The sequence below is a fragment of the Triticum aestivum genome, chromosome 3A (assembly GCF_018294505.1).
Source record: "Triticum aestivum cultivar Chinese Spring chromosome 3A, IWGSC CS RefSeq v2.1, whole genome shotgun sequence".
NCBI classification, from domain to species: domain Eukaryota; kingdom Viridiplantae; phylum Streptophyta; class Magnoliopsida; order Poales; family Poaceae; genus Triticum; species Triticum aestivum.
In genome coordinates this window covers 160,020,652-160,092,740 of record NC_057800.1, presented here as the reverse complement: position 1 = coordinate 160,092,740, position 72,089 = coordinate 160,020,652, and the positions used below count along the sequence as shown (strand labels likewise).

At 41.8% G+C, this 72,089-nt stretch overlaps 3 protein-coding genes across 10 annotated transcripts; all 3 read right to left on the bottom strand.

Annotated features, from left to right (window-relative positions):
- Positions 1–27,177: 27,177 nt before the first annotated feature.
- On the bottom strand, positions 27,178–32,748 carry LOC123060803 (activating signal cointegrator 1 complex subunit 1). 2 transcript variants are annotated; one of them, XM_044483645.1, is made up of 14 exons: positions 32,550–32,748; positions 32,313–32,376; positions 31,850–31,991; positions 31,316–31,446; positions 31,146–31,183; positions 30,981–31,060; positions 30,815–30,882; positions 29,803–30,070; positions 28,928–29,040; positions 28,784–28,849; positions 28,414–28,504; positions 28,153–28,220; positions 27,669–27,706; positions 27,178–27,580 (listed from the first exon to the last, which is right to left on the bottom strand). In XM_044483645.1, exons 1-14 carry the CDS (start codon positions 32,573–32,575, stop codon positions 27,394–27,396), a joined length of 1,380 nt encoding a protein of 459 aa, XP_044339580.1. In that variant the 5' UTR covers positions 32,576–32,748; the 3' UTR covers positions 27,178–27,393. The 2 variants fall into 2 exon arrangements, with proteins under 2 accessions (XP_044339580.1, XP_044339581.1); XM_044483646.1 differs by lacking the exon at positions 32,313–32,376 and having other exon boundaries at positions 32,550–32,711.
- Positions 32,749–32,787: 39 nt separating this feature from the next.
- LOC123060804 (VAN3-binding protein) lies at positions 32,788–34,992 on the bottom strand. 2 transcript variants are annotated; one of them, XM_044483647.1, is made up of 4 exons: positions 34,489–34,992; positions 33,403–34,372; positions 33,213–33,320; positions 32,788–33,118 (listed from the first exon to the last, which is right to left on the bottom strand). In XM_044483647.1, the coding sequence occupies exons 2-4, from the start codon at positions 34,367–34,369 to the stop codon at positions 32,895–32,897; spliced, it is 1,299 nt and encodes a 432-aa protein (XP_044339582.1). In that variant the 5' UTR covers positions 34,370–34,372; positions 34,489–34,992; the 3' UTR covers positions 32,788–32,894. The 2 variants fall into 2 exon arrangements, with proteins under 2 accessions (XP_044339582.1, XP_044339583.1); XM_044483648.1 differs by lacking the exon at positions 34,489–34,992 and having other exon boundaries at positions 33,403–34,481.
- Positions 34,993–35,196: 204 nt separating this feature from the next.
- LOC123060805 (casein kinase 1-like protein 3) lies at positions 35,197–47,246 on the bottom strand. Of its 6 annotated transcripts, none has more exons than XR_006428156.1 (15): positions 46,934–47,246; positions 46,783–46,823; positions 46,006–46,075; positions 45,761–45,909; positions 45,141–45,236; positions 44,982–45,052; positions 44,275–44,336; positions 44,135–44,198; positions 43,407–43,491; positions 43,201–43,327; positions 42,514–42,578; positions 42,051–42,108; positions 40,391–40,473; positions 38,943–39,096; positions 35,197–37,087 (listed from the first exon to the last, which is right to left on the bottom strand). XR_006428156.1 is itself a non-coding variant. In XM_044483651.1 (15 exons), the coding sequence occupies exons 1-14, from the start codon at positions 47,007–47,009 to the stop codon at positions 39,575–39,577; spliced, it is 1,215 nt and encodes a 404-aa protein (XP_044339586.1). In that variant the 5' UTR covers positions 47,010–47,240; the 3' UTR covers positions 38,679–39,096; positions 39,572–39,574. The 6 variants fall into 6 exon arrangements, 3 of the variants coding, with proteins under 3 accessions (XP_044339586.1, XP_044339585.1, XP_044339584.1); XM_044483651.1 differs by lacking the exon at positions 35,197–37,087 and adding an exon at positions 39,572–39,742 and having other exon boundaries at positions 38,679–39,096; positions 46,934–47,240; XM_044483650.1 differs by lacking the exon at positions 35,197–37,087 and adding an exon at positions 39,572–39,742 and having other exon boundaries at positions 38,679–39,096; positions 46,002–46,075; positions 46,934–47,226.
- Positions 47,247–72,089: the final 24,843 nt, after the last annotated feature.

Genomic DNA, 72,089 nt, shown 5'->3' with positions numbered 1-72,089 from the left:
CACCAGACAAGTCCGGTGCAGTGCCTGAACAAAATGATGTTGGCTGACCCTTAGACATGACATATCCTAGGTAGTGCCTGAAGAAAATGATATCGCGTGACCTAAGTCAGGACATCTCCTGGGTCATACTTACATACTCCCTCCGTTCCTAAATACAAGTTTTTGTAGAGATTCCATTATGGATCATATACAGATGTATAAAGATGTATTTTAGAGTATAGATTCACCCATTTTGCTCTGTATGTAGTTCATAGTAAAATCTTTACAAAGACTTATATTTAGGAACGGGCGGAGTATATCTCTGTTGACAACAGCTTTCGTCTTGCACAAAAACGTGATCAAGATGATCTTAAATGAATAACTGAGCAACATGAAAGTTGTGCGCCTCGTCAAAGCAAATAGTTGTGCGCCTCATACTTCGATGTCATGTATAGCCTGCGAGGCCAGAACGAGTTAGCGCTCCTTTTTGTGCAATTATTTGTCTTGCACAAAATCGTCATCAAGATTGATCTTAAAAGTACTGGATACAATATGTGATGGTAATTAGCACACTTAAGAATTTTTTTAGAACAACTCACTTTAACCAGACAGAAGGAGGTTTGAAGTTTTAGAAAATGCTAAGCTTCTTACTTACTCATCTCAAGGATATTTGTCAATAATAGTAAATCAACATGATCAATTTTAACAATTTATACTCATGGATCTTTCTTCAACATATTATCTTTACTTTACAAAATAGGTTGGCTCAAGGAAATCTGAGTCAACATAAGGGATTGCCGTGCGCTTTTTTTGTTGGGTGCTGAAATACTTGGTGACTTGAAACCTTATTTTCAATTCCTCTTATGATGGTGCCCATTTCTTTATTATTATGGTTGTTTTCACAATCACAAGTTCGTGAAAACTTCAATTCCATGTCACCAAAAATTTAAACAATTTAATTGGCAACTTTGTGACCCACACCGATGGTAGTTTACTTTGAGTGTCGGAGCTTCAACAAAATTGAGCGGGGGCTAAACAGTCTTTGAGAGAGTTAAGGGGGTTAATTTAGCATATTATGTCAATTTTAGCATATATATAGTGGTTAGTATTAACTGTTATGTGAAGAAGATTAAAATAGCTGGGGAGGTGGGGGGCATCTTGTCGCATACTATAGAGTTTTTCTTCCATTAGGAAGAGTTTAAGCCGTCATGGTATGGCGAGTTGGCGGCCGAGGAAGACTCGGCATGAAGGCCAGCCGCCCAGTGGTATGGAACATAGTGGTAATAGTACGCACCCCGCTCCGAAACAAAGAAAAAGGTGGCCCGGATTCTGAACACATTGCGTAATATTACTCTGAAGAATGGAGAGGAGCTCCGCGCGGGGGGGTGACTCATGTTGGCCTTAACTAAGCCCCGCCTCTGTATGAAAGTATAGTGGACACTTATGGGAGTGACTAGATTTAAGGAGGTTGGATGCACAAGCAAAACTCACGTAGTACAGGGCCATTGGCTAGCAAAGATAAAAAATATGTTGGAGGATTCATAATCATTAAATGTTGAAGATAGTATACTTGCATTTGATTATTTCTCTACTTTGTACTAAGTTTCATGATTGCTAAAGTGACCAATGTGTGTTTGTTAATTCTCAATAGCTTTTAACCATTAAAACTTCCACATGTAAAGTCATGACCTCCAATTAGATAATTCTGTGAAATTAAACTGCGGCGTTAGAATATATAATAATAAAAGCAAAAGGACAATAGCATGTCATTTCTTAACTATATAACCTCGCACCAACGGATACATTGATGGATCACTCCGAAGGAGCAGATAACACACTTTTAATCCTAATTGTTTAACCAAGAATTAAAGAAGCTAAGCTGGCCTTGTTTCTGAGAGTATCGAGGCTTAATCAAGCCTTTGTGGCATCTTGACACGTGTGCATTTGTTCTTCTCTTTTTGACTATTTTTACTACTTTCTAAGATTTACACGTGTGAGTATACCTGGCCATGGCAGCCCGGCCCGGATGACTCGACCTGACCTTGCCCACGGGCCGGGTCTGGGCCTAATTTTGAGCCTGATGATCGAACTAGGCCGGGCTTGGGACTGTCATATTTACAATTTAAGGAAGAGACCTGGCCCAAGGCCCGACATGCTTTTTGACTGATGGGCCAGGCTTGGGCCTAATTTTAGGCCCAATGGTTGGGTCGGGCTCGGGCCTAGGTTTTCTGTGTCGGGCTTTGGTAGGTCCGGCCCGACGGATGGCCAGGTATAGATGTGAGATTAGTTAGATCCACGTAAATAAAATACGTGGTGATTTTTCATCATGCCACCGCCTTTTGAGATGGTAACGTTTTGGATGTGGTCGCCTCTTCTTCTCTTTTTTTTCTTAGCGAAGTATCGAGTGAAAATAGTATTAAGTGAAAATCTGGAAATTCCATCATGGTCCATCCGATATACACTAATGAACGGCACCGTTCAAAGGTGGGATCTCTAACTATCCACTTAGCGATAACCCCTGTTCCCCGGCCGTCCCATGGGGCCGCTGCCACGGGGAACGCCACGGCGGTTTCGAGCCTTCTTGCGGCTGCGAGGCACGAGGCGGGGCGGACACAACGAAGCCAGCACGCACCGCGTCAGGGCTTTCATCGGCAGGGAGGGCTCCCAAGGACCTAAGGCGGGGACGCTACCCCGGCGTAAGGCAAGGATATCTGTGACGTCCGCCCCGGCAACTTCACCGACAACGCAGACCGTGTATCGGAGGAGTGGGACTGCGTAGGTGAGACGCACGCGACAGACCAGCCACAGCGGTGAAGTCAAGCGGCCTGGTGTTTCCAGTGCATCCGAGCTGCTGCGCCACGATGACAGTGATCGACGGGTGTGACCTGTAGGGTAGCCGCGTCCATCACACAATAGACTCAAGCGGCCACCCTGTCATCGTGGCGCAGATGCGTCAACCTCGAGTGGCAACACGCGGAAGCGGGCTGCCCCCATGCTATGCTTCACTGCATGATCAGGCTCGCTACATTAGTTGCATTTCTGGACAGCCATCGCAGCCTTCAACAACTCACATGTGTACAACACTGTGATCATCTTCTTTGCAATACGAGCAGATATCTGTTTTCTTCTTTAGTCCAGGTTTCCTTTTGGGCTTGGTTTCTTTCTTCTCGTCTGTTTTTGCCTTCTTCTTTTGAGCATCTTCTCGTTGCTCAAGTAAAGTCTTTCTTCTTTTAGACTTCTCCGTCGGTCGCCCTTTCTTCGGCACACGTGGTGGGTTTTGAAGCATGGGTACCTCCCCGGTATCGTGTGATACGCGTGTGGTAGCTGCTTGTTGCTGCTGCGTGGGGCAATCTGGTTGCTTCTTTCTTGGATGATTTGGTTGTCGTTTCTTTGGTTCAAGTGGTGTTTGTTGCTACTGCATTTGGGGATGTTTTTGTTGATGAGTTGCCCCCCTTTGATGCATTGTTGTTTGCTGCCTTCCCCCCTATGTTGTGCTCTCATGTTGATCTGGTTGCTGCTATTGCGCTTCCCGCAGCTCTGGTAGTTCCCCTCTCCTTGCTGCAAGTATACTGGGCTCAAGCGCATGAGCTGCATCATTTAGTATTTTATAGGCAACATCATTGCTACAAGCTTGGGAGGCCAACCATGTGAATTTTCTGCACAACGAGTTGTACTTGAGTGTATTGTTCGAAGGGAGCCCGAAATCGAGAAGATGGCCGCTACTGTTGGGAAACGTAGTAGTTTCAAAAAAATTCCTACGCACACGCAAGATCATGGTGATGCATAGCAACGAGAGGGGAGAGTGTTGTCTACGTACCCTCGTAGACCGACAGCGGAAGCGTTATGACAACGCGGTTGATGTAGTCGTACGTCTTCACGGCCCGACCGATCAAGCACCGAAACTACGGCACCTCCGAGTTCTAGCACACGTTCAGCTCGATGACGATCCCCGGACTCCGATCCAGCAAAGTGTCGGGGAAGAGTTCCATCAGCACGACGGTGTGGTGACGATCTTGATGTTCTACTGTCGCAGGGCTTCGCCTAAGCACCGCTACAATATTATCGAGGATTATGGTGGAGGGGGGCACCGCACACGGCTAAGACAACGATCACGAATATCAACTTGTGTGTCTAGAGGTGCCCCCTGCCCCTGTATATAAAGGAACAAGGGGGGAGGAGGCCGGCCCTAGGAGGGGCGCGCCAGGGGAGTAGGATTCCTACTCCTAGTTGGAGTAGGTTTCCTCCTTTCCTAGTCCAACTAGGAGAAGGGGGAAAGGGAGGGAAGAGGGGAAGGAAGGGAGAGAGGGGCCGCGCCCCAAACCCCTTGTCCAATTCGGACTGGGCTTGGGAGGGGCGCGCGCCACCTCCTGGTCCTTCCCACTAAGGCCCATTAAGGCCCATTGCTTCTTCCTCGTATTCCCGTAACTCCCCGGTACCTCCGAAAATACCCGAATCACTCGGAACCTTTCCGATGTCCGAATATAGTCGTCCAATATACCGATCTTTACGTCTCGACCATTTCGAGACTCCTCGTCATGTCCCCGATCTCATCCGGGACTCCTAACTCCTTCGGTACATCAAAACTTATAAACTCATAATATAACTATTATCGAAACCTTAAGCGTGCGGACCCTACGGGTTCGAGAACAATGTAGACATGACCGAGACATGTCTCCGATCAATAACCAATAGCGGAACCTGGATGCTCATATTGGCTCCCACATATTCTACGAAGATCTTTATCGGTCAGACCACATAACAACATACATTGTTCCCTTTGTCATCGGTATGTTACTTGCCCGAGATTCGATCGTCGGTATCTCAATACCTAGTTCAATCTCGTTACCGGCAAGTCTCTTTACTCGTTTCGAAATACATCATCTCGCAACAAACTCATTAGTTGCAATGCTTGCAAGGCTTATGTGATGTGCATTACCGAGAGGGCCCAGAGATACCTCTCCGACAATCGGAGTGACAAATCCTAATCTCGAAATACGCCAACCCAACATGTACCTTTGGAGACACCTGTAGAGCTCCTTTATAATCACCCAGTTACGTTGTGACGTTTGGTAGCACACAAAGTGTTCCTCTGACAAATGGGAGTTGCATAATCTCATAGTCATAGGAACATGTATAAGTCATGAAGAAAGCAATAGCAACATACTAAACGATCGGGTGCTAAGCTAATGGAATGGGTCATGTCAATCACATCATTCTTCTAATGATGTGATCCCGTTAATCAAATAACAACTCTTTTGTTCATGGTTAGGAAACATAACCATCTTCGATTAACGAGCTAGTCAAGTAGAGGCATACTGGTGACACTCTGTTTGTCTATGTATTCACACATGTATTATGTTTCCGGTTAATACAATTCTAGCATGAATAATAAACATTTATCATGATATAAGGAAATAAATAATAACTTTATTATTGCCTCTAGGGCATATTTCCTTCAGTCTTCCACTTGCACTAGAGTCAATAATCTAGTTCACATCGCCATGTGATTCAACACTAATAGTTCACATCACCATGTGATTAACAGCCATAGTTCACATTGTCATGTGACCTATACCCAAAGGGTTTACTAGAGTCAGTAATCTAGTTCACATCGTTTATGTGATTAACACCCAAAGAGTACTAAGGTGTGATCATGTTTTGCTTGTGAGATAATTTTAGTCAACGGGTCTGTCACATACAGATCCGTAAGTATTTTGCGAATTCTATGTCTACAATGCTCTGCACAGAGCTACTCTAGCTAATTGCTCCCACTTTCAATATGTATCTAGATCGAGACTTAGAGTCATCTAGATCTGTGTCAAAACTTGCATCGACGTAACTTTTTGCGACGAACCTTTTTGTCACCTCCATAATTGAGAAATATTTCCTTATTCCACTAAGGATAATTTTGACCGCTGTCCGGTGATCTACTCTTAGATCACTATTGTACTCCCTTGCTTAACACAGTGTAGGGTATACAATAGATCTGGTACACAGCATGGCATACTTTATAGAATCTATGGCTGAGGCATAGGGAATGACTTTCATTCTCTTTCTATCTTCTGCCGTGGTCGGGCTTTGAGTCTTACTCAATTTCACACCTTGTAACACAGCCAAGAACTCTTTCTTTGACTGTTCCAATTTTTGAACTACTTCAAAATATTGTCAAGGTATGTACTCATTGAAAAAAAACTTATCAAGCGTCTTGATCTATCTCTATAGATCTTGATGCTTAATATGTAAGCAGCTTCACTGAGGTCTTTCTTTGAAAAACTTCTTTCAAAACACTCCTTTATGCTTTGCAGAATAATTCTACATTATTTCCGATCAACAATATGTCATTCACATATACTTATCAGAAATGTTGTAGTGCTCCCACTCACTTTCTTGTAAATACAGGCTTCACCGTAAGTTTGTATAAAACTATATGCTTTGATCATCTCATCAAAGCGCATATTCCAACTTCGAGATGCTTGCACCAATCCATAGATGGATCACTGGAGCTTGCACATTTTGTTAGCACTTAGGATTGACAAAACCTTCTGGTTGTATCATATACAACTCTTCTTTACTAAATCCATTAAGGAATGCAGTTTTGTTTATCCATTTGTCAGATTTTATAAAATGCGGCAATTGCTAACATGATTCGGACAGACTTAAGCATAGATACGAGTGAGAAACTCTCATCGTAGTCAACACCTTGAACTTGTCGAAAACCTTTTTTGCGACAATTCTAGCTTTGTAGATAGTAACACTACTATCAGCGTCCGTCTTCCTCTTGAAGATCCATTTAATCTCAATGGCTCGCTGATCATTGGGCAAGTCAATCAAAGTCCATACTTTGTTCTCATACATGGATCTAATCTCAGATTTCATGGCCTCAAGCCATTTCACGGAATCTGGGCTCATCATCGCATCCTCATAGTTTGTAGGCTCGTCATGGTCAAGTAACATGACCTCCAGAACTGGATTACCGTACCACTCTGGTGCGGATCTCACTCTGGTTTTACCTACGAGGTTCGGTAGTAACTTGATCTGAAGTTACATGATCATCATCATTAGCTTCCTCACTAATCGGTCTAGTAGTCACAGGAACATATTTCTGTGATGAACTACTTTCCAATAAGGGAGCAGGTACATTTAGCTCATCAAGTTCTACTTTCCTCCCACTCACTTCTTTCGAGAGAAACTCCTTCTCTAGAAAGGATCCATTCTCAGCAATGAATAACTTGCCTTCGGATTTGTGATAGAAGGTGTACCCAACAGTCTCCTTTGGGTATCCTATGAAGACATATTTCTCTGATTTGGGTTTGAGCTTATCAGGATGAAACTTTTTCATATAAGCATCACAACCCCAAACTTTAAGAAACGACAACTTTGGTTTCTTGCCAAAACACAGTTCAGATTGTGTCGTCTCAACGGACTTAGATGGTGACTCAGATGGTGCCCTTTTAAACGTGAATGCAGCTGTCTTTAATGCATAACCCCAAAACGATGTTGGTAAATCTGTAAGAAACATCATAGATTGCACTATATCCAATAAAGTACGGTTATGACGTTCGGACACACCATTATGTTGTGGTGTTCTAGGTGGCATGAATTTGTGAAACTATTCCACATAGTTTTAATTGAAGACCAAACTCGTAACTCAAATATTTGTCTTTGCGATCAGATCGTAGAAACCATATTTTTCTTTTTACGATGATTTTCCACTTCACTCTGAAATTCTTTGAACTTTTCAAATGTTTCAGACTTATGTTTCATCAAGTAGATATACCCATATCTGCTCAAATTATATGTGAAGGTCAGAAAATAACGATACCCGCCACGAGCTTCAACACTCATCGGATCGCATACATCAGTATGTATTATTTCCAATAAGTCAGTTGCTCGCTCCATTGTTCCGGAGAATGGAGTCTTTAGTCATCTTGCCCATAAGGCATGGTTCGCAAGCATCAAGTGATTCATAATCAAGTGATTCCAAAATCCCATCAGCATGGAGTTTTTTCATGCGCTTTACACCAATATGACCTAAACGGTAGTGCCACAAATAAGTTGCACTATCATTATTAACTTCGCATCTTTTGGTTTCAATATTATGAATATGTGTATCACTACGATCGAGATCCAATGAACTATTTTCATTGAGTGTGTAACCATATAAGGTTTTATTCATGTAAATAGAACAACAATTTATTCTCTTACTTAAATGAATAATTGTATTACAATAAACATGATCAAATCATATTCATGCTCAACGCAAACACCAAATAACACTTATTTAGGTTCAACATTAATCCCGAAAGTATAGGGAGTGTGCGATGATGATCATATCAATCTTGGAACCATTTCTAACACACATCGTCACTTCACCCTTAACTAGTCTCTGTTTATTCTGCAACTCCCATTTCGAGTTACTAATATTAGCAACTGAACTAGTATCAAATACTGAGGGGTTGCTATAAACACTAGTAAAGTACACATCAATAACATGTATATCAAATATACTTATGTTCACTTTGCCATCCTTCTTATCCGCCAATCACTTGGGGTAGTTCCGCTTCCAGTGACCAGTCCCTTTGCAGTAGAAGCACTTAGTCTCAGGCTTAGGACCAGACTTGGGCTTCTTCACTTGAGCAGCAACTTGCTTGTTGTTCTTCTTGAAGTTCCCCTTCTTCCCTCTGCCCTTTTCTTGAAACTAGTGGTCTTGCCTACCATCAACACTTGATGTTTTTCTCGATTTCTACCTTCGTCAATTTCAGCATTACGAAGAGCATGAGAATCGTTTCCGTTATCCCTTGCATATCATAGTTCATCACGAAGTTCTACTAACTTGGTGATGGTGACTAGAGAATTTTGTCAATCACTATTTTATCTGGAAGATTAACTCCCACTTGATTCAAGCAATTGTAGTACCCAGACAATCTGAGCACATGCTCACTAGTTGAGCGATTCTCCTCAATCTTTTAGCTATAGAACATGTTGGAGACTTCATATCTCTCAACTCGGGTATTTGCTTGAAATATTAATTTCAACTCCTGGAACATCTCATATGGTCCATGACGTTCAAAAACGTCTTTGAAATCCCGATTCTAAGATGTTAAGCATGGTGCACTAAACTATCAAGTGGTCATCATATTGAGCTAGCCAAACGTTCATAACGTCTGCATCTGCTCCTGCAATAGGTTTGTCACCTAGCGGTGCATCAAGGACATAATTCTTCTGTGCAGCAATGAGGATAAACCTCAGATCACGGATCCAATCCGCATCATTGCTACTAACATCTTTCAACACAATTTTCTCTAGGAACATATCAAAATAAACATATGAAAGCAACAACGCGAGCTATTGATCTACAACATAGATATGCTAACACTACCAGGACTAAGTTCATGATAAATTAAAGTTCAATTAATCATATTACTTAAGAACTCCCACTTAGATAGACATCCCTCTAATCCTCTAAGTGATCACGTGATCCAAATCAACTAAATCATGTCCGATCATCACGTGAGATGGAGTAGTTTCATTGGTGAACATCACTATGTTGATCATATCTACTATATGATTCATGCTCGACCTTTCGGTCTCCGTGTTCCGAGGCCATATCTGTATATGCTTGGCTCGTCAAGTATAACCTGAGTATTCCGCGTGTGCAACTGTTTTGCACCCGTTGTATTTGAACGTAGAGCCTATCACACCCAATCATCACGTGGTGTCTCGGCACGAAGAACTTTCGCAACGGTGCATACTCAGGGAGAACACTTCTTGATAATTAGTGAGAGATCATCTTAAAATGCTACCATCAAACTAAGCAAAATAAGATGTATAAAAAGATAAACATCATATGCAATCAAAATATGTGACATGATATGGCCATCATCATCTTGCGCCTTTGATCTCCATCTCCAAAGTACTGTCATGATCTCTATTGTCACCGGCATGACACCATGATCTCCATCATCTTGATATATATCAATGTGTCGTCACATGGTTGTCTCACCAACAATTGCTCTTGCAACTATTGCTATCGCATAGCGATAAAGTAAAGCAATTATTTGGCGCTTGCATCTTATGCAATAGAGAGATAACCATAAGGCTTTTGCCAGTTGCTGATAACTTCAAAAAACACGATCATCTCATACAACAACTTATATCTCATCACGTCTTGACCATATCACAGCACAACATGCCCTGCAAAAACAAGTTAGACGTCCTCTACTTTGTTGTTGCAAGTTTTACATGGCTGCTACGGGCTTAAGCAAGAACCAATCTTACCTACGCATCAAAAACCACAACGATAGTTTGTCAAGTTGGTGTTGTTTTAACCTTCACAAGGACCGGGCGTAGCCACACTCGGTTCAACTAAAGTTGGAGAAACTGACACCCGCCAGCCACCTGTGTGCAAAGCACGTCGGTAGAACCAGTCTCGCGTAAGCGTATGCGTAATGTCGGTCCGGACCGCTTCACCCAACAATACCGTCGAACCAAAGTATGATATGCTGGTAAGCAGTATGACTTATATCGCCCACAACTCACTTGTGTTCTACTCGTGCACAACATCAACACATAAAACATAGGCTCGGATGCCACTGTTGGGAAACGTAGTAATTTCAAAAAAAATCCTACGCACACGCAAGATCATGGTGATGCATAGCAACGAGAGGGGAGAGTGTTGTCTACGTACCCTCGTAGACCGACAGTGGAAGCGTTATGACAACGCGGTTGATGTGGTCGTACATCTTCACGGCCCGACCGATCAAGCACCTAAACTACGGCACCTCCGAGTTCTAGCACACGTTTAGCTCGATGACGATCCCCGGACTCCGATCCACCAAAGTGTTGGGGAAGAGTTCCATTAGCACGACAGCGTGGTGACGATCTTGATGTTCTACTGTCGCAGGGCTTCGCCTAAGCACCGCTACAATATTATCGAGGATTATGGTGGAGGGGGGCACCGCACACGGCTAAGAGAACGATCACGAATATCAACTTGTGTGTCTAGAGGTGCCCCCCTGCCCTTGTATATAAAGGAACAAGGGGGGAGGAGGCCGGCCCTAGGAGGGGCGCGCCAGGGGAGTAGGATTCCTACTCCTAGTTGGAGTAGGTTTCCTCCTTTCCTAGTCCAACTAGGAGAAGGGGAAAGGGGGGAAGAGGGGAAGGAAGGGAGAGAGGGGCCGCGCCCCAAACCCCTTGTCCAATTCGGACTGGGCTTGGGAGGGGCGCGCGCCACCTCCTGGTCCTTCCCACTAAGGCCCATTAAGGCCCATTGCTTCTTCCTCGTATTCCCGTAACTCCTCGGTACCTCCGAAAATACCCGAATCACTCAGAACCTTTCCGATGTCCGAATATAGTCGTCCAATATATCAATCTTTACGTCTCGACCATTTCGAGACTCCTCGTCATGTCCCTGATCTCATCCGGGACTCCGAACTCCTTCGGTACATCAAAACTTATAAACTCATAATATAACTATTATCGAAACCTTAAGCGTGCGGACCCTACGGGTTCGAGAACAATGTAGACATGACCGAGACATGTCTCCGATCAATAACCAATAGCGGAATCTGGATGCTCATATTGGCTCCCACATATTCTACAAAGATCTTTATCGGTCAGACAGCATAACAACATACGTTGTTCCCTTTGTCATCGGTATGTTACTTGCCCGAGATTCGATCGTCGGTATCTCAATACCTAGTTCAATCTCGTTACCGGCAAGTCTCTTTACTCGTTCCGTAATACATCATCTCGCAACTAACTCATTAGTTGCAATGCTTGCAAGGCTTATGTGATGTGCATTACCGAGAGGGCCCAGAGATACCTCTCCGACAATCGGAGTGACAAATCCTAATCTCGAAATACGCCAATCCAACATGTACCTTTGGAGACACCTGTAGAGCTACTTTATAATCACTCAGTTACGTTGTGAAGTTTGGTAGCACATAAAGTGTTCCTCCAGCAAACGGGAGTTGCATAATCTCATAGTCATAGGAACATGTATAAGTCATGAAGAAAGCAATAGCAACATACTAAACGATCGGGTGCTAAGCTAATGGAATGGGTCATGTCAATCACATCATTCTTCTAATGATGTGATCCCGTTAATCAAATAACAACTCTTTTGTTCATGGTTAGGAAACATAACCATCTTCGATTAACGAGCTAGTCAAGTAGAGGCATACTAGTGACACTCTGTTTGTCTATGTATTCACACATGTATTATGTTTCCGGTTAATTCAATTCTAGCATGAATAATAAACATTTATCATGATATAAGGAAATAAATAATAACTTTATTATTGCCTCTAGGGCATATTTCCTTCAGCTACCACCTGTTGGTATTGTTGCTTGTTTTGACCACCTTTCTAGCAAGTAGCGCTGCGGTATAGCTTGGACATTGAGGTGGACCATTACTCTAATGATGTGTGCACATATGATTCCATGCATCTCAAAACAATTGCAGTTGCACTCAAATGTCTCTTCTGCCAGCACAACATTCACTGTAAATATCTTGGGGTCTTCATAGTAATTTGAAAAGAGCTCAAATCTCATGCTTCCAATGTCAAGAGAAGGAACTGGTTCATCACAAACCCTGTGGAGGCAGTCACTTCTGCTTGAAACTTGCCAAACACGTTGCGGGTGTAGAAACCAACTGCCTGACGCTCAATTCTGTACCGTAAGTAAAGCGGGGTTGTGGTTGCTGCGCCAATGAAAGCTTGATTGTCCTCACAGTCTAGCATAGTCTCTTGCAGCACCTCATACTACTGCACAAACCTCCACACTGAGTCCTGAGGATTAACAAATGTCTTGAAGTAGGAGTTTAGTCCCTCAGACCTCCTGATGTCTACTACACAACCTTCTTCTTGTAGACGTTGTTGGGTCTCCAAGTGTAGAGGTTTGTAGGACAGTACCAAATTTCCCTCAAGTGGATGACCTAAGGTTTATCAATCCGTAGGAGGCGTAGGATGAAGATGGTCTCTCTCAAGCAACCCTGCAACCAAAAAACAAAGAGTCTCTTGTGTCCCCAACACACCCAATACAATGGTAAATTGTATAGGTGCACTAGTTCGGTGAAGAGATGGTGATACAAATGGTATATGGATGGTAGATAAAGGTTTTTGAAATCTGAAAGTATAAAAATAGCAAGGTAACTAATGATAAAAGTGAGCACAAACGGTATTGCAATGCGTTTAAACAAGGCCTAGGGTTCATACTTTCACTAGTGCAAGTTCTCTCAACAATAATAACATAATTGGATCATATAACTGTCCCTCAACATGCAACAAAGAGTCACTCCAAAGTCACTAATAGCAGAGAACAAATGAAGAGATTATGGTAGGGTATGAAACCACCTCAAAGTTATCATTTCTGATCGATCTATTCAAGAGTCCGTAGTAAAATAACATGAAGCTATTCTTTCCGTTCAATCTATCATAGAGTTCGTACTAGAATAACACCTTAAGACACAAATCAACCAAAACCCTAATGTCACCTAGATACTCCATTGTCACCTCAAGTATCCGTGGGTATGATTATATGATATGCATCACACAATCTCGGATTCATCTATTCAAACCAACACAAAGTACTTCAAAGAGTGCCCCAAAGTTTCTACCGGAGAGTCAAGAGGAAAACGTGTGCCAACCCCTATGCATAGGTTCATGGGCGGAACCCGTAAGTTGATCACCAAAACATACATCAAGTGGATCAATAGAATACCCCATTGTCACCACGGGTATCCCACGCAAGACATACATCAAGTGTTCTCAAATCCTTAAAGACTCAATCCGATGTGATAACTTCAAAGGGAAAACTCAATCCATTACAAGAGATTAGAGGGGGAGAAACATCATAAGATCCAACTATAATAGAAAAGCTCGCGATACATCAAGATCGTACCACCTCAAGAACACGAGAGAGAGAGAGAGATCAAACACATAGCTATTGGTACATACCCTCAACCCCGAGGGAGAACTACTCCCTCCTCGTCATGGAGAGCGCCGGGATGATGATGATGGCCACCGGAGAGGGATTCCCTTTCCGACAGGGTGCCGGAATGGGTCTAGATTGGTTTTCCATGGCTACGGAGGCTTCTGGCGGTGGAACTCCCGATCCATTGTGCTCCCCGAAGTTTTTAGGGTATATGAGTATATATGGGAGGAAGAAGTACGTCGGTGGACCTCCGGGCTGTCCACGAGGCAGGGGGTGCGCCCCCCACTCTCGTGGGCAGCCCGGGTCTCTCCTGGTCGAACTCCGATACGCCGTGGGCTTCTTCTGGTCCAAAAATAAGTTCCGTGAAGTTTCAGGTCAATTGGACTCCGTTTGATTTTCCTTTTCTACGATACTCTAAAACAAGGAAAAAGCAGAAACTGGGACTGGGCTCTAGGTTAATAGGTTAGTCCCAAAAATCATATAAAATAGCATATAAATGCATATAAAACATCCAAGGTTGATAATATAATAGCATGGAACAATCAAAAATTATAGATACGTTGGAGACGTATCAGCATCCCCAAGCTTAATTCCAGCTCGTCCTCGAGTAGGTAAATGATAAAAACAGAATTTTTGATGTGGAATGCTACCTAACATATTTATCCATGTAGTTCTCTTTATTGTGGCAAGAATATTCAGATCCATAAGATTCAAGACAAAAGTTTAATATTGACATAAAAATAATAATACTTCAAGCATACTAGCCAAGTAATCATGTCTTCTCAAAATAACATGGCCAAAGAAAGCTATCCCTACAAAATCATATAGTCTGTCTATGATCTATCTTCACCACACAAAATATTTAAATCATGCACAACCCCGATGACAAGCCAAGCAATTGTTTCATACTTTTGATGTTCTCAAACCTTTTCAATCTTCACGCCATACATGAGCGTGAGCCATGGACATAGCACTATAGGTGGAATAGAATGGTGGTTGTGGAGAAGACAAAAAGGAGAAGATAGTCTCACATCAACTAGGCGTATCCACGGGCTATGGAGATGCCCAGCAATAGATATCAATGTGAGTGAGTAGGGATTGCCATGCAACGGATGCACTAGAGCTATAAATGTATGAAAGCTCAACAAAAGAAACTAGTGGGTGTGCATCCAACTCGCTTGCTCACGAAGACCTAGGGCATTTTGAGGAAGCCCATCATTGGAATATACAAGCCAAGTTCTATAATGAAAGATTCCCACTAGTATATGAAAGTGACAACATAGGAGACTCTCTATCATGAAGATCATGGTGCTACTTTGAAGCACAAGTGTGGTAAAAGGATAGTAGCATTGCCCCTTCTCTCTTTTTCTCTCATTTTTTATTTTTATTTTTTTATTTGGGCCTTTTCTCTTTTTTTATGGCCTCTTTTTTTCTCTTTTTTTTCATCCGAAGTCTCATCCCGACTTATGGGGGAATCATAGTCTCCATCATCCTTTCCTCACTGGGACAATGCTCTAATAATGATGATCATCACACTTCTATTTACTTACAACTCAAGAATTACAACTCGATACTTAGAACAAAATATGACTCTATATGAATGCCTCCGGCGGTGTACCGGGATATGCAATGATACATGAGTGACATGTATGGAGGAATTATGAACGGTGGCTTTGCCACAAATACGATGTCAACTACATGATCATGCAAAGCAATATGACAATGATGAAGCGTGTCATAATAACGGAACGGTGGAAAGTTGCATGGCAATATATCTCGGAATGGCTATGGAAATGCCATAATAGGTAGGTATGGTGGTTGTTTTGAGGAAGATATATGGTGGGTTTATGGTGCCGGCGAAAGTTGCGCGGTACTAGAGAGGCTAGCAATGGTGGAAGGGTGAGAGCGCGTATAATCCATGGACTCAACATTAGTCATAAAGAACTCACATACTTATTGCAAAAATCTATTAGTTATCGAAACAAAGTACTACACACATGTTCCTAGGGGGATAGATTGGTAGGAAAAGACCATCGCTCGTCCCCGACCGCCACTCATATGGAAGACAATCAATAAATAAATCATGCTCCGACTTCATCACATAACGGTTCACCATACGTGCATGCTACAGGAATCACAAACTTTAACACAAGTATTTATCAAATTCACAACTACTCAACTAGCATGACTCTAATATCACCATCTTCATATCTCAAAAAAATCATCAAGTATCAAACTTCTCATAGTATTCAATGCACTTTATATGAAAGTTTTTTATTATATCCCTCTTGGATGCCCATCATATTAGGACTAAATTCATAACCAAAGCAAACTACCATGCTGTTTAGAGACTCTCAAAATGATATAAGTGAAGCATGAGAGTTCATCTATTTCTATAAAATAAAACCACCACCGTGCTCTAAAAGGATATAAGTGAAGCACTAGAGCAAATGACAAACTACTCCAAAAGATATAAGTGAAGGTCAATGAGTAGTCGAATAATTATGCAACTATATGAAGACTCTCTAACATTTAAGAATTTCAGATCTTGGTATTTTATTCAAACAGAAAGCAAAACAAAATAAAATAAAATGACGCTCCAAGCAAAACACATATCATGTGGTGAATAAAAATATAGCTCCAAGTAAAGTTACCGATGAACGAAGACGAAAAAGGGGATGCCTTCCGGGGCATCCCCAAGCTTAGGCTCTTGGTTGTCCTTGAATATTACCTTGGGGTGCCTTGGGCATACCCAAGCTTAGGCTCTTGCCGCTCCTAATTCCATAGTCCATCGAATCTTTACCCAAAACTTGAAAACTTCACAACACAAAACTCAAAATAGAAAATCTCGTGAGCTCCGTTAGCGAAAGAAAACAAAACACCACTTAAAGGTACTGTAATGAACTCATTCTTGATTTATATTGGTGTTAAACCCACTGTATTCCAACTTATCTATGGTTCATACCCTCCGATACTACTCATAGATTCATCAAAATAAGCAAACAACACATAGAAAACAGAATCTGTCAAAACAGAATAGTCTATAATAATCTGGATCAAACGTATACTTCTGGAACCCCAAAAATTATAAAATAAATTTCTGGACGTGAGTAATTTATCTATTAATCATCTGCAAAAATAATTAACTAAATATCACTCTCCAATAAAAAATGGCAGCAAATCTCGTGAGCGCTAAAGTTTCTGTTTTTTACAGCATGATCACAAAGACTTTCCTCAAGTCTTCCCAAAGGTTCTACTTGGCACAAACACTAATTAAAAGCATAAAACCACATATAAACATAGGCTAGATGAATTATTTATTACTAAACAGGAACAAAAAGCAAGGAGCTAAAATAAAATTGGGTTGCCTCCCAACAAGCGCTATCGTTTAACGCCCCTAGCTAGGCATGATGATTTCAACGATGCTCACATAAGACATAAGAATTGAAACATAGAGAGAGCATCATGAAGAATATGCTAGCACATTTAAGTCTAACCCTCTTCCTATGCATAGGTATTTTGTGATCAAAAAACTTGTGGGAACAAGAATCAACTTGCATAGGAAGGTAAAGCAAGCAAAACATCAAGATTTTAAGCACATAGAGAGGAAACTTGATATTATTGCAACTCCTACAAGCATATATCCCTCCCTCATAATAATTTTCAGTAGCATCATGAATGAATTCAACAATACAACCAGCACCTAAATCATTCTTTTCATGATCTACAGGCATAGAATTTTTATTACTCTCCACATATGCAAAATTCTTCTCATGAATAATAGTGGGAGTAAACTCAACAAAATAATTATCATGTGAGGCATAATCCAATTGAAAACTAAAATCATGATGACAAGTTTCATGGATATAATTATTCTTTAAAGCATACATGTCATCACAATAATCATCATAGATAGCAACTCTGTTCTCATAATCAATTGGAACCTCTTCCGAAATAGTGGATTCATCATTAAATAAAGTCATGACCTCTCTGAAACCACTTTCATCAATATAATCATCATAAATAGGAGGCATGCTTTCATCATAATAAATTTGCTCATCAAAACATGGGGGACAAAAAATATCATATTCATCAAACATAGCATCCCCAAGCTTGTGGCTTTGTATATCATTAGCATCATACATATTCAAGGAATTCATACTAACAACATCGCAATCATGCTCATCATTCAAAGATTTAGTGCCAAACATTATAATGCATTCTTCTTCTAACACTTTGGCACAATTTTCCTTTCCATCATACTCGCGAAAGATATTAAAAAGATGAAGCGTATGAGGCAAACTCAATTCCATATTTTTTTTGTAGTTTTCTTTTATAAACATAACTAGTGCTAAAAGAAGAAACAAAAAGATTTGATTGCAAGACCTAAAAATATACCTTCAAGCGCTAACCTCCCCGGCAAGGGCGCCAGAAAAGAGCTTGATGTCTACTACACAACCTTCTTCCTGTAGACGTTGTTGAGCCTCCAAGTGCAGAGGTTTGTAGGACAGTAGCAAATTTCCCTCAAGTGGATGACCTAAGGTTTATCAATCCGTAGGAGGCGTAGGATGAAGATGGTCTCTCTCAAGCAACCCTGCAACCAAAAAACAAAGAGTCTCTTGTGTCCCCAACACACCCAATACAATGGTAAATTGTATAGGTGCACTAGTTCAGCAAAGAGATGGTGATACAAGTGGTATATGGATGGTAGATAAAGGTTTTTGTAATCTGAAAATAAAAAAACAGCAAGGTAACTAATGATAAAAGTGAGCACAAACGGTATTGCAATGCGTTGAAACAAGGCCTAGGGTTCATACTTTCACTAGTGCAAGTTCTCTCAACAGTAATAATATTATTGGATCATATAACTATCCCTCAACATGCAACAAAGAGTCACTCCAAAGTCACTAATAGCGGAGAACAAACGAAGAGATTATGGTAGGGTACGAAACCACCTCAAAGTTATCCTTTCTGATCGACCTATTCAAGAGTCCGTAGTAAAATAACATGAAGCTATTCTTTCCGTTCAATCTATCATAGAGTTCGTACTAGAATAACACCTTAATACACAAATCAACCAAAATCCTAATGTCACCTAGATACTCCATTGTCACCTCAAGTATACGTGGGTATGATTATACGATATGCATCACACAATTTCAGATTCATCTATTCAAACCAACACAAAGTACTTCAAAGAGTGCCCCAAAGTTTCTACCGAAGAGTCAAGAGGAAAACGTGTGCCAACCCCTATGCATAGGTTCATGGGCGGAACCCGCAAGTTGATAACCAAAACATACATCAAGTCGATCAATAGAATACCCCATTGTCACCACGGGTATCCCACGCAAGACATACATCAAGTGTTCTCAAATCCTTAAAGACTCGATCCGATAAGATAACTTCAAAGGGAAAAACTCAATCCATTACAAGAGAGTAGAGGGGGATAAACATCATAAGATCCAACTATAATAGCAAAGCTCGTGATACATCAAGATCGTACCACCTCAAGAACATGAGAGAGAGAGAGAGAGATCAAACACATAGCTACTGGTACATACCTCAGCCCTGAGGTAGAACTACTCCCTCCTCGTCATGGAGAGTGCCGGGTTGATGATGATGGCCACCGGAGAGGGATTCCCCCTCCGGCAGGGTGCCGGAACGGGTCTAGATTGGTTTTCGGTGGATATGGAGGCTTCTGGCGGCGGAACTCCCGATCTATTGTGCTCCCCGAAGTTTTTAGGGTATATGGGTATATATGGGAGGAAAAAGTACGTCGGTGGACCTCCGGGCTGTCCACGAGGCAGGGGGGCGCGCCCCCCACCCTCGTGGGCATCCCGGGACTCTCCTAGTCCAACTCCGATACTCCGTGGGCTTCTTATGGTCCAAAAATAAGTTCCGTGAAGTTTCAGGTCAATTGGACTCCGTTTGATTTTCCTTTTCTACGATACTCTAAAACAAGGAAAAACAGAAACTGGCACTGGGCTCTAGGTTAATAGGTTAGTCCCAAAAATCATATAAAATAGCATATAAATGCATATAAAAGATCCAAGGTTGATAATATAATAGCATGGAACAATCAAAAATTATAGATACGTTGGAGACGTATCACCTCCCCGTAGTGCTTGTAAAGGGGGAAAATGTTGGGGAACGCAGTGTTTCAAAAAAATTCCTACGATCACGCAAGATCTATCTAGGAGAAGCATAGAAACGAGCGGGGAGAGTGTGTCCATGTACCCTCATAGACCGAAAGCAGAAGCGTTTAGTAACGCGGTTGATGTAGTCGAACGTCTTCGCGATCCAACCGATCCAAGTACCAAACGTACGGCACCTCCGCGTTCAGCACGCGTTCAACTCAATGACGTCCCTCGAACTCTTGATCCAGCAAAGTGACGAGGGAGAGTTCCGTCAACACGACGATGTGGTGACGGTGATGGTGAAGTAATCCGCGCAGGGCTTCGCCTAAGCACTACGTGAATATGACCGGAGGCATAACTGTGGAGGGGGGCGCCGCACATGACTAAAAATGTTTGTTGTGTGTTCTAGGCGCCCCCTCCCCACGTATATATAGGTGGGAGGGGGAGGGAAGCAGCAAGGGCACGCCCAAGTAGGAGGAATCCTACTTGGGGGCCTTGTCCAATTCGGCCTCCCCGCCCCCCTTCCAAAAGTGTTGGAGGGGGAAGAAAAGAGAGGCGGGAGAGAAGGGAAGGGGAGGCCGAATCCTCATCTTTCCTTTCTCTCTTCCCCGCCTTCCTTATCCTCCTATTTGGCATATATGGGGTGCATCAGCCCACTAGGGTCTGGTATGTCCTGCCCTTGGCCCAATAAGGCCCATATCTTTGTCGGGGGTTGCCCGGAACCCCTTCCGGTGACCCGATACATACCCGGTACCCCCAGAACACTTCCGGTGTCCGAATACTATCGTACTATATATGAATATTTACCTATCGACCATTTAGAGACTCCTCGTCATGTCCGTGATCTCATTCGGGACTCCTAACAACATTCAGTCACCAAATCACATAACTCATATAATACAATTCGTCATCGAACGTTAAGCGTGCGGACCCTATGGGTTTGAGAACTATGTAGACATGACTGAGACACATCTCCGGTCAATAACCAATAGCAAAACCTGGATTCTCATATTGGCTCCTACATATTCTATGAAGATATTTATCGGCCAAACCGCATAACAACATACGTTGTTCCCTTTGTCATCGGTATGTTACTTGCCCGGGATTCGATCGTCGGTATCATCATACCTAGTTCAATCTCGTTGCCGACAAGTCTCTTTACTCGTTCCATAATGTATCATCCCGTAACTAACTCATTAGTCACATTGCTTGCAAGGCTTATAGTGATGTACATTACCGAGAGGGCCCAGAGATACCTCTCCGACAATCGAAGTGACAAATCCTAATCTCGATCTATGCCAACTCAACAAACACCATCGGAGACACCTATAGAGCATCTTTATAATCACCCAGTTATGTTGTGACGTTTTATAGCACACTAAGTGTTCCTCCGGTATTTGGGAGTTGCATAATCTCATAGTCATAGGAACATGTATAAGTTATGAAGAAAGCAATAGCAATAAACTAAACGATCATAATGCTAAGCTAATGGATGGGTCTTGTCCATCACATCATTCTCTAATGATGTGACCCCGCTCATCAAATGACAACACATGTCTATGGCTAGGAAACTTAACCATCTTTTATTAACGAACTAGTCAAGTAGAGGCATACTAGGGACACTCTGTTTGTTTATGTATTCACACATGTACTAAGTTTCCGGTCAATACAATCTAGCATGAATAATAAACATTTATCGTGATATAAGGAAATATAAATAACAACTTTATTATTGCCTCTAGGGCATATTTCCTTCAAAAAACACTTTCGGAAGAATGTTGGAGCCTAGGTTTGACGAGTCTTCCACATGTTGCATAGATGCCTATTGTCAACCAAGTCGAAGCAATGTATCATGTGCTGCCAATTCTCTTCAAATTCATCAACCGTGTCAAGATCGTTGATGCATGTGTAGAAAGCTTGCTCAAAAACCTCATCCCTACTCATTATCCTGCCCAACTTCTCACGCGCTTTTCGTTGGACGTGCCATTTGCAGCATCTATGCACCGTGTTGGGCAGCACTTGAGATATGGCAGTTTCCATGGCCTTGTCCTGGTCGGTCATAAATGTTCAATGGGTGTTCATTTTTCATCGCAAGCAAACAATGTTGAAACACCCACTTGAAAGTTTCAATCTGTTCGTTTGGCAGCAATGCATAACCCAGCAACACCGTTTGCAAGTGGTTGTTCACTCCAACAATCGGAGCGAACGGCATGTTGTATCGATTTGTGCAAAATGTTGTATCAAAGAAGATACAATCTTTGTGCTTGGGGTACAATGCCCTTGTCCTCCCATCCACCCAAAAGAGTCCTGTGACAGAGTTGGTCTCCTTGTCAACTGTTTTTGCATAGTAGAATTGAGGGTTCTCAGCTTGCCTCTCAAAGTACTGAATTGTGAAATCCATGTCTCAGAGGTTTAGGTTTTGTCGCAGCTTGGACTGAAAGTTTGAAACATCCCTCTTGACATATGGTAGTATCCTGCGGTCTCCGCCACACACCCTTCCAAGCATTCCCATGCACAATGAAGTTGAGAAGTTTACATCATGCATAGTCATTATGAGATCCTTATCTTCTTCCAGAATTTTGCGGTGTGAGCAGTAGTAGCGTACAAGCTCCGGCTATGGCATTAGAGGGTGCATATGCTCTGCAACAAAATGTGATACAGCCCATTTATAGCCTTTGATCCCAACAATCAGGTGAGCTTTGCAATCATGTTGCAGCAGCCGATTCTTTTGACACTTGTTGCCGACATCCATTTCAAACCAATTCTGTTTGCTAGACGATGCTCCTCCCATTGAGATCCCTTCACAAGCAGTGCTACTGTCCCCTTTACTTTCCGGCTTCCCTGCATGCACACACTGGAAAACCTTCTTGATAAGTGTCGGAGGACCTCTCTTTTGGCTTTTTTTAGAAGCGCAAATGTGTGTGCCAAAGCCCATCTTGAATGCATATTCATTGTAAAATTCTTTGGCATCATCAATAGAGTCAAATTCCATGCCAACATAGGGCATAAGCGGCTGAGATGAAATATCATCATCCTCTTGATCATCATCATACATTGCAGCGGTTGAGTTGTGCCCGGCATCTGATTTCATTCCTCCATTTGTTGCAACATGTGGTTGTGCATAGCTCTCCTCACCTCCTGTCTCTTCACCAGCACCCTAAATGTCCAACAGAAGTCAATACATCAGGGATTTTAGTACTAGTACCATTTTTCTTCTATGCAACAGTATTGTAAATGCTCAATTATAGCAGTTAGTAATTACCATTTAAACAGAAGAAGAAAGAAGCAAGAAGCAATCATGCACAATTTTTCAGTTCAACACTTCATAATGGAAACAATGGTTTCTGAATTTTTCAACAACAACAATCTCAGTCTACTGCACCACTGTAAACATCAAGGCAATGAAAACTAAAGTTTTCTGAACTTCTTTATTTTTTGCATAAGGAATTAAGTTAATGCAACTAAACTTTTTGAACTTTTGGTATTTTTTGCAGCAGCCTACAATTTTGTTTTTGATTTTTTTGCAAATGCACCACTGGAAACATAATACTAACGAAACTGAACTTTTCTGAAACTTCTTTCTGAATTTTTTTCATCGACAATATACTGAAGCTCCATTACTAACTAAAGCTCCATCGACAGTCAAATTACTAACTGAAGCTCCATTGCAATAAATAATACAAGCATGTGGGCTAGGGGTTTTCTAAGGAACTTACCCAATTTGCAGAGGAATTGACAGCAGATGGTGGTTTTTCTGGGAAGAACACCGGCGGATTTCAGTAGCTGCTCGCTGCAGGTGCTTCGTAGCTCGCCGGAGTTGGATCCGTCCACCTGGATGCAGCAGATCCATGGGAGGTTGGAGCTGGGACGGAGGCGAGCATATCCCTGTAGTTATGTTGCGCCATCGGGGTCGATGCAGGGATGAAGGAGACGCGCTGCGATGATTCGGGGTGACGGGGCACAGCCGGATGTCCTGCAGATGTTGAGTTTTGGCGGCGGAGCGGCGTCGGAGGGGCCGCTGGGGGTGGGGGAGCGGCAGCCGTCGCCACCCGCAATCTGCTGGGGCCAGGTGAGGTGCGGTCTATTTCACCTTTGTTGCGTTGCAGCATGAGCCTCGTTGCAACGGTTTGTCGGTGGCAACGGCCACTCCTGGCCGAGTTTCTATCTAGATCGGATGGTAGGGACGCGTCCGATCGGACGGCTATGGAGGCGACTTAAAACTACACAAATAAATCGGCTTATTTGTAGCATCCACCGAAAGAAAAGTGCCAAGTGACAAGGCGCCCGGGCCGGACGGCTTTAGGGATCTTTTTTAAAGAAGTGTTGGGACGTCATTAAGTTCGACATGATGAGGGTGATACACCAGTTTGACTCCCTTCACACATCTAGTCTCCATTGGCTCAACTCCGCAAATGTAGTGTTGTTGCCCAAGAAAGAGGGCGCAGAGGGGATTGCCGACTACAGGCCCATTAGTCTCATTCATGTCGTCGCCAAGATTATCGCAAAAATTCTTTCCATCCGTCTTACCCTGCACATGAACAACTTGGTCTCCAATGCCCAAAGTGCATTCATCAAGAGCAGAAGCATCCACGATAATTTCATGTGTGTCCGGAATTTGGCCCGTAGGTTACACAAATGCAGGACTCTGTCTCTCCTGTTCAAACTAGATATACGCAAAGCCTTTGACTCGGTCAGATGGGAATACATCCTCGACCTCCTTTAGTGGAGGGGGTTTCCCCCCAAGTTTCGGGGTTGGATTACGGCTCTTCTTTGCACATCATCTTCTAGCATTCTGTTAAATGGGGTGGCTGGCAACCCCATCAAGCACGGTAGGGGCCTTCGACAGGGGGACCCCCTGTCCCCACTCCTTTTTGTCATTGCAATTGGCACACTCCAACAACTACTGGAGCTGACAACCCAAAAAGGACTACTCCACAAAATTCATGGGAGAGGGATCATGGTGCGAACTTCACTCTATGCAGACGATGCGGTTGTTTTCATGGCTCCAATCAAAAAAGATATTGACAACCTCTCAGCCATTTTGCGCGGACTCGGGGAGGTCACCGGACTATGCACCAATTTTCACAAGAGCTCGGTTGTGCCCATTCGATGCAATCACCTAAACCTGGAGCACACTCTGCAAGGATTGCCGGCTAACAGGGCGTCCTTCCCCATAAGATACTTGGGCCATCCATTGTCCGTCTGGCAGCTTAAGAAGGTGGATTTGCAATTTCTTGAGGACAAGATTGCGGGCAAGTTGGTGACATATGAGGGGCAAAACATCATCACCATTGGACGAACAACCCTTGTTAAGTCTGTCACCACCTTGCAAGCGGTCTATTTCATCACATCATTGGTCATACCGTCGGGCATTCTTCATAATATCAACAAACTGGAGCGGGCTTTCCTTTGGTCGGGATCGGATAAGACGACGGGCGCCAAGTGCAAGGTAAACTGGGAGATGGTTTGCCGCCCGTGCGAATATGGCGGCCTAGGGGTTCTCAACACCGATAAATTCGCGCGGGCCTTGCGCTTGAGATGGCCATGGTTTGAATGGACGGCACCACAAAGTTGTGGGTGGGCTTGGGAAATCCATGTAATGAGGAGGATCTTGACTTCTTCTACGCGTCCACGACCATCACCATGGGGAACGGCGCTAAAACGCCTTTTTGGGATTCTCCCTGGCTCCATGGGTGCAAGCCTAAGGATGTTGCCCCGCTCGTCTTTGCGGCCTCCTCAAGGAAGAATTGGAAGGTGCGGGAGGCCCTACAGAATAATACATGGATCCTCAAGATCAACACCTCCACGGTTGTCTCCGTTGAACACATCCGACAAATCTTCACCCTATGGGCACTTGTGAATGATGTGCATCTGGATGCACTCTCGGAAGATACTATTGTGTGGAAGCATACGACAAGCGGGCACTACACTGCGGTCTCCGCCTACAAAGGCCAATTCCTTGGCTTGGTTCTCTCTCCCATGGACCAAATGGTTTGGAAAACTTCGGCGCCACCAAAGGCTAAATTCTTCGCTTGGTTGGCTATCCAAAACAGAATTTGGACTTCGGATAGACTACAAAAACGTGGATGACCAAATTGTGATCTTTGCACCCTTTGCAAGCGAGAGCAAGAAAGTGGACCGCATCTTTTCTTCAAATGCCGCTTCACCATCAGGCTATGGAACTTGGTCATTACAAAATTTGGGCTTCATCATATGGACACCTCTATGTGGCATCTTGAGAGTTCGGTCAAGGAATGGTGGATAAATAGGACGGCGCCGGAGTCCCCAACAGGAAGGCCATGGCCTCTCTAACCATGCTCGTGTCATGGACCATTTGGAACGAGCGGATTGCCCGTGTTTTCCGGAACAAGAGTGCTCCACCACCAATCTTGCTAAACAACATCATCTGCGAGGCAAACCTTTGAATCACCGCCGGAGCTAAAAAAATTAAAGAACATTATTTTATGTGAGTAATCTTCCATGCCGTGTAAAAGTGTGTCCTTATAACAAACTCTATCCTCTTTTTATTTAATATAGATGAGGCAAATCTTTTGCCTCCGTTTCGGAAAAAGAACGCTGTAAAATTACATCGGTATGTATGTAATTTACGTTCATGGTAGGCTCGAAGCTACCCCACGTTCCCGGCTACCCCACTTTTCTTTTTCTTGAGAAAAAAGAAAGGCTGCGAACGGTTCCAGAGTATCGGCGGCGAAGAATACGGGAGACGGCGGCGTGGTGCTCAGATTTGGGGCGGTCTGGCTGGCGAGGCGCTGTGCTACTCGGCGACGTGGTCTCGACGCTGGTGCGGCCTGCTGTGCGCCGTCTGCCTAGGTCTTGGGCGGCGCTGTGCGCGGAGCTGTGGCTGGCGATCGCGGCGGCGCTGTAGTGAGTGACCGTGCATGGGCTACTACGTGACGGCATTCCTGCTGATTGGAATGTAGTTTGGTTGGTTGTGACTTGTGGATGCACATGAGGAGGTGAGCAATCGAGTTCAAGTGATTTCCGTTCAAAAATTCCAATTAGCTTCCCCTTACGTTTCCCTTTATCCGTTTTTTCAAATTGCTTTGGGATGCTGATATTCCCAAGTATAACTAGTTTTGGTGTTCTTGTTGAGTATATTGATTCATTAGGAAACATAAGATAGACTAAGATTTGTCCTGCCTTGTTTTGTACTTCAAATTGGTCATTGAACTCCTATAAATATGCCCACGAGGCCCAAGCAATACATAAACAGTTTTGCTAAAGCACATCTAGATGTGCCATAAGTATTGCACATCTAAATCCTATATCATTGATCTTACATTGAGATTCAATACTGCATTGTGTTGAAAACACACGGAGCTCACTCCGTCTGAGCCACCTCAGGCAAGGGAATCGAGCAGCAGCAATGGTAGTATCCACCCTCGTCGAACTTGAACCTCTGCGATAGGTGCACTGCCGGTACTGGGTACTCGCCCCAATCCTGTTCCCCGTATTGTCTGAATATAGCCCGAGCATCGAACGAATCGTTTCTTCGGTTCGATTTCTTGCTGCAGTAAAGGATGTGGACAAGGTGAGACAAACTGTATATGGACAGAACATCACACAGGATGCCGGACAATGGTTTGTTGCTCTCACCTCTTCCTGTGGCGCACATTCATTATGGTTGCATGCAACTGCGGTTTGAAAACAAAAGGCAATTTTAGCACCAAGAATCACATAAAGGATTATTCGATTTATTAATAAATAACGGATACATAAAAATATCAACAATTATTTAAGCAAACAGAGATGCAACAGAAGCTAACTGTAATGCGTGTAACATTTATCCCAGAACACTCAAACTGACTCTGACACCATAGAAGTGACCAGCTGACATCCTAAATTGATCAGGATAGAACATCTTGGCGTAAAAGACTGATCATCAATTTCACCATAGAATGTTCGATGTGATGTCACACAATGACACACATGTAAGGGAATTTCAGTAAGTTTTGGTGGACAAAATTTACGACCAAAATCTGAATAACTGATCATCAGCTTATTTATATATGCTGTCAAATGTATAGTAAATTGGCAGAGAGTGATAGAAAATTAATTCCAGTTATACAGCTGTACTCACCCTCAATTCTTGTTTGGCATCCCTTTCAAGAACCAGGCCTGACTTGACGAAGGCGTCAGTTATTACCTCTGATGGAAGAGAAGTAAAGGAACAACATCCCACATCCCAGAAATATAGCTCAATTCTATGATAGTAATAGTGAATGCTGAGTTACTGACAATGGTAGGTAATGCGCAAACTGCTACTGAGGAAATTTAAAAGATCTGACAATACATACTACATGCATATTGCTTATTAGCTATATAACATTCCAAAGGATACTGCAAGCTCGAACAAGGCGCCCTTCTCCACCAATTTCAAGTACTGGAGCATATACAACACGGGCCCTAGCTGGTGAGCCTTTCATGCATGTCTGAAATTGTAGCATTAAGGTGATGTGAATCCCCAGAAAATGCAGAAGTATCCAAAAACAATTCATACTTGAATGTAATATTGTGTTTCAGACGTCGCTTTCCTATTCATGAAACCATATAGAGTGCTGTGGTGCAGTGCTCTAGAAAGTAGTATGAAATGCTTTGTTCTTTGGCTCGGACTTAACACGCTAACTAGTCATCTATAAATCAAATTCCGATCCAGATACAAAAGGCAAGTATTCGATGACAAAATATTTCTGGCTCTAAAGGAAACTTACCAGACCCTTAAGTCGTATAGAGATAGGTCGGTTTTCCAAAGCTTCATTTACCTGGGAAGATATTGACTGCATTGAAAAGGAAGTGAATTAAATTTCTTCATATTGCCATCCAATAAAATCGTATCATATCAGAAATGATAATACCTGGAGGACTTCAGAAGCCTGAGCAATACGATCCTTGTTCCACAACTTCAACATAAGAACCGTTAGGTGAAACGTTTTGGGTTTTATGAATATCGACTTGTCAATGCCGAACTCTGCAGATGATTAAAAAGAGCAGTTCAATGCCTGAATATACACATAACATTGTAATTTCGAAATACATAGAACAATACTAATAACATGTAGCGTCACCAGTGTAGCACTAGTACATAATAATAATAAGAGTACAAAATAGCACAGTTTCTAGATATTTCTACTAGTTGCACTTTTTTTTCAGAATTCCAGAACTTTTAACTTAAATTATATTATATTTCTAATATCTTCCCTTTTTTCAATTTGCCTAAGCTTCTGCAGCATCTCATTATAAAACAGTGAGCTGCTAGGTTTCCTGACATCAGCATCACACTTTGGAGCTAATAAGCTATCAGGATCAAAACAAAAAGTGTGGCATGGCAGTCAATATAAACAAAACAACCTCAGACACATAAATTCATAAAGTATACTTGATACCAACATTAAGCTAAAATGACATCACATATTGACATCTTGCTTTCGTCGTAAACACAATGGACCTCTATATTGATTGCTTAGTATGTTGTAATTAACTAGGGAAAAATGGCTATATTTGTTTCTTCTTTTGCTGTTCCACAATTTCATATCCCCAAACATGGAGTGTCACAGAATTTCATATTATATATAGGCCATTTAGGTCATTCTTCTTCAATCTGCAACGAGGTAACGTATGTTCTATTGACCATTCCTACTTATCAAGAACATAAGTTGATAGTATTGACTGTTATAGAACTCAAAGAAGGAACATGCTACACTTGAAAAACAAAATGAGCAAAGCTTTAGACCTGGTTGGGAGCCCTTATTATCCATTTTCACTATGACAGAAATTTCTTCTTTGACTGGCAGCTTGACTGAAACACTAGGGTTCGCTGCTTCATCAATTTCTTCCATAGAACCTTCGCTTAGGCTTTCATCCTTATCACTATCCACATTAGATGCAGACGCCCCGAGGATCGACCTCTGGAAGTTATTTAGCTTCTCGACAAGAGCCGGGTGGATGGCCAACGGAAGTGATATGAAATGCGAGTAATCTAGCATTGGACTTTGAACAGCCTGAATCATGTAAAACATACGGGCACAAATTCATTATAGGGCCGCACTCAGCTAGAGAGATTAAGAAGTCTGACACTAAAGTTAAAGCGAGGGTTTCATGGCCAACCCAGTGGTCTCGACGAAATAAATAAGGAACACGACAAATGTAAAAAACATGTCCTCGTGATGGACACTTCAATTACCCCAATGAGGTACTTTCACAAAATTTGGAAAGTAAATGAGCAGACAATCATACAAATATTCCTTCTGGTATTGATGTTGCGAACTCTATGTAAGGCAGATGATGACAGCAACAACAATAATAAATGGATGTGTGCATCGCTTGATGCAAAGGCCAGGGCTTATATCTCCTTTCCGAGAAAAAAAATACAGTAACAATGTCACTTTTATAAGATGTGTTTGGTGACTCACACTGGCACTTCTGCAACAGATATAGGAGCTATGTGATTCTAGCATTCTGCACATGCACTTTGATACATTACAGAGTCGCCAAGTTAGTTTTAACTCAATGAACTTATATCTGTTAAGTAAGCTGCCTTGTGATTTGCGTAAATAGATAATGCAAGGTATCGATAAGAATTTTAGTGTGATGAACCAGATGAAGATGGAAAGTGAAACCAAACTATAACCAGTTATGATACTTCAACAGTATGGCAGCAAAGATAAACACATACAGTGCCAGTGATTCAGTAAAGACCTAAGCATACAGTAATCATCTGTCAAAGTAGTGCGTTGGATATCTACCTCTTCAAGGATCTTTGAAATCCTCTCTGATGCTTTTCTAATACTTTCAGCACTTTTGCCTTCGAGGGCTGTATTTTAAAAAAATAACTTATTTAGCTCTGAAAATAACTAATAATAGCTACCTTATTGAACATAATTTCAGAAAGAAAGATGGGGATATTTTTACCAACAAGTGTTTCCTCCTTTGCAGATGGGAAAATGATTTTAACTCCAGTCTCCTGTTCAATCTGCTTCTGCACAGATCCACTAAACACCAAAGAATACAAATTACACTAACAGATGAAGGTCAAGCATTATCCGCAATAAATAATTGCAAGTATGAGATCAATACCCTTTTCCTTTGAGAAAACGCATTAGAGGAACATCTACCTGGAAAAGAACAATTGAATCTGTGAACAGTATTTGGAGACTGCTTACAAAGATGACACACATATCGAGCCTGAAGGGGTAAAAAAGAGCTTGGCTGAAAACAAAATGGTTGAAGCAATCTGTGTAGCATACCTCAACAGAAGAGGGATATTTTTCTCCCATTACCTCCATAGTGTTTTCATCCGATGCCAAATTCTCACTATCACTGATGGAAGTCCCCACCGTTTGCTTCCTTGCGGAATTGGATAGGTCATCAAGGTGAGCTGTATCATGTGGAAATATAAGATCATTCTAAAATGACACCACAACTCGGCACACACTAAATTAAAATGCGAAAGGGATTGAATTAAGAAAGAAAGAAAGAGACAAATCATAAGGGCAAAGGGTAAGTAACTAACTAGCGCAAACCGGGTTCTAAAATTAATTTCTAAGCTTTGAGCATCAACTCGGAATTTATTGATGGTCTTGCAGTCACCAAAGAAGTAATAACTACACAATGGCAGGGGTAAGCAGACAAATCCAAGAGAAGCTTGTACCAAGGGTTGAGCTCCTAGATTGACATCCATACCAAGTCAATCATCTGGCTAGCAATATGCAGCATCACAATAATCTTCAAGAATGCCAGTAAATTTCATCAGTGATTGGTGGGAAATAAGTAGCAAAAACCTTTTGGGGAAGATGCTTGTGTTGAGACTGGCCTCCATCTCTGCACAGGTGAATCTGTTTTCCTATGTTTCGGCGCATTGTTTGTAGCTCCCTGCCCCTGTTCCATGGCAGAGGAGGGCAAATTATTTGGACCAACTGATCCCTGCAAGTCAAAGCACTAACATATGAACATTGTACCGCTCCCTCAAAAAAAAAAAAAACAGTGTACTGTACTGGCCTACTGGGTAACTAGGTATGTTAACACTGAATTCATGGACCGAAATTAAATTCATCCTGGCAGTCAATTTCTGGTCGAGAAATCTAATCTAAGAGACCCCAAAGGGAAGGGGAAAGGTTGTAACATTCCTGCCGATTGCATCTCGCGCAGCAGCTGAAACCTAGCTACTTTCCTCTCGATTAACAAGCCATAACACAAGGGAAAGAAAATCTCACAGAAGCTTAGCATCGAGAATCGTATTAGTACCTGAAGGCAGCAGCGGAGCGGGGAGCCAGCGGCGCGCAGGGGCCTTCGAGCAAGCTGGCTAAACCTAGCAAGCAGAAAAGGGGGCGGGGCGGGGCGTGGTATTAGGACGCCGGGGGATTACCGGTAGCGGTAGAGTAGAACGATTCGGCTACGGTAGCCATGTCGTTCTCGTGTTTATAGAGATTTTCTATTCTAATAGGAGACGGAGTAGGAAACAAATTGCAATGGGACTGGTACCTCGCGAGAGAGCCGTGCGCGAACATGACACGCGGAGGAGGGAGAGGAAGAGGATGACGCGCTGCGGCGGCGGCGGCGGCGGCGCCGGCGAGTGCCCGTGCCCTCGTTGCTGGGACTTGGGAGGGAAAAACAGAGGAGAGTGCCCTTCCCCGGCTATACTAGACAGGGTGAGGAGTCGGGGGATTCGTGGCCTTCACAGAACACTAGTCGCATCCAGACCAGACCAGAGCTCGTTCAGTTCAGCAACAGCAGAATACTGAATCACAAGTATATACATACATGCAGATGTGATCGATCACACGAAACCAGAATAGCACCGACTGAGTTCCATGGCATTCGACTGATTTAGTTTACAACAAGGTGGGTGATGTTCATGTTCATGTTGTCGCGGCGGTTGAGCATCTCGGTGATGCCCTGCACCCACCTGTGCTGCTCCTGCCTGCTCCGGCACTCGAACTCGATCACCCGCTCCTCCGTCCGCACCCCGAAGTAGCCCCTCCGCCGGCCCCCCTCCTCCACCTCCCTCCCCGCCCACGCCGCCACCTCCGCCCGGACGCCCACCACAACACCTGAAACAAAATCCAGGACGTACGTACAGAGTTATATTAGAGACTGTGATACATGTACTACTACTGAAGTGGATTCAGAAAGAGTGCTGCTTACACTTCTTGGTCTTGATGAACGTGCCCGCCATGTGCGCGCTCTTCATCTTGATGATCACCTGGAAGTTGGGGTCTATGTACGCCGTCACAAGCTTCCAGTGGAGTATCCCTGCAACACATACGTGCATGTCATGTCAGCTCTCTGGATTTTTGTCCAACGATCATGCACGGATTGAAGTAGTATGACGTACCCTGCCTCGTGCGCTTGAGCAGCTCGCCGCCTCTGGACACGAAGATGAGCGGCGAGATGTCCCGCTCCGGGGCCGCCCTGCCGGCGTCCCCGGGCAGGGCGGTGGCCTGGATCTCCTTGTGGAGCCTGGCCCGCAGCATGGCGGCCCCGCGCAGCGCCGTCGCCGCGCCGGCGGTCAGCGCCATGATGTCGCCGCTCGCCTGCGCGTTCACGGCCGACTGGATCGACCCCAGGATCTGGTCGTGGCTCGCGCCCATCGCCTGCGCCATCTCCACGCAGTGCGACGCCACCAGCGCCGCCGCCGACGCGATGGCCGCCGCCGTCTTCGCCCCGCCGTCGCCCCTCGTGGCGGGGGGAGGAGGAGGAGGGGCGGGTGAGGACGAGAACACCGCGCCGGCGACCAGCGCGGCCACCGCCGCCGCCACCCCGGCCACGGACGTCGCCGCGTAGGCCTGCGCGTTGCGGGACCGGGCCTCGGCGCGCTTCTTCTCCTTCTGCTCCTTGATCCACGCGCCCATCGTCGTCTTGCCGCCCCCTGCCCTCCCCGCGGCGGCGGTGGCTCGGAGGAGCTGCGCGTCCATGCTACCGGCCCTGGGAGAGAACGGCGGGCTCGTCACTCCTCCTCCCACACCGCCGTCGCCTGCCTGCGACACCGCCATTGCCGCGTCAACTGGCGGCGGCGGCGACCTCTGCTCTTTACCTGCGCCCGCGACGACGCCCACGTCGGGGATGTCGCAGACGCCCTTGCTGCTCAGGACCTTGAGCGCCTTGGATATCTCCGCGGCCGAAAGGCTCCAGGACCTTGCGAGGAACTCCATGGTCTCCGTCGGGGTCTCCGGCGCCCGCACCGTCGTCGGAGGCCACTTCTCCGCCGGGGCCGGGCCGCCTTCCTCCTCGATGCCCTCGAGCCTCTGGAGCTGACCATTGCTGCTCTTCTTCTGCTGCTGCTGATCAAGGCATTCCTCCATTGCCTGAGAGAGTCAGGAGGTAAATGTTACTCGTACTGAACAAAATTACACAAAGTCAACAACATGTTCGAACATTCCACAGATTAAAATTTTGAATCACATGAATTTTGGGCACGTACAAACGAGAGATCGGCGGCAGAGTAGAGCTGAGAGTGAGCTTGATGCTAGGACAAAGCTCAATTAGTACCAACTAGATACACAACTTGGAGTATTAACTGTCTGACATAAGCAACTGAGATACACAACTTAGAGCTGAGAGTGAGCTTGACCGGCAGAGTACTCACTATCTGACATAAGCAATTGAGAGTTCAGTCAAGCACACACGGATGACACTGTCAGGCTTGTCCCATATATGGAAGCCAGGAAAAGACAAAGCGTGATGAAGTGCTGTTACTTAACAGTGCTTAGAGGGGCTCATGCTGATAGTGGGTGCTAACTAAAGCCTCCATAAAAGTGCTCAAAATGTTGCTTTTGGCAGCACTGCGGCAGAGTAGAGTTTCTTTTGGCAATCTGCTCTCTTGTGGAGCCCCTGGTGTCTGTTGATATTTGGAATGAGAGCACAAGTGTTGTTTTGATCTCACATTTCACATTAACGTTTGAGCAGGATAGAGAACTAAGCTAGGTGTGTGAGTGGTCACTTAGTTGACAGAATATCCACACTGATATGCTGCATGTCATATTATAAGTTCTTTTTCTTGAGAAATATCGGAGTATGGCTTAGACACATACACAAAATACATTGAAGACTGATAATTTTTCATTAACTTAGAAATATGTTGCTAGTTTTAGAAAGTGGATACACCTTTTTTTTTTCCAACCGGGCTCACACCCCTTTCCATTAATTGCTTAACGGAAATACAGCAGTCTCAGTAGTTTTTACAGCCATCGCCCATTGGGCTACTAGAAAACGACTAAGCAAAAGGAGACCGAAAGGGGAGAGCGAGTTGGAGCATCAACAGGAAACCCGCAACAAATGACTCTAAAATGAGTCATCCACCACGGGGCAAAAACCTGTTGACACCAACCATCCCATCCTCAAAGCGAACAGCACGAAACGAACATCCCACGAAACCAGGAAGCCAAGTACGGGACACCACCACCAAAAGGAACCACCGAACATCTCAGCGGGCATCAAACCCCAGTGAGATCACAAACTTCTAAGTCTACTGGGCAGAACAACTTCAAGCACCATTTCCCAGCATGAGCCTCCCCCTGGTAGCAGAACGATCCGCCAACGAAGCAGCCGCGCGCACCATCTTCTGCACTCCAGCCTGGACGTTTTCCTTGTCGATCCCTTTCAGCAGACCTGACCAATACATCAAAAAAGAGCATGCAGTGAAAACAGCCTCCAACGGGGAGCGAATGATACATTTGTCAAACGTTACCCTGTTACGAGTGCACCAAATGCCCCAACAGACAGCAGCAACAATAGTCATGTAATGCTTTTTACCACCAGGAAGATATTTATAGAGCCATGCCCAACTTTGCCAAATGGTTTTAGGAGTGCAGGATGCTCCCAGGGCTGACCCAATCGCCCCCCAAACAGACCGAGCAAACACACACCCAAAGAAAAGATGATCCGCAGATTCAATATCATGGCAAAATGAACATGTTGGGTTCCCGGGCCAGTTCCTTTTCCGCAAGTTGTCCCTAGTAGGGATGGCATTCTGAAACAGCTGCCAGAGGAAGATTTTAATTTTCAAAGGAATCCTAGCTTTCCAGATCAACTTGTAGTCAGGTCCTGACAAATCTTTTTCTAACCACTCATAAACAGATTTCGTGGTAAAAAACCCCTGACCCATGGACTTCACCTGACCCATGGACTTCTAGTAATTTGTGTAAAAGCCACATCTTATTTGCTTGAGAAACGAAAGAGGATTTGGGGGTTGTTGGTTATATAGCCATCTATTTGGTTCGTAGGCATGAAAATATAGGAGAGATACTCGGGTCTAACTCCCAACATTTTGATGAGAAACATGGCGGGAAGAGCGTTTCTGATCTTGATGATAAGTTATGTTATCATGATCTGCCACCTGAACCTCTCTCACCATACTAATCTAGGGACTGGGATTAACAGCAAACTCCATGCTACATGCCCAATCTACACAGAGGTGAGGTTTCGTCTGAAAATTTGCACTGATCATGCTATATTGCATACAAAAGAAACATGGTTAAACGAGAAGGGATTGAATCATCGACGTAGTGTGCCTCTTTAGAAAGGATCTATAATCGGGTGATGGTATCTATCCTTACGTGTGTATTATCCAAAAACCGTTGGCGGCAACAGAGAGAACAGAGTTCGGCTAGTCTCCATGATATCGAGGCAAGTAGATCTGTATATGGGATGATAGGAGTGCCTGCAACTTGAGGAACAGAAATGTTTGGGTTTGGCATTGCACGTTTCAACTTTCGACTAGAACCTATGCTAGTATTTGATTTACTACCAACTTTAACCTGAACAGCACTTGTAGCTTTTCAGCAAACATGCGAGAGTTGGAGCTTTACCTCCTGCCTGCATTGTCTGGGGATTGTTTCTTAATGCTCCAAGTCCCAGGAAATAATTGAAAGAAGGCTCATGATTGGGTGCTTAAGAAAAAGACCTTTGCTGGTCAGAGAAAATGATTCCACCTGCAGCCCGGGTTTTCCGCCGTCCGTGCGAAAGCATTCGGCCCCTCGAATGGAGAGAACCAACTGCGGAATCCTTTCTAGATAAAGCCCCTGTTATGCGTCCAAGTTGAAGATTCAAACCAGTGTTTATTGTGACTATGCTAACATATACAGTAATTAGAACAAGTAATGGTCAGATTTCAGTACTGAATAACATGGCTTAACTAGAAACAAGAACAACAACGGGCTTCCAGCACGCATGCGCGCCCACAACATCAAACAAGAACATATGCACTCATGCAGGAATCAACAAAATTACGCTAGTTTCGTAGCTTATCACGTTATGTCTGGTTTATGTGTACTCTAGCAAATAATGCTTGCATGAACCCCAAAGTATAATTAACCAGAAATAACTTTGAAAACACAACGAAAGGATGAAAAATTAGTATACTACAATAAGGCAGCAAATGTTTCACGAAGAGATGCCAACTACGGAAAAAGGATGGTGCAGAACGTCTTGTGACAAGCGATAGGGTTGCTCGGCTATGATGCGATCCACTACGGAATGCTGTGCTTTGCGTTCCATCATTGCCTAATCTGGCCGTGCAGGGACAGACTAATTGTTCTCGCCCAAGCTAAAGCCTCTTCAAAGCTCCAAGCAAACAACATCTTTTTTGTTTTTTGCAACATCTTTTATTTCATGGTGATCAACAAATTATGACGCCAAGTCCAGTCCATTCAGTGCTCTGTGACATGGAGTGACGTAAGACAAAAACCTGTCATGCAGACACTTTGCCATCGAGTTGGTACTGAAACAAAACAATGCAACACGAAATGTTACCACGTACCGAGTTAACATGAGCAAGATACATGCTGTTCTGGTATGATAACACGTGCGCACGCTAAGTGAGACCTCTACACTTGATTATGTGGCGGTGAATCGGTGATGCATACACCTGACAAAAAGTGTGTGTTCCTCTTCCTCTTCTTCTTTTCCGCAGAATAAAAATGGAAGATTCCATAAAGCAGATGTTGCATCATTGCCGTTCGTGTAACAAAGCATACAAGTGCTGGCAGTGGAGGCAGCACTTGGCTGGACAAAACGCTCAACTTTGGTGAACCACATAAGAGATTTTGGTTTAATTATTCTGCATTTCCCCCGCTTTATAAAGCTAGCCAAAAATTCTGCAGCATTGCCGACAAGTATTCTTTAACATATTTCACATAGGTAGGATATTAAAATGGAAATCCCAGGCAAAAACACTTTAAAAAAAATCTACATATTTATCGGAAACTATAGCAGACAGATCAAGGCCAAGTAAACTAAAGGATGATATGCTCATAAGAAGTTATTTAATTACAGAACTTGCCATATAAAATAAATGCTTATTTACGACAGAGAGGCGCCATTATTTTAACAAAAAAGGAAAATAGACCCACTAGAACTCTATAATGTAGCATCTCAAGTTTTTAATCGACAAACATTCAAAGATAGTTGAATTATATATCTACGAGCAACCCAACATGTGATTACTAAAGTAAATATGTGACGTAAAAACTTCAGTAATTAATAACCTACTGAAAACCCTCTGCCAATCTCCATGCAGAAACAATTAACTTGAGATTAGCCTACTGCACTAGTACTATGTTCTCAGGCATCTTCAATACCCAATGCTGAAAATATTTCAGATCATGATGCAAATTTCATGAATAACCTTATCACCACATGTATATTGGATAGCTATCAGATGCTGAATGAGCCGACAACATCACTATTGCTCAATGTCCATGCCATTTATCTAACCATATGAACTATTTACACCCGACATCATCACTATTGCATAATATCCATGCCATTTATCTGACATATGAACTATTTACATGTCCTCCGCGACTGTGAGAACAAAATGTCTGAAGCAACAGTCACAGAAAATGCTGGAGCATCCAACAACAGCAGTGATCAAACCTTGCATAATCAATCGGATCTGTAGCCATCCTTGTAACATGCATTAGGCATCAGGATGTTTGAATTGATTTTGTGATTCTTGAATCTGACCACTCTAAAAGAAATGGAGTCTAGTTGAGCATTTCCACATTTCTAGCTCCACAAGAGAGGCGACCTGTATAGCAACAGAAATTCATTAGAACTACCACGGTTAACTGAACAAGAGTATAGTCCCAAGAGTTGTACTCTCTGCTGGAAAAGGCAGTGCCTAGGAGGCGCTTAGGCACGCCTAGGCACTAGGCAATGGCCAAACGCTTCGCTTCAGGCATAAGCTGAAGTCTAGGCAGAGCAAGTAAGAAATTCTCTACCCAAGCAAGAAATCATGCCATATTGCACTGATATGCCAAAAGGGTCATATTCCAATCGTGGTAGCTCGTAGTTAACATACTTATATGCCCTAAATTAATAAAATACATATATAATAACCACATATACACCCTGATAGTAAAAGTTATATAACCGCCTAGGCTGCGCCTAGGGCGCTTAAGCACCGCCTAGGCACTAGGCGAAGGCTAACCGCCTCGCTTACGCCTACCGTTTTTTCCAACCTTGCTTGTACTACAAGGTTAGGGCTACTGTTGGAAGTTTACCTATCACCTTGCTGGGGCATTGTGCGGAAGTGTCGGAAAACAAGCGCTAGGAGAGCCAGTATTGCTGTCAAAACCCTGATTTTGATGAAAAGCGTCGATACACACTACATGTCTTGAATTCCCATCATTCTTCGGGTTTTCATTTCTGGCACTGGCAGCCATATTTTGCCTCTGATTAGATCAACCATGTCATAAGTAACTGCTTAAGCAATAAAATATATACACCACATGCTATGAAATATATGATGCTCGCATCATTTTGATGCGTTCTTAATTCAAAATAGCATGCATGTTAGCCTGTTCGAGAGTATATACACACCCTGATCCTTTCGTCAATAATGTCAAGGAATAACCTGTAACAGAAGCACAACTACTCACATATACCAGAACTAGTAAATTTTATGTGGTGCTGCTCATATGGTAAAATTAACTAAATGTACCATTATTTACTGGATTTACATTGGAAAGATGGGTTCTCATTATGAACTGTATGAAACAATTGCATTTGGCCACATTCCAGTAAACATGAAACCTTTAGCAAAGTAAATTTCTACTTAGAAATTCTCTGAGAACACCAGTAAGTTCTACACAAGCATGCAGCACACTTGAGCATCTGTAGACTGAAACCAAAAACAGTGGAGTACAATAATTAAAGTAATGTAGAAAATGTAGTGGTAAGAAACTGAATATACTCTGAGTCAATAAGTGGAGATTGTTATCTTCAATTAATAAAACTAGTCATAAACAAACTGATCAGTAACTGTCAGTAACTCAGTATGATGCATGGTAGGGTAAGGATCTCTCTGTTTCCAATTTCACCTGTAACTGTGCAGCTGACCCGGTCATATGGCTTGACTCCATCTGTTCATGGGCTTCATTTGGATGGACATCCCCATTTACACCTGTTAGTCATAAGTTCAGATAAGAGATCAATATTGTAGTCAATTTTATCAAAACATGTGTCATGTGGCAGAATCTCTAGTCTGATCTACTAACAGCAAAATGCAGCTATAAACTGAAGCAAGAACCGTACGTTAGTACTTAAGAAAAGTGACACGTTAAGCAACCATGCCATGTCCACTGCTTTCAAAGTCAAAATCCTTATATCTAATCACTGTGGCCCATTTACAATATAATAACATCAAGTGATAGCATGCTACAAAACCCTACACAAGATAGATGATTCTCATTGATTGGTGTTAAGAGTATTGCTCATGTTTATACCATTTATATTTATATATACAGTTTAGACCCATAGCAAGCCCATAAGGCCAGTGTACCCTAGGGTGTATCCCTCTATTTGCAATACAGGAAAGTCGATTTGGGCATTTCCTCTATTCAGAGGACGTAATACCAGCACTGCAGCCCCCAAATCCTTCCTTTCAAGCTCATGGCCATCCTGACTGTGTCTTTCTTTACCAATCTGCTGCTGCTGCTCCCTCATGAATCTGCTGCTGCTTCTGCCCCTCACCAATCTGCTGCTGCTGCTCCCTCATGAATCTGCTGCTGCTGCTGCCCCTCACCAATCTGTTGCCACTGTTGTTTGTCTAGCTCCCAGTGTTGCTATTTGGCGGAGCCGAGTTGCTAGTGGAGATAAATTGGGTTGATTGCTTGGCTGCTTGTGCTAGTTGTTGCCGACAGCTAGTTGTTTAACTGTGGAAAGAGTTTAGCTAGGTCCTTGGTGCATTTTGTTGCAGCTATCATAGCAAAAGAGATGCCTCCAACTACAGAGAACGTGCATTCTCGGTCAATGAGACTGGAAAGAGTTGTAAGGGTTGTCGATCTCAGTGACCACCATTTGACCAAGGAAGATGAAGCCACAAAAAGGCAAAATGATGATGCTAAGGTCATTGGTGCTTTGATTCTCAATGGTATCCTTCACTTAGGATGAGTCTTAACTCTTAAGTATCACTAGCAAAGGTGATATGGAAGCATTTTGAGAAGCAATAGATTCACCCAAATGGAGCCCTTCACTTTTCTTACTGCAAAGTTGCACAATCTTCGCAAAGAGGGCATGTCCATAGAGGATTACTGTGGAGCTTTCACTCGCATCTCTAGCCAGCTTATCTTGATGACTTCAATGAGTTGTACTGGATGTGATCTTGTATGGCCGAGAACAAGCATTAGCATCGAACATTTATGTTTCAGTCTGCGATGGACCTCAAGAAGGAGTTTGAGATTAGTTGCACCCAGTTGCTTGGTCGTCCCACTCTTCCCACCATGGATAAGGTACTTTCTAATCTCATTGACACGTCTCCGCTCTCTAGCCACACATACTGCTTCCGGTGACTTATATGTATACCTTAGGCCCCCAGTATAGCAAGCCCATGCATCCTAGGGTATATACCTCTCTTTGCAACAGGGAAGTTTTGGGCATTTCTTTTCTATTTAGCTAACAATGCTAGCCCTCAAGTTACACGATAATCTAAATGAATACTCTTATTTATATGTTTATGAAAAGGTGCAAAAGCTAAGTTACCCGCTCGTTTGTCAAGATGTGCTGGGATTGCTCGAGCAATAGTTGCCCCAGGAACATGCTACAAAAAGTAAGCGAGTTTGTCAGGTAGACACTAAAGTTGCACCATGCCGAAATATAGTAGATAAAAAATTACTCTGAACCACTGACCGTTCTGTAATAGGCTCCAATGAGATTAAATATTCATAAACTAAATCTATTTATGTAGGAAAATGAGATTCCATTTGAACATGATATGTATTATAATTTCATTTTGAAAAGCATTTGTCCCATAAACAGTATCATTGCTTAGGAATAATCATAGCATATGGCAAAGAGAACCAGAGGATGAGGAGGGGAGTTCTGGTGCAAGATCAAATCGCATCAAGGAATCCAAAACTAAAGAATGGTAGATTAAATGCAAACTGAAACTTACTGTAAAAGTACTTGCAATAAAACTTAAATATTTTAACCCCTGATGAAGTACCTGGGTCTTTTGGCCTTGTTTATATTTCAAAACAGTCCAGTCAAAGACATAATCAAAATCATAACCTGTTGCAAGATGAGCAGAACATTGGGTGAAATATGCAAGTAAAAACTCAGATAGGATCTGTTGAACCAATGTACTCCTCTGTTCCAAATTACATGACATTTTTATTTGCACAATATCTAATATGCAGTTTTGACCATTACCTTTTGTGAATACCTAAAAGATAAACAATTTTTCATGACAAAGCTAACAGTACCATTTGCACCTAATCAATCTATAGCTTTTTTATTAATTGGTTTTGAAATATAGAGAAGTTTGACTGCAAGCTTTCTAAAATGCCATCTATTTCCAAATTGAGGTAGGACCTTTTAACAGTGCTATTACAGAGGTATACACTATATACTCCCTCTGTTCCATAATATAGTGCATATAGATTTTTTTAAGTCAAACTTCATAAAATTTGACCAAGTTTATAAGGAAAAATATCTATATTTACAATATCATTTAAATATAATATGAAAATATGTCTCACGATGCATCTAATAGTATGTATTTGGTATTGCAGATGTAGATCCTTTTCTCTAAAAATTTAGTCAAAGTTTACAAAATTTGACTTTGAAAAAAATCTATACACTATATTACGGCGGAGGAAGTACTGTGTAGTACTACTAAATGAAGGAATACCTTGGCGGTCGAATAAGTCTCGAAAAAGGCGCTTCACGAATCCATAATCAGGCCGCTGATCAAATGTCAACGACTTGCAGTAGTGGAAGTAAGATGCAAATTCTACCGGACAGGATTTGCATAACACCTGATAAATAAATAAAATTCAGCTACAGATGTAAAAGTACAATTTCTGAAGCTTGGTTTAATATGCTTCTGAGATAAACCTCGATAGGTGTCGAAATCTTTTTCTCACATATCTTCTCATACTTCTGCTTTTTCGTTGCAGCTTTTAGTCCCTGCCAGGGGAGACTGTACACACCAATACATGGCAAAAAAATTAGAGAAATTACCAAAATGGATAATAAGACCTCAATGTTCTGATAGCTTTGATATTATACTTAAACAAAATTGAGATTGGTATCAAACCCTGTTACATTTCCCACAAAAAAAGGTACTTGGAAACATGTCACGGAAAAGGCACACAGATTCACAACAATTTGCTGGTGTAACTTGAGATATAACGGATTTTCGTTAACCAGCTGCACAAATGTCATGCGTGCATTGATATGGCATAATAGTGAAGTCTGCTTTGAAATGAGGGGTTTCATATTTACAGTTTGTTCTAGGGAAATCTTTGTAAGATGCAGCCCAAACATGCTAACAAAACAAGCAGAGATATAAGATCCCATGCTACAAGGCCTATTTTGAGCTGAGCAACATCAGTTCATACCTACAGACTACAGCTAGACTGCTAGAGTATCTAAAAGTGTGAAGAAAGTCGTAGTTTTTCAAAAGTAGGTTCTTGAAACTGCTTGTTTTAGATATGATGTCTATTTACATATCTTATAAAAAGTTGACTTGCACTCCTTAATGTGTTTTCAAGCACACTGCATCCCAGATGCTGTGCTCATAAGCAACATAGTAGTTCCACAGAACAGCAGTATAAGCCTACCTTCCTCGGAGAAAATATAGGAGAACATAGCCAAGAGATTCCAAATCATCCCGTCGACTTTGCTCTGCCAGTAAATAAAAAAATGTTTAAAATCAAATCTAAATGATGATTTGACAAGTAACCAACTGATCATGACTTACCAATTCCAAGGTGAGTGTTGCTACTTGCATAACGTGCAGTGCCAGTTAAGTTCTTATGTTCCCTACAGTAAAGCAGCAGTTCGATATTAAATGGCTGATCAAAGATCATGAACAAGTTGCATTTATATATATGCCGATTGCAAGGTACACAGGCATTCTTTATAAGTACAAGAGAACAAAGTTGAAAACCCGTATAATTGGGCAATAAAATTAACAAAAAAGGGAAAATCTGGCATTATATAATTTATATTGTTGTTTTCATATAGAGGCCATCACACTATGATGCAGAGTGGTCTGTAAACAATCAAGATATTATGATAGCAAAAGGCTATTGTTGATGGAACCTAGAAGACTAACTTAGTAAAATATTGTGATGGGAACATTCCCACATAGTAAAGAGCAAAGTAGCAGTGGTCAAGTACCACATGGGAGACACCAATTGAAATTACAGACATAGGTCATAAGGTGGAGGCCATGATGTGTCACAGGTCCAATTCAGCGCACTACCGCTGTAACTATAATTTCCATATGGCACAAAAAAGGTAAAGTGGGGGCAACGGAAATGACAACAGATAACAAGTATTGGGTCAGCTAACTGCTTAAATCAATTCTGAGCAAGCATAATTACATTTAGTTTGACACTAGTAAAAAAGTCAACCTATGGTACCATCTTCTACCAAAAAACGCATCTTCAGAAATATATGTACCTGTAAGGAATATGTCGATTCGTAGTAGAATCCCGGTATCTTTTTGCAAGCCCAAAATCAATTACATAGACCTGATAAGCACACGCAGAAATATCATTGATGAGATTGTTCAGCGCATTAACAACTTAACATGGAGCTTTAGTGCACCACAACAAGTACCTGATTTGCCTTCCGGCCGAGACCCATTAGAAAATTGTCAGGTTTTATGTCTCTATGCAAGTATCCTTTGGAATGCATAAATTCTATCCTTGTAAGCTGTTAGGATTATATAGAAAAGAGAAAAGCTGGCATTACTTAATCAGAGATGGAACTCAATGCATGCATGCAAAAATTATATCAATATTTAATGGGGGCAACGAAAACTTCAGCCAACTGTATTCCACATGCGGCTACTTAACTACATCTAGATTAACTGCACATTATTTCGAACTATGCAAATAAATATGAAGCATATAGAAGCAACATATACAAGAAAATATCTGCTAGTGCATAGTGGAACCCTCTATAGAAGTCCTGGCAGTAATTATTTCAATTGCTGCCTATTCTCTATTATTAAGTAGTGGTAATGTGGTATTGAAAAGAGCAACACAATAATGGAACTCTCCAAGGAAATCCTCAAGAATAGACATTCAGTGTTTGGTTACCATCAGATATATTTCTTTTTTCCTGTGAGTTCCACAAGAATTCAAATTGCTGAACAAACGTTGACACTTTCCAAATGGCTTTCAGTGTTCGGCATAAGGTAATGAAATAAAGTGAAATAAACGGTTACTAATTACCATTTGGTCTGCAAGCATTAGGACAGTCTTCAAGGTGAATTTTCTGCCGCAGTAGACAAACAAATTCTCTAAGCTCGGCCCCAACAGATCAATGATAAGAACATTTTCCTCCCCATCTACACCACACCATTTAACATTCGCAATGCCACCTGGAAGCCAAAACATTCCCTGTCAACTCCGGATCTTATCCAAATAAACCCACCAACCATGGAACTAAGGAGAATTGGATGACAGGGCATACATACTTCCTCCTTGCAGGGCGTTGTAGATCTTTGCCTCATAAAACAGCTGGGGGTGCTTTGAGCTGCTACTTTCCTGCCAGTGAGGTTACCAAAATAAGGATTCGGAGATGGTGTGTGCAAGAAAAAGGGGTTTCACTAGGCAAGTAGGCAGTGCATATAACAATAACACTCAAACTTTCCTTTCCCACTGGTATGCTTGCTCTCACAAGGCAAGCCATGAAGTGGGATGGGGGGAAAGCAGGGGCACCAACTGAGCTTTGACAATAACAATCAAACTTTCCGCTCCCACTCGTATGCTTGGTCTCACAACTTTTTCCTGCAAGGCTACAAATACAATTCCTCTACGCCAAGCGTCATTATGACCAACCACCACCTGTATCGATCATCACCCAAGATGCTAAGAGGGAGCATTCTAGAAAGGAAAGGGGAAAGCAGGCCAAGTAGCCATACAATTAAATAAAAGGCGTGTGCTTCGACCTTTCTGACTACATGATTACCAGCATTTTCTAATCCCATTATGATCAGCCCAAAACAAGCAAGAGCGACGACTAACAGACAAATTCGGGACAGCAATCGAATAATGCATCCGCGCGAGTGGAAGCAAGCAAACCAATCCAGCATTCCACCTATATATCCGCTTAACTCAACAGCAATCCAATCAGGCAATCACCCACCTCTCCACTTGAGCCAACTACTCAACAGCAACCCAATCGAAAATTGAAGTATGAAACAGGGCAGAACAGGGCAGGGCTGAGAGGAAACAGGGGATACAGGACTCACAATCTTCACCGCGACGATCTCGTAGGTGTCCATATCCGTGGCTGCAGCAGCAGCAACAGCGACAGCATCAGACGGCTATGGATAGAGTCGAAGAGGAAAAAAAACTGAACAAACGCGGGCGGCGGCGGCGGGGAATCGAACGATCGCTCACCGAGGTAGATGACCCCGAAGGAGCCGGAGCCGATCTTCCGGCCGAGCTTGAACTTGCGGCCGACGATGCGGTCCATGCCGCCAGTCCTGAACACTTCTTCCCCCGCCCGATTCCAGAGGAGGGGACGGCGGGCGGCGTCGTGTGGTGGGGGCTTCGGGTTTGCCTGGCGTGGAGCGGGGGCAGAAGAGAAACGCGCGGTGAGACGTGCGAACTGAGAAGAGAAGAGACGGTGGTGGGGTTCACTGGCGCTGCGTCGGTCGCTTGCTTTATTTCGGCCGCGGGGTCGAGTCGGGTCGGCCGAGAGAGTCTTCTCTCTCGGAAAGGGGAGACGGGCCGGCGTAGGGCCGCGGCGGAACGGGGCGGTCGTAATAGCCGTGTGGGTTAGGTGACGTGACGGCGGCTTAATCTTATCCCCTGTGGGGTGGCGCTTCTCACGCGGGATGTGCCACGTTTTCGACAATCGGTCTCTGGCTCGCGGCGTCGGTGTTGCGCGTGCTTGCGTTCCACGTCATAATTTTCCATACACATTACTTTGAGTAGTCATAGATTTTGTTTCCATCTTATAATTTGTCTTTACAATAGCGCCTCTGTTCTGTATAAATCTATCTATAGTTAACAAACTACATCAAGAATCCTGAAAAAGGAATAGGTATGTGATACACGGTAAGTAAACTGACACCCGAAAATTCTATAAAAATTATATCTATAAGTTTTGGAATATTTAATAATTTTTATAAGTTTTGGGATATTTAATATTTTTTTAGAAAAAGAAGCATCCAGACGGTGCCCGGGGGGGCCACACGGGCTAGGGTGCGACCTACCCCCTAGTCGCGCCACCTGTCCGTGTGGGGGGCACGTGCACCTTCCTGACTCCGTCTTTCGCACGTAAGCTTGTCCTGCACGGTAAAAATTCCTATAAATTCCTGAAATATTCTGATCTACGTAAAGATTTCCTCTTGTTTTCATTTCGAGCTATTTTCTATCAGTGTTTTGAGGACAAGTTCGCCATGTTTTCTTCCTCCTACACCGTTGATGATGATGCTTAGCGGTTGAAGGAGGAGATTGAGAGAGAGCTTATGGAGCATGTTGTGATGGAGGAGGAATCAGTGAACTCCATAGAAGCTCAGGCACCAGAATCTTTACGGGAAATCCTAGCTAGCATCTCGACTACCCCAGTTTCATCCAGGACCCCGAAGACAACAAGAATTCACTTGGGCTTCAAGGTATTAGAGGGATCCATTTCAAAGAAGCCCTCGACCAGGTTACATAGGAATCCTTTTCATAATTTGGTTAACAATTATGGAGTTGAGAATAATTCCCAATTGTGTATACCCTCCAACTGAGACATCTCCCATCCAAGCGAAAGTGATGCATGAAGGAAAAGCTATGGGGACCAGAAAACAAGGATATCATGTGTGAGGTGAAGAATAATGCTACACAATGACTGCTTCATAAGATCCAATACCTGAAGGAGATCCTTTTGGATTTCCTCAAATAGAATAAGTGAGCTCCTTCACCACCAGCATTAGCAAAGAAGGAGACTTGAGTACTTGGGTATGGGCACCCCCCTTGGCTTGCTCCAAACTTGGCAGAGGTGCTCCGGTATCGTATCATCACCTCTATCATCATTATTATCTATTAGTTCGATCATTAGTTAAATCGTGGTTTAGAAAAAAGTTATAATATGAAATAGTTCATAATATGTGTTATGGTTCCTTCGTGTTTTCGTCGTGTCCGTTGGTGAGAGTATCTATAATAAAGAATAGTATGAGATTTTTTTTGTTTTTTCATTATTGTGTATCTTAGCATTGCAAATCATTTCATATGTGTATCTCATGGGAAGTAGTGGCTTCACATTGGGTGTGGGAAGTAAAATCTATTGGAATTTAACAAGCACAATATTTCTCATTTGAACAATTCATGGAAGATTAGTACAAGGAAGAGAGACTTCACATGAAAAGATACTATCTTGGACATCTTTTATGATTGTGAACCCTCATTGAATATTTTCACACTTGATCAAATAGTTGATATTGGACAAGGAAGACAAGGTAATGAGTTATGTTCATGTATATTTGCATAAAAGTTATATTGTCATGGATCCTCTAACATTTGGTGTTTGTTTATAATCTTTTTTAGCCAAATACTTTCGCACTAAGTAGAGATACTACTTTTTCATCCAAAAACCATAAACCCACTTTCTTCCCTAAGAGTCCACTATAACTTCCTATGGATCGAATAAGATCCTTCATGTAAGTTGTCACTGGTGCATGCATTAAAAATTGCCCCAAATATGTATATCTTTTATTGGATGGTAAGTAAGGTTCGTACGAACTTGTGGTAGTGGAGTAATAAAAACGACAGACTGCTCAATAAGTGCCACTATCGCAATGGGCAATATTAAAGTGATGTCCCTTTTCATTAAAAACTCTAAAAACTTAGACATCTAACTTGAAAGCGCAAGAAAATCTCTCCCTCCCTCTGTGAAGGGCCTATCTTTTACTTTTTCTGTTAACTTTGTTTTTATGTCCAGTCTATTTCTTCTTATTCCAACCTCAAATATGTTGTGAAACGTAGTAGAAAAAATCACCCAACAAGATTCATATAGGGTTTGGGTCAACGATCGTTACCGACTCCGGAGTGCAGCGGAAGTAGATGAGTCGGTATAAATTGTACTTGGAGTCCCTCGAACCGTTGATGACGATCCCGCAAATCGCCCTCGAATGATCCCTAGAATGGGAGACCGAAAGCACGGCCTCTCTACTTGGTTGCAAGCGTACAGTCTTCACGATCGGGCAGCGCTTCGCCGTCCAGAGCCGGAGAATTAAAGGGAGGAGATTAGAACCACACCGGGCTTCTAATTATGAGGATTAGAGGAACTAGGTCTAGCTCTAAATAGTCAACTAGGACCAAGTACAACTAGAACTAGATGAACTAGAGGAGGCTCCAAAACTTGTGTACTCAAAAGTGGCAAAACCCTCTAGTATATATGGGTTGGAGGGGAGAGGGAGGGGCACCACAAGGAGGGAAAGGATTCCCCTCCTTGGTCGTCCAATGGGAGGGGAGTCTCCCTCCGATTCGGCCTCCCCTCCCTTCCCAAGTGGGAAAAAGGGGCGTCACCTCCACTTGGGCCCAAGTAGCTTTCCACCATTTGGACTTTTAAGACCCACTGATATTAAATTAAATATAAAAGCCTCCTAAATATTACTAGAGCCTTTTATTATTAATTTAACATCTCTAGAAACATATTCCCCCTATATATTATGTATCGCTAATACCTGATACGTCTTCAACGTATCTATAGTTTTTGATTGTTCTATGTTGTTGTATTATCATTTTTGGATGTTTCACAATAATTTTATAGCAACTTTATATAATTTTTTGGGGACTAACCTATTGACATAGTGCCCATTGCTAGTTGTTGTTTTTTGCTTATTTTTTATTTTGCATAATATCAATACCAAACGGAGTCCAAACGCAACAGAACTTTTTTGAGATTTTTTTGGATCAGAAGACACCTTGGGGGCCAAGAAAGCACCAAGAAGATCCCCGTGGGGACCACAAGACACTGATACGTCTCCAACGTATTTATAATTTTTTATTGTTCCATGCTATTATATTATCTGTTTTGGATGTTTAATGGGCTTTAATATGCACTTTTATATTATTTTTGTGACTAACCTATTAACCGGAGGCCCAGTGCCAGTTGTTGTTTTTTGCCTATTTTAGTGTTTCGCAGAAAAGGAATATCAAACGGAATCCAAACGGAACGAAACCTTCGCCAGGATTTTTTTGGAACAAATGCAATCCAGGAGACTTGAAGTGAAGGTCAAGGAACCAACGAGGCGGCCACGCGGTAGGGCGGCGCGCCCAGGGGGGCAGGCGCACCCCCCACCCTCGTGGGCCCCTCGTAGCTCCACCGACCTACTTTATTTGCCTATATATACTCTTATACCCTGAAAACATCCAGGGGAGCCACGAAACCACTTTTCCACCGCGATAACCTTCTGTACCCATGAGATCCCATCTGGGGACCTTTTCCGGCGATCTGCCGGAGGGGGATTCGATCACGGAGGGCTTCTACATCAACACCATAGCCTCTCCGATGATGTCTGAGTAGTTTACCACAAACCTTCGGGTCCATAGTTATTAGCTAGATGGCTTCTTCTCTCTCTTTGGTTCTCAATACAAAGTTCTCCTCGATGTTCTTGGAGATCTATTTGATGTAATTCTTTTTGCGGTGTGTTTGTCGAGATCCGATGAATTATGAGTTTATGATTAAGATTATCTATGAACAATATTTGATTCTTCCCTGAATCCTTATATGCATGATTTGATATCTCTGCAAGTCTCTTCGAATTATCAGTTTGGTTTGGCCTACTAGATTGATCTTTCTTGCAATGGGAGAAGTGCTTAGCTTTGGGTTCAATCTTGCGGTGCTCGATCCCATTGACAGAAAGGGAACCGAGGCACATATTTTATTGTTGCCATCGAGGATAAAAAGATGGGATTTATATCATATTGCTTGAGTTTATCCCTCTACATCATGTCATCTTGCCTAATGCGTTACTCTGTTCTTATGAACTTAATACTCTAGATGCATGCTGGATAGCGGTCGATGTGTGGAGTAATAGTAGTAGATGCAGAATCGTTTCGGTCTACTTGACACGGACGTGATGCCTATATTCATGATCATGCCTAGATATCATCATAACTATGCGCTTTTCTATCAATTGCTCGGCAGTAATTTGTTCATCCATCGTAATATATACTATCTTGAGAGAAGACACTAGTGAAACATATGGCCCCGGGTCTACTTTACATTATATAAGTTTCCGATCTACATTTTTAGTTTACTATTTATTTTGCAATCTTTATTTTCCAATCTACACAACAAAAATACCAAAAATAGTTATCTTATTATCTTTATCAGATCTCACTTTTGCAAGTGGTCGTGAAGGGACTGACAACCCCTTTATCACGTTGGTTGCAAGGTTCTTATTTATTTGTGTAGGTACTAGGCGAATTGCGTGTAGTCTCCTACTGGATTGATACCATGGTTCTCAAAAACTGAGGGAAATACTTACGCTACTTTGCTGCATCACCCTTTCCTCTTTAAGGGAAAACCAACGCATGCTTAAGAGGTAGCAAGAAGGATTTCTGGCGCCGTTGCCGGGGAGATCTACACTCAAGCCAAGACATACCAAGTACCCATCACAAACTCTTATCCCTCGCATTACATTATTTGCCATTTTCCTCTCATTTTCCTCTCCCCCACTTCACCCTTGCCGTTTTATTCGCCTCTTTTCCATTCGCCCTTTTTCCGTTCGCCTTCTTTCACTTGCCTCCTGTGTAATTGTGTGTTGGATTGATTGTTTGTCACGATGGCTCAAGACAATACTAAATTATGTGGCTTTTCCAATACCAACAATAATGATTTTATTAGCACTCCTATTGCTCCTCTTACCGATGCTGAATATTGTGAAATCAATACTGCTTTGTTGAATCTTGTCATGAAAGATCAATTTTCTGGCCTTCCTAGTGAAGATGCCGCTACCCATCTAAACATCTTTGTTGATTTATGTGATATGCAAAAGAAGAAAGATGTGGATAATGATATTGTTAAATTGAAGCTATTTCCGTTTTCGCTTAGAGATCGTGCTAAAACTTGGTTCTCTTCTTTGCCTAAAAATAGTATTGATTTATGGAATAAGTGCAAAGATGCTTTTATCTCTAAGTATTTTCCTCCCGCTAAGATCATCTCTCTTATAAACGATATTATGAATTTTAAGCAACTTGATCATGAGCATGTTGCACAAGCTTGGGAGAGGATGAAATTAATGATACGTAATTGGCCTACACATGGTTTGAATTTATGGATGATTATATAGAATTTTTATGTTGGATTGAATTTTGCTTCTAGAAATCTTTTAGATTCGGCCGCGGGAGACACTTTTATGGAAATCACTTTAGGAGAAGCTACTAAACTCCTAGATAATATTATGGTTAATTATTCTCAATGGCACACCGAAAGATCTACTAGTAAAAAAGTTCATGCGATAGAAGAGATTAATGTTTTGAGTGGAAAGATGGATGAACTTATGAAGTTGTTTGCTAATAAGAGTGTTTCTTATATTCCTAATGATATTCCTTTGTCCACTTTTATTGAGAATAATAACGAATCCTTGGATGTGAATTTTGTTGGTAGGAACAACTTTGGTAATAACGCGTATAGAGGAAACTTTAATTCTCGGTCATTCCCTAGTAATTCCTCTAATAATTATGGTAATTCCTACAACAACTCTTATGGAAATTTTAATAAGATGCCCTCTGATTTTGAGATTAGTGTTAAAGAATTTATGAATTCGCAAAAGAATTTCAATGCTTTGATTGAAGAAAAATTGCTTAAGGTTGATGAGTTGGCTAGGAACATGGATAGAATTTCTCTTGATGTTGATTCTTTGAAACTTATATCTATTCCACCTAAGCATGATATCAATGAGTCTCTCAAAGCCATGAGAATTTCCATTGATGAGTGCAAAGAAAGAACCGCTAGGATGCGTGCTAAGAAAGATTGCTTTGTGAAAGCGTGTTCTTCTAGTTTTCATGATAATAATGATGAAGATATAAAAGTGATTGGTGTGTCTCCTATTAAATGTTTGTTTGCCAATATGAATCTTGTTAAAGATGGGACTGGAGATGAGTCAACTTTAGTTAAAAGGCTTCCCAATGATTCGGAGTTTTTAGATCTTGATGCAAAAATTAATAAAAGTGGGATTGAAGAGGTCAAAACTTTACATAGCAATGAACCCACTATTTTGGATTTCAAGGAATTTAATTATGATAATTGCTCTTTGATAGATTGTATTTCCTTGTTGCAATCCGTGCTAAATTCTCCTCATGCTTATGATCAAAATAAAGCTTTTACCAAACACATCGTTGACGCTTTAATGCAGTCCCATAAAGAAAAGCTTGAATTAGAAGTTTCTATCCCTAGAAAACTTTATGATGAGTGGGAACCTACTATTAAAATTAAGATTAAATATTATGAATGTTATGCTTTATGTGATTTGGGTGCTAGTGTTTCCACAATTCCGAAAACTTTGTGTGATGTGCTAGGTTTCCGTGAATTTGATGATTGTTCTTTAAATTTGTATCTCGCGGATTCCACCATTAAGAAACCTATGGGAAGGATTAATGATGTTCTTATTGTTGCAAATAGGAATTATGTGCCCGTAGATTTCATCGTTCTTGATATAGATTGTAATCCTACATGTCCTATTATTCTTGGTAGACCTTTCCTTAGAACGATTGGTGCAATTATTGAAATGAAAGAAGGAAATATTAGATTCCAATTTCCGTTAAGGAAAGACATGGAACACTTTCTTAGAAAGAAAATTAAATTTCCTTATGAATCTATTATGAGAGTCACATATGGATTGCATACCAAAGATGACAATACTTAGATCTATCCTTGCTTTTATGCCTAGCTAGGGCCATTAAACGATAACGCTTGTTGGGAGGCAACCCAATTTTATTTTTGTTCCTTGTTTTTTATTCCTGTTTAGTAATAAATAAATCATCTATTCTCTGTTATGATTGTGTTTTTTATGTTTTAATTAGTGTTTGTGCCAAGTAAAGCCTTTAGGATCTTCTTCGGTGATTGTTATTTGATCTTGCTGTAAAAAACAGAAGTATGCGCTCACGAGAATAATTTTCATTTTTACCAGAGAGCGATAAAATATCAATTCAAACTGCAGTAGATCAATGTACAAATTACTTAGGATTTCCTAATTTCTCAGGATTTTTGGAGTTACAGAAGTATCCGAAACCTACAGATTGCTACAGACTGTTCTGTTTTTGACAAATTCTGTTTTTCGTGTGTTGTTTGCTTATTTTGATGAATCTATGGCTAGTATCGGGGGGTATGAACCATAGAGAAGTTGGAATACAGTAGGTGTAACACCGATATAAATAAAGAATGAGTTCATTACAGTACCTTAAGGTGGTGGTTTGTTTTCTTATACTAACGGAGCTCATGAGATTTTCTGTTGAGTTTTGTGTTGTGAAGTTTTCAAGTTTTTGGGTAAAGATTTGATAGATTTTGGAATAAGGAGTGGCAAGAGCCTAAGCTTGGGGATTCCCAAGGCACCCCAAGGTAAAATTCAAGGACAACCAAAAGCCTAAGCTTGGGGATGCCCCGGAAGGCATCCCCTCTTTCGTCTTCGTCTATCGGTAACTTTACTTGAGGCTATATTTTTAGGCCATATTTTTATTCACCACATGATATGTGTTTTGCTTGGAGTGTCTTGTATGATTTGAGTCTTTGCCCTTTAGTTTACCACAATCATCCTTGCTGTACACACCCTTTTGGAGACACACATGAATCGGAATTTATTAGAATATTGTATGTGCTTCACTTATATCTTTTGAGCTAGATAATTTTGCTCTAGTGCTTCACTTATATCTTTTTAGAGCATGTTGGTGGTTTTATTTTATATAAATTATTGATCTCTCATGCTTCACTTATATTATTTTGAGAGTCTTTTATAACAGCATAGTAATTTGCTTTGGTTACGAAATTAGTACTAATATGATAGGCATCCAAGATGGGTATAATAAAAACTTCCATATAGAGTGCATTGAATACTATGAGAAGTTTGATACTTGATGATTGTTTTGAGATATGAAGATGATGATATTAGAGTCATGCTAGTTGAGTAGTTGTGAATTTGATAGATACTTGTGTTAAAGTTTGTGATTCCCGTAGCATGCACGTATGGTGAACCGTTATGTGATGAAGTCGGAGCATAATTTATTTATTGATTATCTTCCTTATGAGTGGCGGTCGGGGACGAGTGATGGTCTTTTCCTACCAATCTATCCCCCTAGGAGCATGCGCGTAGTACTTTGTTTCGATAACTAATAGATTTTTGCAATAAGTATGTGAGTTCTTTATGACTAATGTTGAGTCCATGGATTATACACACTCTCACCCTTCCACCATTGCTACCCTCTCTAGTATCGTGCAACTTTCGCCGGTACCATAAACCCACCATATACCTTCCTCAAAACAGCCACCATAACTACCTATTATGGCATTTCCATAGCCATTCTGAGATATATTGCCATGCAACTTTCCACCATTCCATTTATTATGACATGTTTCATCATTGTCATATTGCTTTGCATGATCATGTAGTTGACATCGTATTTGTGGCAAAGCCACCGTTTATAATTTCATACATGTCACTCTTGATTCATTGCACATCCTGGTACACCGCCGGAGGCATTCACATAGAGTCATATTTTGTTCTAAGTATCGAGTTGTAATTCTTGAGTTGTAAGTAAATAAAAGTGTGACGATCTTCATTATTAGAGCATTGTCCCATGTGAGGAAAGGATGATGGAGACTATGATTCCCCCACAAGTCGGGATGAGATTCCGGACAAAAAAAAGAGGCCATAAAAAAAGAGAAAAAAGGCCCAAATAAAATAAAAATAAAAAATGAGAGAAAAAGAGAGAAAGGGCAATGCTACTATCCTTTTTTCACACTTGTGCTTCAAAGTAGCACCATGATCTTCATGATAGAGAGTCTGCTATTTTGTCACTTTTATTTACTAGTGGGAATTTTTAATTATAGAACTTGGCTTGTATATTCCAATGAAGGGCTTCCTCAAAATGCCCTAGGTCTTCGTGAGTAAGCGAGTTGGATGCACACCCACTTAGTTTCTTTTTGAGCTTTCATACACTTATAGCTCTAGTGCATCCGTTGCATGGCAATCCCTACTCACTCACATTGATATCTATTGATGGGCATCTTCATAACCCATTCATACGCCTAGTTGATGTGAGACTATCTTCTCCTTTTTGTCTTCTCCACAACCACCATCCTATTCCACCTATAGTGCTATGTCCATGGCTCACGCTCATGTATTGCGTGAAGATTGAAAAAGTTTGAGAACATCAAAAGTATGAAACAATTGTTTGGCTTGTCATCGGGGTTGTGCATGATTTAAATATTTTCTGTGATGAAGATAGAGCATAGCCAGAGTATATGATTTTGTAGGGATAACTTTCTTTGGCCATGTTATTTTGAGAAGACATGATTACTTTATTAGTATGCTTGAAGTATTATTATTCTTATGTCAATATTAAACTTTTGTCTTGAATCTTTCGGATCTGAATATTCATGCCACAATAAAGAAAATTACATTGAAAATTATGCTAGGTGGCATTCTACATCAAAAATTCTGTTTTTATCATTTACCTACACGAGGACGAGCAGGAATTAAGCTTGGGGATGCTGATACATCTCCAGTGTATCTATAATTTTTTATTGTTCCATGCTATTATATTATATGTTTTGGATGCTTAGTGGGCTTTAATATGCACTTCTATATTATTTTTGGGACTAACCTATTAACCGGAGGCCCAATGTCAGTTGCTGTTTTTTGCCTATTTTAGTGTTTCACAGAAAAGGAATATCAAACGGAATCCAAACGGAATGAAACCTTCGCGAGGATCTTTTTTTGGAACAAACGCAATCCAGGAGACTTGGAGTGGAGTTCAAGGAAGCAACGAGGCGGCCACGAGGTAGGGCGGCGCGCCCCCACCCTCGTGGGCCCCTCATAGCTCCACCGACCTACTTCCTTCGCCTATATATAGTCTTATACCCTGAAAACATCCAGGGGAGGCATGAAACCACTTTTCCACTGCCGCAACCTTCTGTACCCGTGAGATCCTTTCTGGGGACCTTTTCTGGCGATCTGCCGAAGAGCGATTCGATCACTGAGGGCTTCTACATCAACACCATAGCCTCTCCGATGATGTGTGAGTACTTTACCACAAACCTTCAGGTCCATAGTTATTAGCTAGATGGCTTCTTCTCTCTCTTTGGTTCTCAATACAATGTTCTCCTCGATGTTCTTGGAGATCTATTCGATGTAATTCTTTTTGCGTGTGTTTGCCGAGATCCGATGAATTGTGGGTTTACGATTAAGATTATCTATGAACAATATTTGATTCTTCTCTGAATTCTTATATGCATGATTTGATATCACTGCAAGTCTCTTCAAATTATCAGTTTGGTTTGGCCTACTAGATTGATCTTTCTTGCAATGGGAGAAGTGCTTAGCTTTGGGTTCAATCTTGCGGTGCTCGATCCCAGTGACAGAAAGGGAACCGACACGTATTGTATTGTTGCCGTCGAGGATAAAAAAATGGGGTTTATATCATATTGCTTGAGTTTATCCCTCTACATCATGTCATCTTGCCTAATGCGTTATTCTCTTCTTATGAATTTAATATTCTAGATGCATGCTGGATAGCAGTCGATGTGTGGAGTAATAGTAGTAGATGCAGAATCGTTTCGGTCTACTTGACACGGACGTGATGCCTATATTCATGATCATGCCTAGATATCATCATAACTATGCGCTTTTCTATCAATTGCTCGGCAGTAATTTGTTCATCCACCGTAATATATGCTATCTTGAGAGAAGACACTAGTGAAACTTATGGCCCCGGGTACATTATATAAGTTTCTGATCTACAATTCTAGTTTACTATTTATTTTGCAATCTTTATTTTCCAATCTATACAACAAAAATACCAAAAATATTTATCTTATTATCTTTATCAGATCTCACTTTTGCAAGTGGCCGTGAAGGGACTGACAACCCCTTTATCGCGTTGGTTGCAAGGTTCTTATTTGTTTGTGTAGGTACTAGGTGACTTGCGTGTAGTCTCCTACTGGATTGATACCTTGGTTCTCAAAAACTTAAGGAAATACTTACGCTACTTTGCTGCATCACCCTTTCCTCTTCAAGGAAAAACCAACGCATGCTCAAGAGGTAGCAGACACCTGGGCGCGCCCAGGCGCCCAGGCGCCCAGGTGGGTTGTGGGCCCCATGGAGGTCCTCTACACCACCTCTTTGCCCTATAAATTCCCAAATATTCTAGAAACCCTAGGGGAGCAGACGAAACACAATTCCAGCTGCCGCAAGTTCTAGAACCACGAGATCCAATCTAACACCATCATAGAGGGGTTCATCATCCTCATTGGTGCCTCTCCGATGATGCGTGAGTAGTCCACCATAGACCTAAGGGTCCGTAGGTGGTAGCTAGATGGCTTCTTCTCTCTTTTTGCTTCTCAATACAATGGTCTCTTGGAGATCTATTTGATGTAACTCTTTTTGCGTGTGTTTGTTGGGATCCGATGAACTTTGAGTTTATGATCAAACCTATATCCATGAATATTATTTGAGTTTCTTTGATCTCTTATATGCATGATTATTTATAGCCTCGTATTTCTTCTTTGAATCTTTGGTTTAGTTAGGACAACTAGAACATTTTTTCTTGCCATGGGAAGAGATGCTTTGTGATGGGTTCGATCTTGCGGTGTCCTCTCCCAGTGACAAAAGGGGTAACGAGGCACACATGTATCGTTGCTATTAAGGATGACAAGATGGGGTCTATTCCTACATGAATAGATCTTGTCTATATCATGTCATCGTTCTTATTGCATTACTCCGTTTCTCCATGAACTTAATACACTAGATGCATGTTGGATAGCGGTCAATGTGTGGAGTAATAGTAGTAGATGTAGTCAGGAGTCGGTCTACAAATCTTGGATGTGATGCCTATATTATTGATCATTGCCTTGGATATCGCCATAATTATTCGATCTTCTATAAATTGCCCAACAGTAATTTGTTTACCCAACGTATGCTATTTTCTCGAGAGAAGCCACAGTGAAATCTACGGGCCCTGGGTCTATCTTTTATCATATTTGCTTTCAGATCTATTTTTCACCACTTTTATTTTTAGATCTATTATTCCAAAAACCCAAAAATACCTTGCTGCACTTTTTCTTTATTTATTCTATTTCGTGTTTTATTCAGATCTATTTATCCAAACACATATAAACCAATCTATATTTTTACGGAGGAGGGATTGACAACCTCTCTTTACGCGTTGGGTGCGAGGATTTGTTCTTTGTGTGCAGGTACCGTTTACATAGTATTGCCTGGTTCTACTACTGGATTGATACCTTGGTTTGATAACTGAGGGAAGTACCTACCGTAGCTATACTGCATCATCCCTTCCTCTTTGGGGAAATACCGACGTAGATTCAAGCCGCATCAATACCCAGTATTGCCCGATAAACTCTAAAACCCTTTTAGTGACCCCAAAACACTTTCGGTTCCTCTCGAAACTATTTCGAATATTAATGAAACAATTCCACAAATAAATTCTCGATACTCTCATCCTAATAACATTTAACGGATCATGATTACCTTAAGCTTGTGACCCCGTAGGTTCGGTAAATCATAGACATGAACGAAACCCCTTCGTTCAACGACCGATAGCGGAACCGTGGACGTCCATATCGATATCTATGATTACACGAATGACATTCAACTGAACCTTTAGTTATCTTGTGATGTTACCTTTGCTTCACAATACTTTACAAAACCTGAGATGCATCAGTATCCTCCTAAGTCATGCACATGCTCACTATACCGTTGATCCCGTTGCCGGTTTTGTTCTTTTTCTCATTGAAATGTTCCAGCATCCCCGTGACGTAGTCACCTATGTATAGCCAGATGTGTTGGGGGAACGTAGTATTTCAAAAAAATTGCCTACGCACACGCAAGATCCATCTAGGTGATTCATAGCAACGAGAGGGGAGAGTGTGTCCACATACCCTCGTAGACCGAAAGCGGAAGCGTTTAGTAACGTGGTTGATGTGGTCGAACGTCTTCGCGATCCAACCGATCCAAGTACCGAACGCACGGCACCTTTGCGATCTGCACACGTTCAGCTCGGTGATGTCCCTCATACTCTTGATCCAACTGAGGCCGAGGGAGAGTTTGGTCAGCACGATGGCGTGATGACGGTGATGATGAAGTTACCGGCGCAAGGCTTTGCCTAAGCACTACAATGATATGACCGAGGTGGAAATCTGTGGAGGGGGGCACCGCACACGGCTAATACAACTATCAACTTGTGTGTTCTAGGGTGCCCCTGCCCCCGTATATAAAGGAGCAAGGGGGAGGCCGGCCGACCCTATAGGGGCGCGCCCCAAGTAGGATTCCTACTAGGAATAGGAATCCTATTCCTAGTAGGTTTCCAACAAGGAAGAGAGGGGGGGAAGGAGAGGGAGAGAGGGAGAAGGAAAGGGGGGCGCCGCCCCCCTTCCCTAGTCCAATTCAGACCCAAGGGGGAGGGGGCGTGTGGCCTGCCCTAGCCGCCTTTCTCTCTCTCTCTCCACTAAGGCCCATGAGGCCCATTAGTTCCCCTGGGGGGGTTCCGGTAACCCTCCGGCACTACGGTTTTATCCGAAACTTCTCCGGAACATTTCCGGTATCCGAATATAGTCGTCCAATATATCAATCTTTATGTCTCGACCACTTCGAGACTCCTTGTCATGTCTGTGATCACATCTGGGACTCCAAACTACCTTAGGTACATCAAAACACATAAACTCATAATATCGATCGTCATCGAACGTTACGCGTGCGGACCCTATGGGTTCGAGAACTGTGTATACATGACCGAGACACTTCTTCGGTCAATAACCAATAGCGGAACCTGGATGCTCATATTGGCTCCTACATATTCTACGAAGATCTTTATCGGTCAAACTGCATAACAACATACGTTGTTCCCTTTGTCATCGGTATCTTACTTGCCCGAGATTCGATCGTCGGTATCTCAATACCTAGTTCAATCTCGTTACCAGCAAGTATCTTTACTCGTTCCGTAATGCAACATCCTGCAACTAAATCATTAGTTACATTGCTTGCAAGGATTATAGTGATGTGCATTACCGAGAGGGCCCAGAGATACGTCTCTAACAATCGGAGTGAGAAATCCTAATCTTGATCTATGCCAACTCAACAAACACCATCATAGACACCTGTAGAGCGTCTTTATAATCACCCAGTTACGTTGTGATGTTTGATAGCATATACTAAGTGTTCCTCTGGTATTCGGGAGTTGGATAATCTCATAGTCATAGGAACATGTATAAGTTATGGAGAAAGCAATAGCAATAAACTAAACGATCATAGTGCTAAGCTAATGGATGGGTTAAGTCAATCACATCATTCTCTAATGATGTGATCACGTTCATCAAATGACAGCTCTTGTCCATGGCTAGGAAACTTAACCATCTTTGATTAACGAGCTAGTCAAGTAGAGGCATACTAGTGACACCCAGTTTGTCTATGTATTCACACATGTACTAAGTTTCCGGTTAATACAATTCTAGCATGAATAATAAACATTTATCATGATATAAGGAAATATAAATAACAACTTTATTATTGCCTCTAGGGCATATTTCCTTCAGTCTCCCACTTGCACTAGAGTCAATAATCTAGTTCACATCGCCAGGTGATTTAACACCAATAGTTCACATCTTTATGTGATTAGTTCACATCTCCATGTAACTAGTACCCAAAGGGTTTACTAGAGTCAATAATCTAGTTCGCATCGCTATGTGATTAACACCCAAAGAGTGATCATGTTTTGCTTGTGAGAGAAGTTTAGTCAACGGGTCTGTCACATTCAGAGCCGTATGTATTTTGCAAATTTTCTATGTCTACAATGCTCTGCATGGAGCTACCCTAGATAATCGCTCCCACTTTCAATATGTATCTAGATCGAGACTTAGAGTCATCCAGATCGGTGTCAAAGCTTGCATCGACGTAACTCCTTACGACGAACTCTTTGTCACCTCCATAACCGAGAAACATTTCCTTATTCCACTAAGGATAATTTTGACCGCTGTTCAGTGATCCACTCCCGGATCACTATTGTACCCTATTGCCAAACTCATGGTGAGGTACACAATAGGTCTGGTACATAGCATAGCATACTTTATAGAACTTATGACCGAGGCATAGGGAATGACTTTTCATTCTCTTCCTATTTTCTGACGTGGTCGGGTTTTGAGTTTTTACTCAACTTCACACCTTGCAACACAGGCAAGAACTCCTTCTTTGACTGTTCATTTTGAACTACTTCAAAAACTTGTCAAGGTATGTACTCATTGATATTTTTTATCAAGTGTCTTGTTCTATCTCTATAGATCTTGATGCTCAATATGTAAGCAGCTTCACCAAGGTCTTTCTTTGAAAAACTCCTTTCAAACACTCCTTTATGCTTTCCAGAAAATTCTACATTATTTCTGATCAACAATATGTCATTCACATATACTTATCAGAAATATTGTAGTGCTCCCACTCACTTTCTTGTAAATATAGGCTTCATCGCAAGTCTGTATAAAACTATATGCTTTGATCAACTCATCAAAGCGTATATTCCAACTCCAAGATGTTTGCACCAGTCCATAGATGGATCGCTGGAGCTTGCACACTTTGTTAGCACCTTTAGGATTGGCAAAACTTTCTTGTTGTATCATATACAACTCTTCTTTAAGAAATCCATTAAGGAATGCAGTTTTGACATCCATTTGCCATATCTCATAAAATGCGGTAATTCCTAACATGATTTGGACAGACTTAAGAATCGCTACGAGTGAGAAAATCTCATCGTAGTCAACACCTTGAACTTGTCGAAAACCTTTTGCGACAATTCAAGCTTTGTAGACAGTAACACTACTATCAGCGTCCGTCTTCCTCTTGAAGATCCATTTATTCTCAATGGCTCACCGATCATCGGGCAAGTCAATCAAAGTCCATACTTTGTTCTTTATACATGGATACCATCTCAAATTTCATGGCCTCAAGCCATTTTGCGGAATCTGGGCTCATCATCGCTTCCTCATAGTTCGTAGGTTCATCATGGTAAAGTAACACGACCTCCAGAACAGGACTACCGTACCACTCTGGTGCGGAATGTACTCTGATTGACCTACGAGGTTCGGTAGTAACTTGATCCAAAGTTTCATGATAATCATCATTAACTTCCCCACTAATTGGTGTAGGCATCACTGGAACTGATTTTTGTGATGAACTACTTTCCAATTCAGCAGAAGGTACAATTACCTCATCAAGTTCTACTTTCCTCCCACTCACTTCTTTTGAGATAAACTCCTTCTCTAGAAAGGATCCATTTTAAGAAACAAAGATCTTGCCTTTGGATCTATGATAGAAGGTGTACCCAACAGTTTCTTTTGGGTATCCTATGAAGACGCACTTCTTCGATTTGGGTTTGAGCTTATCAGGCTGAAACTTTTCACATAAGCATCGCAACCCCAAACTTTAAGAAATAATAGCTTAGGTTTCTTGCTAAACCAGAGTTCATATGGTGTCATCTCAACGGATTTTTAGACGGTTCCCTATTTAATGTGAATGCAGCTGTCTCTAATGCATAACCCCAAAACGGTAGTGGTAAATCGGTAAGAAACATCATAGATCGCACCATATCTAATAAAGTACGGTTATGACGTTCGGACACACCATTACGCTGTGGTGTTCCAGGTGACGTGAGTAGCGAAACTATTCAAAATTGTTACAATTGAAGGCCAAACTCATAATTCAAATATTTCATCTCCATGATCAGATCGTAGAAACTTTATTTTCTTGTTACGATGATTCTCCACTTGACTCTGAAATTCTTTGAACTTTTCAAACGTTTCAGACTTGTGTTTCGTTAAGTAGATATACTCATATCTGCTCAAATCATCTATGAAGGTCAGAAAATAACGATACCCACCGCGAGCTTCAATACTCATCGGACCGCATACATCGGTATGTATTATTTCCAACAAGTCAGTGGCTCGCTCCATTGTTCTGGAGAACGGAGTCTTAGTCATCTTGCCCATGAGGCATGGCTCGCAAGCATCAAATGATTCATAATCAAGTGATTCCAAAAGTCCATCTGCGTGGAGTTTATTCACGCGCTTTACACCAATATGACCTAAATGGTAGTGCCACAAGTATGTTGCACTATCATTATCAACTTTGCATCTTTTCACATCAATATTATGAATATGTGTATCACTACACTACCATAGAGATTCAATAAACCATTTATATTAAGTGTATGACCATAGAAGGTTTTTATTCATGTAAACAAAACAACAATTATTCTTTGACTTAAATGAATAATTGTATTGCAATAAACATGATCCAATCATATTCATGGTCAACGCAAACACCAAATAACATTTATTTTAGGTTCAACACTAATCCCGAAGGTAAAAGGGCGTGTGATGGTGATCTTATCAACCTTGGAATCATTTCCAACACACATCATCACCTTGCCCTTAACTAGTCTCTGTTCATTTTGCAGCTCCTGTTTCGAGTTACTAATCTTAGCAACTAAACCGGTATCAAATACCCTGGGGTTACTATGAACCCTAGTATAGTACACATCAATAACATGTATATCAAATATACTTTTGTTCACTTTGCCATCCTTCTTATCCGCCAAGTATTTGGGGTAGTTCCGCTTCCAGCGACCATTCCCTTTGTAGTAGAAGCACTCAGTTTCAGGCTTAGGTCTAGCTTTGGGCTTCTTCACGGGAGTGGCAACTTGCTTTCCATTCTTCTTGAAGTTCCCTTTCTTTCCCTTGCCCTTTTACTTGAAACTAGAGGTCTTGTCAACCATCAACACTTCATGCTTTTCTTGATTTCTACCTTCGCCGATTTCAGCATCGCGAAGAGCTCGGGGAATAGTTTTCGTCATCCCTTGCATATTATAGTTCATCACAAAGTTCCAGTAACTTGGTGATAGTGACTAGAGAACTCTGTCAATCACTATTTTATCTGGAAGATTATCTCCCACTTGATTCAGGCGATTGTAGTGCTCAGACATTCTGAGCACATGCTCACTGGTTGAGCTATTCTCCTCCATCTTGTAGGCAAAGTATTTGTCATAGGTCTCATACCTCGCGACTCCGGCATGAGTCTGAAATACAAATTTCAGCTCTTGGAACATCTTATATGTTCCATGGCGTTCAAAATGTTTTTGAAGTCCTGGTTCTAAGCCGTAAAGCATGTGCACTAAACTATCAAGTAGTCATCATACCGAGCTTTGCCAAACATTCATAACATCTGCATCTGCTCCTGCAATAGGTCCGTCACCTAGCGGTGCATCAAGGACATAATTTTTCTATGCAGCAATGAGGATAATCCTCAGATCACGAACCTAGTCCGCATCATTGCTACTATAATCTTAAAAATTATTTTTCTCTAGGAACATATCAAAAATAAAACAGGAGGGAACTATACGCGAGCTATTGATCTACAACATAGATATGCAAAATACTATCAGGTACTAAGTTCATGATAAATTAAAGTTCAATTAATGATATTACTTGAGAACTCCCACTTAGATAGACATCCCTCTAATCATCTAAGTGATCACATGATTGATAACCCACAAGTATAGGGGATCACAACAGTTTTCGAGGGTAGAGTATTCAACCCAAATTTATTGATTTGACACAAGGGGAGCCAAAGAATACTCTCAAGTATTAGCAGCTGAGTTGTCAATTCAACCACACCTGGAAACTTAATATCTGCAGCAAAGTGTTTAGTAGCAAAGTAATATGATAGTAGTGGTAATAGTAGCAAAAGGTAACAGTAGTAAAAGTAGTGTTTTTGGTATTTTGTAGTGATGATAGCAATAGCAACGGGAAAGTAAATAAGCGAAGAACAATATATGGAAAGCTCGTAGGCAATGGATCAGTGATGGAGAATTATGCCGGATGTGGTTCATCATGTAACAGTCATAACCTAGGGTGACACAGAACTAGCTCCAGTTCATTGATATAATGTAGGCATGTATTCCGGACATAGTCATACGTGTTTATGGAAAAGAACTTGCATTACATCTTTTGTCCTACCCTCCTGTGGCAGCGGGGTCCTTACGGAAACTAAGGGATATTAAGGCCTCCTTTTAATAGAGAACCGGAACAAAGCATTAACACATAGTGAATACATGAACTCCTAAAACTACGGTCATCACCGGTAAGTATCCAGATTATTGTCACTTCGGGGTTAACGGATCATAACACATAATAGGTGACTATAGACTTGCAAGATAGGATCAAGAACACTCATATATTGATGAAAACATAATAGGTTCAGATCTGAAATCATGGCACTCGGGCCCTAGTGACAAGCATTAAGCATAGCAAAGTCATAGCAACATCAATCTCAAAACATAGTGGATACTAGGGATCAAACCCTAACAAAACTAACTCGATTACATGATAGATCCCATCCAACCCATCACCGTCCAGCAAGCCTACGATGGAATTACTCACGCACGACGGTGAGCATCATGAAATTGGTGATGGAGGATGGTTGATGATGACGATGGCGACGGATTCCCCTCTCCGGAGCCCCGAACGGACTCCAGATCAGCCCTCCCGAGATGTTTTAGGGCTTGGCGGCGGCTCCGTATCGTAAAACGCGATGATTTCTTCTCTTCAATTTTTTTCTCCCCGAAACACAATATATAGAGTTGGAGTTGGAGTCGGAGAGGCACCGGGGGCCCACGAGGTAGGGGGGCGCGCCCTAGGGGGGCAGGCGCACCCCCACCCTTGTGGACAGGTGGCGGGCCCCCTGGCCTTCATCTTTTGCAGGTATTTTTTATATTTTCCAAAAAGTTGCTCCGTGAAGTTTCAGGTCATTCCGAGAATGTTTGTTTTTGCACATAAATAACACCATGGTAATTCTGCTGAAAACAGCGTCAGTCCGGGTTAGTTCCATTCAAAGCATGCAAGTTAGAGTCCAAAGCAAGGGCAAAAGTGTTCGGAAAAGTAGATACGCCGGATTCATATCAACTCCCCCAAGCTTAAACCTTTGCTTGTCCTCAAGCAATTCAGTTGACAAACTGAAAGTGCTAAAGAAACTTTTACAAACTCTGTTTGCTCTTGTTGTTGTAAATATGTAAAGCCAACATTCAAGTTTTCAGCAAAGATTATAACTAACCACATTAACAACTCTTAGGTCTCAAGTTTACTCATATCAATAGCATAATCAACTAGCGAGAAATAATAATAAATCTTGGATGACAACACTTTCTCAAAACAATCATAATATGATATAACAAGATGGTATCTCGCTAGCCCTTTCTGAGACTGATATGTCTCCAACGTATCTATAATTTTGATTGTTCCATGCTATTATATTATCAACCTTGGATGTTTTATATGCATTTATATGCTATTTTATATGATTTTTGGGACTAACCTATTAACCTAGAGCCCAGTGCCAGTTTCTGTTTTTTTGCCTATTTTAGGGTTTCCAAGAAAAGGAAAATCAAACGGAGTCCAATTGACCTGAAACTTCACGGAACTTATTTTTGGACCAAAAGAAGTCCAGAAGACTTGGAGTGCACGTCAGGGGACCTACGAGGAGGCCACGAGGCAGGGGGGCGTGCCCACCCCCTTTGGGCGCGCCCTCCACCCTCGTGGGCCCCTCGTGCCCCCCTGACGTACTTCTTCCGCCTATATATCTCCATATACCCTAAAAACATCCGAGAGCATAATAGATCAGGAGCTACGCCGCCAGAAGCCTCCGTAGCCACCGAAAGCCAATCTAGACCCGTTCCGGCACCCTGCCGGAGGGGGCAATCCCTCTTCGATGGCCATCTTCATCATCCCGGTGCTCTCCATGATGAGGAGGGAGTAGTTCTCCCTCGGGGCTGAGGGTATGTACCAGTAGCCATGTGTTTGATCTCTCTCTCTCTCTCTCGTGTTCTTGATTTGGCACAATCTTGATGTATTGCGAGCTTTGCTATTATAGTTGGATCCTATGATGTTTCTCCCCCTCTTCTCTCTTGTAATGAATTGAGTTTCCCCTTTGAAGTAATCTTATTAGATTGAGTCTTTAAAGATTTGAGAACACTTGATGTATGTCTTGTCGTGCGTATCTGTGGTGACAATGGGATACCACGTGATTCACTTGATGTATGTTTTGGTGATCAACTTGCGGGTTCCGCCCATGAACCTATGCATAGGGGTTGACACACGTTTTCGTCATGATTCTCCGATAGAAACTTTGGTGCACTCTTTGGGGTCCTTTGTGTTGGTTTGAATAGATGAATCTGAGATTGTGTGACGCATATCATATAATCATACCCACGGATACTTGAGGTGACACTGGAGTATCTAGGTGACATTAGGGTTTTGGTTGATTTGTGTCTTAAGGTGTTATTCTAGTACGAACTCTAGGGCTGTTTGTGACACTTATAGGAATAGCCCAACAGATTGATTGGAAAGAATAACTTTGAGGTGGTTTCGTACCCTACCATAATCTCTTCGTTTGTTCTCCGCTATTAGTGACTTTGGAGTGACTCTTTGTTGCATGTTGAGGGATAGTTATGTGATCCAATTATGCTATTATTGTTGAGGGAACTTGCACTAGCGAAAGTATGAACCCTAGGCCTTGTTTCAACGCATTGCAATACTGTTTACGCTCACTTTTATGATTAGTTACCTTGCTGTTTTTATATTTTCAGATTACAAAAACCATTATCTACTATCCATATACCACTTGTATCACCGTCTCTTCGCCGAACTAGTGCACCTATACAATTTACCATTGTATTGGGTGTGTTGGGGACACAAGAGACTCTTTGTTATTTGGTTGCAGGGTTGCTTGAGAGAGACCATCTTCATCCTACGCCTCCTACGGATTGATAAACCTTAGGTCATCCACTTGAGGGAAATTTGCTACTGTCCTACAAACCTCTGCACTTGGAGGCCCAACAACGTCTACAAGAAGAAGGTTGTGTAGTAGACATCAAGCTCTTGTCTGGCGCCGTTGCCGGGGATGTTAGCGCTTGAAGGTATATATTTAGATATTTCAATCGAGTCTTTTAGTTTCTTGTTTTATCACTAGTTTAGTTTATAGAAGAAAACTATAAAAAATGGAATTGAGTTTGTCTCATACGCTTCACCTTTTTAATATCTTTCGTGAGTATGATGGAAAGGATAATTGTGCTCAAGTACTAGAAGAAGAAATCTATAAAATGTTTGGCACTAAATATTTGAATGATGAGCATGATTGCAATGTTGTTAGTATGAATTCCTTGAATATCCATGATGCTAATATATGCAAAGCCACAAGCTTGGGGAAGCTATGTTTGATGAAGATGATATTTTTTGCCCCCAAGTTTTGATGAGCAAATTTATTAAGAAAGCATGCCTCCTATCTATGATGATTATTGTGATGACACATATGCTTTAAAGAATAATGATAACCATGAAACTTGTCATCTTGATCTTAATTTTCAATCACATGATAGTTATTTTGTTGAGTTTGCTCCCACTATTATTCATGAGAAGAATTTTGCTTGTGTGGAGAGTAGTAAATTTTCTATGCTTGTAGATCATGAAAAGAATGCTTTAGGTGCTGGTTGTTGAATTCATTCATGATGCTACTGAAAATTATTATGAGGGAGGAATATATGCTTGTAGGAATTGCAATAATATCAAGTTTCCTCTCTATGTGCTTAAAGTTTTGAAGTTTTGCGTGTTTTACCTTCCTATGCAAGTTGATTATTGTTCCCACAAGTTTTTTGATCACAAAATCCCTATGCATAGGAAGTGGGTTAGGCTTAAATGTGCTAGTCATATTCTTCATGATGCTCTCTTTATGTTTCAATTCTTATCCTTTATGTGAGCATCATTGAAATCATCATGCCTAGCTAGGGGCGTTAAACAATAGCGCTGGTTGGGAGGCAACCCAATTTTATCTTTGTTCCTTGATTTTTGCTCCTGTTTAGCAATAATTCATCTAGCCTCTGTTTAGATGTGGTTTTATGTCTTTAATTAGTGTTTGTGCCAAGTAGAACCTTTGGGAAGACTCGGGGAAAGTCTTGTTGATCATGCTGTAAAAACAGAAACTTTAGCGCTCACGAGAGTTGCTGCCCTTTTTATTTGGAAAGTGATATTTAGTTAATTCTTTTTGAAGATGATTAATAGATAAATTCCTCAGGTCCAGCAATTTATTTGAGAATTTTATGAGTTCCATAAGTATACGTTTGATCCAGATTACTACAGACTGTTCTGTTTTTGACATATTCTGTTTTTCATGTGTTGTTTACTTATTTTGATGAATCTATGGCTAGTAAAATAGTTTATAAACCATATAGAAGTTGTAATACAGTAGGTTTAATACCAATATAAATAAAGACTGAGTTCATTACAGTACCTTGAAGTGGTGATTTATTTTCTTATACTAACGGAGCTTACGAGTTTTCTGTTAGGTTTTGTGTTGTGAAGTTTTCAAGTTTTGGGTAAGGATTCGATGGATTATGGAATAAGGAGTGGTAAGAGCCTAAGCTTGGGGATGACCAAGGCACACCAAGGAAATATTCAAGGACAACCAAGAACCTAAGCTTGGGGATGCCCCGGAAGGCATCCCCTCTTTCGTCTACTTCCATCGGTAACTTTACTTGGAGCTATATTTTTATTCACCACATGATATGTGTTTTGCTTGGAGCGTCAATTTATTTTGTTAGTATTTGCTTGCTTTCATTTAGAACAATGTTTTTCATCTTTTATTTCAATAAAAGTGGCATTGATAGTCTTTACTATGCCTATGTTACAAGTCTTCATGTTGCTGCTTGAAAACAGAAAGTTTACCGCTATTGCAATAATTCCCTAGAAAATTCAGAATGTGATAAAATGTTGAAACCTTTTGCATATTAAGCTCTGATAAATTTACTACAGTGGGAATTTTCTTTCATAATTTTTGGAGCTAGGGAAGTATGGATGTTGCTGCGTTCTTTACAGGCTGTCCTGTTTAGGCAGATTGCTGTTATGTTTGCATTGTTTGCATATGTTTGCTTCTTTAATGATTCTATTTGAGGATAGGACTATTAAATATGCAGAGGCATTTAGTTTTGGCAATGGTTTATACTAACTTATCTCACGAGTCCTTGTTGAGTTTTGTGTGGATGAAGCTTTTGAGATTTAGGGAGACCGTGATATGAGAGGAATTAAGGAGACACAAAAGCTCAAGCTTGGGTATGCCCAAGGTATCCCAAGATAATATTTCAATAAGTCTCAAGCATCTAAGCTTGGGGATTCCCTGGTTGGCATCCCACCTTTCTTCTTCAACAACTATCGGTTAGTTTCGGTTGATCCTAAGTTTTTGCTTCTTCACATGATGTTTGCTATTCTTAGAATGTCATTTTCTTTTGCTTTGCTTTATGT

Bases quoted from the DNA above. Each gene is read 5' to 3' on its own strand.
- LOC123060805 (XM_044483651.1), bottom strand. From the start codon at position 47,009: ATGGACCGCATCGTCGGCCGCAAGTTCAAGCTCGGCCGGAAGATCGGC. The intron at 45,910-46,005 runs GTATGTATGCCC...TTTGGCTTCCAG, and splicing joins CAACGCCCTGCAAGGAGGAA to GTGGCATTGCGAATGTTAAA. The intron at 45,053-45,140 runs GTACTTGTTGTG...TGTGCTTATCAG, and splicing joins TCGGCCGGAAGGCAAATCAG to GTCTATGTAATTGATTTTGG.
- LOC123060803 (XM_044483645.1), bottom strand. From the start codon at position 32,575: ATGTTCGCGCACGGCTCTCTCGCGAG. The intron at 31,992-32,312 runs GTACTAATACGA...TTTGACTTGCAG, and splicing joins CGCTCCGCTGCTGCCTTCAG to GGATCAGTTGGTCCAAATAA. The intron at 27,581-27,668 runs GTGAGAGCAACA...CCTTTACTGCAG, and splicing joins AATGTGCGCCACAGGAAGAG to CAAGAAATCGAACCGAAGAA.
- LOC123060804 (XM_044483647.1), bottom strand. From the start codon at position 34,369: ATGGAGGAATGCCTTGATCAGCAGCAGCAGAAGAAGAGCAGCAATGGT. The intron at 33,321-33,402 runs GTACGTCATACT...TATGTGTTGCAG, and splicing joins GCTCAAGCGCACGAGGCAGG to GGATACTCCACTGGAAGCTT. The intron at 33,119-33,212 runs GTAAGCAGCACT...ATTTTGTTTCAG, and splicing joins GTTCATCAAGACCAAGAAGT to GTGTTGTGGTGGGCGTCCGG.